Below are 70,438 nucleotides of genomic sequence, written 5' to 3' on the forward strand. Positions count from 1 at the left end.
AAGCTCGCAGTCACATGATCTGAGCTCTCAGGGTGACAAACAGCAGATCAAAGAGAATTCACAAACCATCGGGGGTGTGGTACATGTTGCTGTTACTTTGGCCATGTTGTCAGCAGAGTGGGATCTAGTTTGTGGTGATTACATGTTGATACAAAAAGCCCCTTAAAAACATTTCAGTTTATCCAAACGTTGTTCTGCTGTTTGTGTGTAACTCTGTTGTTGTGTTAAAGTGCTGCACTGTACCAAAGACAAACACGTGAGCTCAGTGAACCTTCCTGCATGGATGCAGGTTCAGTGGCTGCCGGTGCTGTTCCCACTTCCTGCTGCAGAAACTGCAGTTGAATTGCATAATTTGAGATATTCAAATAAAAGCAGAAAACAGTTTCCTGGGACTCCCCATGAAGAGATTTGCATAGACTTACCAGAAATTTCCATTTTTAATAATTGGTTTAAGTTCCATCCTTTGCATTTTATCCTGATTTTCTGGAGTCCAAAGCTCATAACTCATAACAGGCAGGAGTTTCTACACGTTCAGGGTTTTTTGTACATTTAATAACTGAAAACTGTAGAAAAATCTTAGACAGGTGTTTGCTGGATAAGACAGTTTAACTGTCATTGAAAGAGAATAAAACTATGACACACCTGTTACAATCATCCAGCGTCAGTCATTATTTGTCAGAGGTTCCACCGTGTGGACGCGTCTTTGTCTCGCACTTTGAAACGCGTCATTATTTCACTGCTAAGCTGCTGCTTTGGATTCAAACACAAACACTCAAAGAAGGATTAAATAGGGATGCTTGCATGTGATGTAAAGGAAAATGTAAGGAATTCATTTTTGAGTTTGATTACTTAAAAACAGACGAACACAAAAGTATCAAGTAATGTGTGACACAGATGTTTACAGATGCTTGCTTAGAGCTTTGCACTGATATAAGAGTTAAAGTTCTGTTTTAAACATCTTTATTTATGTTTTCCCTTTTTTTTCCCTGTTAACTTTGAAATTTATTGTTTGCTACAAGATTTAAATGTAGATTTTAGGATTCATTGTCATTTGCGCTGAAGCACTGCCGAGTATGAGGCTTTGTTTTTGGAGCAGATGGTAAAAAGAGACGCAGAGAAACGCAGAGTTTTCATTTATTCAGCATTTATTGTTGCAGGCTGTAGAGGATCGTGCAGCTGAGTTTTCTCACTTTTTCCAGGTGAAGCAAACAGCAGCTTGCCCTGAAGCTGTTCAACTGCTCACAACATTAACATGCAAATGAGCTCACATGTAATTTCCACAGAAAACACAGCAGCTTTACGTCCGGTCAGAGCTGGTTTACCAGCCTGCAGGGCAGAATTAACCAGCAGGTCTTTATTAACATTTCTGTGCAAAACCTGAGAAAGCAGGGGTAAAATCTTCTGTTCTCCAGGGCAAATGAGGCCAAACCCTAAGAAACAACACCATCTTACAGATGATGATGATGAAAAAAGAGAGGGTTTCCTTTAAACCTCATACCTGTCTTACCCGTCATTAGACATTTAAATGTTTGCTGCAGTATAAACTGTAAAAGCCTTTACAGCCACCTTCTTATTCCACGTCTTCATCCATCATCAGTGTCAGTTCTCCACTAGTTTGGTTTATGAGTGACTCTGATGACTCAAGCAGAACTTGTTCTCATCCTGAAAAAGTCCAAATCTGTTGACTTGCCGTGTTATGCACAAATTGTCCTTTGGCATTGGAGCATTTATGGATCTGCTTTAGCAACACAGGATGCTCAAAGATAACTTTCCACTTTGAAAACCAACAAGTTCTGGATTAGACTGGAGGGCTGGCAGTGGAGTGTACTTACCAGTGTTTGCTTTGTGTTGGCAGCTCTGTATTTGATTACTTTGTTGCTTTGTAATGCATTACAAAGCAACAAAGTAACGTGTTAATGTAATCACTTTACATTTTTAGCAACACAGTAATGTGATGCATTACTGTAATAATTGAGTAATTACATTACAGTTACAATCCACTTTCATTACAAAGGTCCACTTGGGCTACAATCAGCTGATTTCAGTTCAGGTGCAGGAGGAGGAATATGGTGGAAACAGCTGTTAGACAGTGGAGAGTTGACTTTTATTTTATTGCATGAAAGGTAAGGAGCACGATGGTAAAATGCAAAATGCACCCAGAAGAGTTGCAAACAGCTGCATCTGCTGCTAACACAACTTCAGCTCTTTGTGTTCACAAACAGCATGCTAATGCTAAGCTAGCCAAGCTCCCAGAGTGATGTTAAAGCTGAGTGCATGCTGAGCCCACCCAGCAGCCAGAGCCTGGACTTCAGCAGGTAACAAACTGATGAGCGGTCAGTTTATAGACAGCGTGGTGATGGCTTTAAAGTCTCTTTGTGCTGGATTTCATGTTTGCTTTGTGTTCATACCTAAATACTAGGGGTGCAACGATACTCGTAACGATATTGAACCGTTCGATACATCTTTCGGTTCGGTACGCATATGTATCGAACAATACAAAATTTTTAATTTATTTTATCAACTTTTCTTCTGACGATACCGTCTGTGTTGAACCGAACTGTGAATTTTGTGTATTGTTGCACCCCTACTAAATACGTGTGTCCTCACAGGATAGGGATTTGTGTTGGCGTGTGTAGCCTCAGGTTTATATTGTTAAATGGTAATTTTGTTACAATGCATTTCTGGTCATTTTACTGAGCAAAGAGTTATGTAACAAGTAGTGTAATTAATTACTTTCTTTGAGTAATTAAGTAACATACTGCATTACTTTTAAGAAAAGTAACAAGTAATGTATACTACATTACTTTTCTTGAGCAACAACCCAACACTGATGCTTACATATGTGGAGCTCTGTGGTTTGATCTTTGGCTTTCACTTACTGTTTGGTTACTTTTAGTCACTAAAAGTTTTGGTTTAGAAAAGGTCATAGGTCAGGATGATCTTCTCGTTCCCTTCGTAGCAGTAAGCCCGCTCGCTGACTAATGTTGGACTTAGAAGTGACAGTTTTGTCTTTCTGTTATCATAATGCTATGTGTCATAACCTGATGTGTCAGGTTCAGTTTTGACAAATCACATGAGAGCAGGTGGCCAAAGGATGTTTTGTGTGTAAAATGTTTGACAAACTGAACAAAAATGGGCTGAAAGCACACCGAAGCTGAAACACTGACGTGCCCCCTGAGCTCCCACTTTCTGTAGCTCAAAAACCAGTCAGGTGACCTTACAGCACACCTCCACAGGTGTTCATCTCTCTTTGTCAGGACTGTGAGTCACTGACGTCTTCTCCTCAGTAAGTTGTCTTGCACCTGCTGCTTACGGCTATATCATTTTATTTTTGTGCAAACTGTGGTGACCTGATAACTGCGCCTTTATTGAGCAGATCTAATCAACCGTATCAGCAGCTCGAGTTTCAGTCTTGTGGTTTAGGCACATCTGAAGCTTTTTTCTGGGTTTTTCTCTATAAATAAACAAAAAGTTCAGCTTTGAAAAGCACCTGTAGTGATGACACTGAGCTTTCACACCCTTCAACCTTCCCACCCATCCTGCCGAGCTCCCATGGGACACCGAGATGGCCTCCCCCCAAACACCCCCCTGCGCCCCCTCTCAGTGCGTCTGCAGCAGGGTTTTCCCTTGCGCAGAGCTGCTCCCCACGCTGAGCGGAAAAACTGTCTGTCTGCAGACCACCACAGAAAAACCTGCCGACCACAGCGCGGCGTGCTCACTGTTGGGTTTCCACAGACGTACAATTGTTTTAATGACACAAAGGATTTTCTGTTGTGGTGGGTTCGTTACTACGGGAAGAAAAGCATCCAGAGTTCAGCTGGTTCAGTCATTAATTTAAAATCAAGTGAAAAATAGAAACTAAGTTCACTTGTTGCAAAGACAATTTAAGACTGTAAGACTGTCTGAGGTTTGAAGGGAAACAAACTGCCGTGTGACGTCTCTGCAGATGATTTATAGTCATTTTTACAACAAGAAATTATTCTCAGCATAAAAATTCAACTCAGCAACCCTAGAAATGTGAGAAAAGCTCCATGCAGACAAAGATGCAAGCATGCAGACTGAAATAAATGCTTGATTTTTGGGGCGATGATGTTTTTGGAATGAAAGTTGTACCATAAAATTAAGTTAAAATATAAGAAACCATTAGAAGAGGATCATATTTTACACACGTCAACAAAAAGTGACGCCCGTCAGGCTCAACAACACCCCAAGCTCCTAAAACAGAGGGAAACAGCACCACGAGCACCTCCTGACGAGGCCCGATTACTTTTTGTGGCCTCAAAGAAAAAGAAACTGAGGATGATGCAGAAAAAAATAAAACAAGAGAAGAACCAGAAATTATAAATGAAAGCATGTGAGTGACACAACCTGCAGTACCTCTAATGACCACCGGTGGCAGGTAAGCAAGACAGTCGCTACCAGCTGGCAGGTTCAAACTTTTGTACTTAAACTTCGTCCATATTTCTATAAACCATTCATATTTATTTATGGTCATTAAATCATGAACATATTTTATATATATATAGTAAGTAGTTAAACATCTCTCATTTATTCAAGTATCTTTGCAACATAAATATATTATATGCATGTATGGTTATACTGCTGTGTAGCAGCTGTGCGACATTGTCAGTATTGTGTGTTGTTGTTATTCTGTTGCATGAACTACGGTGGCCCTGAGAGGCCAAACAGACTGCAACAAACACCAGCAATAAGAAAAACACTGCAAAAGCACAGGGGAAGAGTTTCTGGGGAGACAATAACCCGACGGACCAGTTGCAGGAACCGAAAACATGGTAGGCGTGTTTTATCATCATTCATATAATACTGATGACGGATTGTTAGGCTAACACACTTACCTCTCATCTTTTCTTTCCTCACAAAACCAACAGATCTTCCACTTCTGTTCAGCGTCTCCCAGCACAGTTCTTAGCATATTTTGTTTCCTGCAACTGGTCTGCAACTTTTTTCTATTTCCGTTGTGTTTTGTGTGTTTTTGCAGCGTTTTTCTTTTTGCTGGTGTTTTCTTAAGTTGCAGTGCGTTTGGCCTCTCAGGGCCACCGTAATGAACACACTGAAAGCAAAGAAATAACTGCAGCCCAGTTCCTTGTATGTGTGAACATAACTGGTCAATAAAGCTGATTCTGACAAAACTGTCACATTAAATCAAACAAGAAGCACAATCAGAAGAAGCTATTTTAACAACAGCACTGGGAGAGTTTCCTGCTGCATGTCCTGCATCACATCATCACACAGCATGGACACGAGAAAAAACAAAGTGTCAAAATTCTTCCAAAACAAAGAAGAAAATATCTGAAGATATCTGAGGGGAAATTTCCCTTCAAGGCAACAATCATAATGGAAACAAAATCTGGGGCCAAAGAAAGACATGGGTGAGTAAATCTGGAAGGTAAATGTGTCAGAAATCAGCATGTGAGTAAAAGCGTGAGTCATCGGTGTCTCCCCTTCACCTCCCTCAGCTCTTCACGCTTCATCGTTCAGACTGAGCAACTTTCCACAAGAACACTTCTGCAAAATCAGCTGAAGGAGCAGCCCTCTGTGTTTCTGTTAAACTGCCTTTCACCACAGGCCAGCTCGCTTTGAAGGACTCGCGCTGTGTATTTATGAAAGCAAAAACAAGACTTTCACTGCACTCGGAGTGGGAAGATGGTCTCAGAATTGCTTTTGTCTGGAAGTTCCCACTTTCAGAAGCATTAGACAAAAAGGCGTGAAAACGACTGCGGTTAAAAGGTTTGCGCAAATAAACATCAGAGAGGCGTGAGCGCGCAGGCCGGGTTACTCTGACCGACGCCACAACATCTGTTTATGAGCATTTCAAATCTGCGCGTTAAAAATAAACCGAGCGGAATCCCCGAACATTCAAAGAAAGTATTTTCATAAAATTGTGCTGAAGAACTTTTTTTACTTAGCGGGAATGTTCGTGCATGCAGCAGAGCAGCAATGCCGCAGTGATGCTGCATGTGAGGCGTGTTCAGCATCCACGCTCCCTGAGCTCTGACTGATCCTGTGGGCTTCACAGCGTTTCTGTCGTATTAATAGTGACCACTGTTTTGATACAGTGTAGAAGAGTGTCCATTGATGTTCATCATGTTTTGTGTCGTCATATGCAGCTATATGATCAACAGAGATGATTTTGCTGGATTAGCAGAGACGGGAGCTTCATGATCCGGGCTTAACAGGAATAATAAACTGATGCCACAGTGAACATGGACAGCTCTGGACTCGCTCGCTCACTACAAACCAGAGCAGTCTGCAGATGTGCTTTAGTAATGCTTCCAGGATCGCTGGGGCTAATGGCCGAATGAAGTTCAAGGACTCGGAATGAGGCAGGAGGGAAAGGAGGGAGTCCTAAACTTCTTTGGAGCATCCATACACAGTTTTGTGTCTGTGCCACTCCTGAGTTCAGAGCAGGTCCAGTTCTTGATTTTCTTTGGAAGTAGCAGCCATAAGCAGCAGGACTGGAGTCTGTTCCAAAGCTCAGTGACCATCATTCACACTCTCCAAGGTCCATCTTCAGAATAATTTATCATCACTTCTGCAGCTGCCTGATGGAGCAGCCAGGCTCTCAGCTGCACATCAGGATGTTTTCAGTCCAGCTGAAGGTCTTTCAGAAAACACTGCGAGAGGGAACTTTTGGACTATGTTACCGAAACCTTAATCTGGAGTTTCAGCTGTATTTCCATGCACTGTGCACAGTAGATGGAATGATCCACTTTACTCTGGTGTGAAAAGTGAAAAAGAAACTGAAAGGCACATTTCAGTAAACAGCAGCAGCTCGGTTATCTGGAAGGCAGTAACCTAAAAATACACCCTTGTTTCCTGAGCTTCAAACACACCACCTTGTGTTTTTCTGAGAAGCTTCACCTGCTGCGGTTTCTTACATCAGCTCAGGTTATTTATTGACTTCTAGTCTCTCTTGAGACGACTGACAGCAGCCATTCGTCTTCAAGCTGACAGAGATGGTGACACTGTGCACGGCCACGTCTCGTACAGCCGTCCCTTCATCCCAGAACCAGAGAAAACACACAGATCCCAGAACAACAAATGTTAATGGGCTCCAACAATGCACCTGCTGATATCCATGTAAAGAGGACCATTAAACTAATGAGTCAGAACAGTCGGCTTGGAGCTGACGGCCACAATAGGGAAGTCGGCCCAGTCTGGCTGCTAAATGTGGAACAGCTTCACTGCTGCACAAAATGCAGTATTTTTACATCAATGTGTCACTGTGACTAAACTACATGTTTATTCTTGGGGCAGGATTTGCTGACCTAGCAAAGTGGGAAAAAAACTCGAGCGATTCAGCCCAAACCAAACTCCGTGATAATGAAGACGGAAAAATAACTAAATATAAGGACACTGACTGAAACTCGGAGTAAAAATAACAGCACCGCACAGAACATGAGCCCCAGCCTCCAGCTCCAACTTCTGAGGTGGACATTTTTTGTTTTGTGGCTGCAAAGGCAAATAAAGACAAAGAGCCTTGAAGCTTCAACGCCACAAAACCAAACAGAGAACCATCGGGCTGCCAAGCTTCAGTTCAACCAACGCAGGCGGCTGTAGCTGCTAACTGCAGCCCTGAACTGGACACGTGTTTGTGCTGTTGGAGATTTTAATGAGTCATGTGACCAATAATATGGCTGCTGTGAGTTTAACGGGAATAACAGGCCGGCCAAGACGTCTGAGCTCCAGCTTCTCTGAGTGAAATTCAATTTTTTTATTAATTTAATTACCGTCTTTATAGTCAGTGCTAACAATGCTAATGAGCGTTAGCATGCTTTCAGCTCAGTTGGCCAAAATGTTCAGGTTGAGGCCCAAAAATCAATGAGTGATGCCGCAGTAATCACGTCCATCTTTTGTATACAGTACGTGCAAAAACGATTTTATTATTGCGATCTTTTCCTGTGAAGCTCATCGGTTTTGTAGACCTCGCTGCTCTGGACCCACAAAACTACAGGAACAAAGGAGGGATGCAGGTGTTTGGGAGATTTAATGAAAACCACTTCATGCAGCAGAGCTTTGAATCCTGTTCACAGTGTTACTGGTGTGTTTTGCAGGAGGCACTGGTGAACTGTGGGCCAGTAACAGTTAGCTGTAAATTGTGAGTCACTGACAGAGACGAGGACGTTAAGATGAAAAGAAAACAGTCGTGTTAGTGTTTGCAGTATCTTATCACACAGCTGCCGTCTGGTTAACCCACAAAACTAAAAGTAACACTCCCCACCTGACAGATCGAACTGCTGAGCTGATAAGCCTTCACGTGTCCCTGTTTACCCACGATGCTGTGCGGTTTTATCACTCAAACGAAGGAGCGGTTTCCTTTTTCACTCCAACATCAATCCCACCGACCTGCAGGAAGGAACTCCTAACACGGGCAGCAGGTGTGCTGTGTCACAGTGAAGTTTAATGAATGCACACGAGCGGTTTCAGGGACAGAGATGGTTGTTGAATAAAATAAGTTCCTCGAGTAGAAAGCTCACGTTCCTCATGTTGTTGGAAATAGATTGTTCGAGTTCTCTTACATGAAAAAACCAGAACATCACTTCCTTATTTCCTCACTTCAGCCCTTCCTTAATAACTAGAAGGATGCAGATCAGGATCCAAAAATAATTTGTTCATAGAAATGAATCAAATCAGAATCCAGCGATAGTGACACCTCACAAGAACAAGGTCCTGGGTTTGGATCGTTCAGCCTGTTTGCAGGTTCTCTCCAGGTTCTCTCTGGGTTCTCCGGCCTCCATAGTCCAAAGATAAGTATAATTGGTTAACAGGTGTTTCCAATCTGGCTGCAGGTGTGAATCATTTTGTCTTTTGTTTTAACCCTGCAACCACCGGTCCAGGTGTACGTTACCTTTTATTAACAGACAAATACAGGTTACATGTTACAAAGGAGCCAAATCAACAGTAAGTGTTTGCATCCTGTTAAAGTGCTAGCGTGGCTCCTTCACAGCTCCACGCTGTATAAAATCATTCACACACAGTGTTTTGAAGCAGGTGATCACCATTTGCCTGTTTTGTCCAGTACAACTTCTGGCCCAGGTGTTATGAAGTATCTGACTAGATTTTTCCACTTCACTCATTTAAAACACTAAATTTCCGCCGCTTGTCATTTTTATTTTTCACGCCTCCACTGACATTACAAGCGTGCCTTACCTTTTCTGTGTTGCTTTCGTGTGGTTTGGCTCCTCCCACGGTTCGTGCGGATCCTGATATTGATGCTGTTTTGCATCTTTTTTGCAAAAATGGAGATTTTCCAACAAAAGAGCAAAAAACCGAAGCGTGAAGAGTCTGAAGTTGCTTCTTTAATTTTTTTATTTTTATTGATTATGCGGATCATGAGAGCTAAAAAGAAAAGGTTGGATATGATTATTGATGATGTATCTGGTTTCTTAAATTCTACACGTTTTTTAAAATGCCTAAAATCATCACATTCCTGTAATAAAGATGAAGAGCAGCGCTGATGGAGACTGCAGCGACTCCGCAGCAGTGGGAGCTGCTCCACCTGCGTGAGCGTTTTATTATCTGTGAGGCTGATAATACAAACCACTCTCGGGCTTATTTTTAACTGCCACAGCTGAAGGAAATCGTGCCTGATGTGATAATAACAGTTGACCTAAAAGGAGTCAGGAAAGGGAAATATCCCCGAGGTTTGACTTTATCTCAGTGGAAAGTGAGTTACAGCCTCCATCTGCTCCTGCAGGCCGCCGTGAACTGATCAGAGATTTCTTTTTCCATTTTAACTGTCATGAAGTTATTTTACAGGAAGTGACCACGATCTTCTGTCCCTGCACGGGGAACCGGTCTGCAGCGTCGGGTCCAGGTTCTGTTGCACTTTACTGCAGTACACGTGCTTCATTGTTTCTATAGCTTGATGTTGTCATCTTTAAATTAAGCAGTAGTGGGTGTCTCCCACCTGACTCCCTCAGAGTCAGCTGACTGGTTGACGTGTGTCCCGTGGTTCTGGCGGTTAGAGGCCACACAGAAACATTAACGAGAGTTTGGTTGTTTCATGTGTCAGAGCACTTGTTGATCCCTTCAGCAGGACATGGGCGTGCTCTCTCCTCCTACTACAAACGCTTCATAAAAAGTGTCTTTGATCTGCGATGAGACACGTCAAACACACAGGAAGTCTTTCTTTCTGAAACACACACACGCTCACAACCCACGCACTTTATCTAATCTTTACACTCTCACTATAAAGATAAGATTTCATTCAAATATCTCAGTCAAGATAACATGCATTCCTCTCCCGCCCACGTCCCTCTCTGAAGACATTAGCAGCAGTCTGAAATCCAGTGAGGCGTGGAAGTGCCCCCTACAGGCTGCACTGCTCATTACTGTAGCTGTAAACGACTCGTGATTAAACAGAATCAGGTCGAGCGGTTTGGAGACAAAGTTAGAGACACACTGAGACGGTTTGACATGTGCAGAGCAGGGACCGAGGATACACCGGACACAGGATGATGAAGATGGAGCTGCCAGCAGATACAGGCGCAAATATCAATAGTACCAGTCCAGATACTGGTATCAGATCAATACCAGCACAAGAAGTTTCTTTCTTCTCAGTTCAGTATGGAGCCCACTGATTTATGTTCAACCTTTTTTCTTTTTAATGACACAAAAACCTCAAACATGCACTGTGGAAAACATCTGACCCTTTTTGTGTCGACTGTCACGTCTGTTTTATTTAAAGCCTATGTCACATTCAGACTACAGCAGCTGATCCAAAGTGCTTTACAGACACATTTGCATAAAAAACACATTTCCCAAAAATCCAGCCTCAATATCAGAAATTACAAACTGGTCATGATTCAGCTGAGACATCCCGACACGCTGCTCCCCCACATACACCGCCTTCATAGGGTCAAAGTATTGGTTTGGTCCCTGTGTTACTTGGTATCAGCTGCCAAACAGCTGGAGAAGACAAAGACCTCAGAGGAGGGTCACAGAGGGGTGGTGCAGCAGAGGAGGAGGTGTGTGTGTGTGTGTGTGTGTGTGTGTGTGTGTGTGTGTGTGTGTGTGTGTGTGTGTGTGTGTGTGTGTGTGTGTGTGCAGAATGTTTACAAACCACGTCATCATTTTGTGGTCATTGTGGTTTGATATGACAAAAACATGTGGCTGGTTTGTTTTCTTGTGTGATTAAAATGTGTCAGTGTTGTTATGTTGCTCTACAAAACAGGTGTGTTGTGCTGACGGAGTTCTTCACCTCCTTTTAGCTGATCCTGTTCGCTCCCAGTGAAGAGCCTCTGCCATCTCCAGCTCGGCCGCCTCCAAACCGTCAGAGCAGGTCTCACTAACGTCATATAAACCTTCTCTTTTACTCTTGTTGCTGTCCTTCTGCCACAAGTCCCCCTTACACTCATCTCCACCTGCTCCACCCTGCCTGCACCCTCTTCTTCACCTCTCTGTCCGTTGCTTTGAATATTTGACCCCAGGAATTTAAACTCATCCACCTTTACTAGCTCTGATCCTTACAGCTTCACCGTTGCACTCGTCTCCCTCTCATTGACACACATCTTACGTCTGCTGTCTGTAAAAGAAAGGAAGAGAGCTCCTTTTCCATCAGGAGACCAGCTATCAAACAGATGGACAGACACCAGAGGAGGACACTGAGACTGTGGAACCAGCTGAGAAGTTTTAATCTATGAAATCAGCCTGAGAATTCTAAAAAACCAAAGTCATGTAATAACTATACAGCGCCAACTGGCAGTCCACTGTATAACTCCTCCTAACTCCTCCTCAACATCCCACACCAGTTCCATAAACGGAGCTTTTATATTTGGTTTGAAATCATAACATTTGAACACATATATACATACAGATATAACATCTGTGTTTAGTGTAAAGCTGCTGCTGGGATTTTATTTCTAACACCGAGCAGTTGGGACTTCTGCACCCTGCGGGGAAAAGGGCGGAACCAAAGTCCGACAGTATCACCGTCGGAACCTCAGAGTGTGACATCTGCCGGATGTAAACAATGAAAGCGTTAGCATCTAGCGTTAGCTCGAAGACCTGAGAACTAAAAGCAGGAAAATGTTTCCGTGTTTGTATCTCTGATGGAACATTTCAGCTGTTGGAGTAGAAATGTCCTCCCCTGAGTGTGCGACAGAGTTTAAGGAGGAGAGGATAACGGAAACCGCAGAGGGAGAGCTGGATGAGCGCAGACTGCTGGACATCACCTGGAAACCCGACATAAAGCCGCACAGCACAGGTGAGTGTCACGTGAAGCTGACTCATCCTCATCACAGCTCTGCGTTGGATTAAAGTCCAGGAAAACAGATACAAATGCCATGAGCTCATCTCACAGAGGTGACGACACTGTCAGGGGAAAGTGATGTCAGCTGGACAAAGACAGCCGTGACAGCATTAATGTTTTTAGCAGTCTGTCTGATGTCATTCATTGTTGTTTGTCTGTGTGACGCGTGTTTGTGTTTGCTTCAGTCAGGATCTGTTCAGTCAGAGAAACAGTCCCTGTGAGCCGGAACTTAAATTTCAGCTCTGCGGCTTTATTAGTTTATTATTGTCCAGGACTGTCCACGTACACATGCGCAGTCAGAGGTCGATGGAGCGGAACAGGAACACGTGATGTTTTCATACAGCATGGAAATGTTATTGGAAGGAGGAGGCGGGTTACAAAGCAGCTTGCAGAGAAAGCAGCAAACCTTTACCATTTAAAGGCTTCAGTTCTGGCTCGTTGCAGCTGAAGTCATCACATGTTTAGAACAGTTTCTGCTCAACCATCTCGCTGCCTTAAAAAAGTTTGATACGAAGTTTGGACACTGAAAATAATTACTGGAAAATCTTTATTTTTGGTTTTGTTTTGTTTTTCCACCCACTGTCAGGCCCTTTGTCCACACAAACATGAATATTCCGCTCACACTGGTGTGGTTCACAGCCAAGTGTGAAGCCACGTCGCTCAGGTCGCGGCTCTCGGCGTGCAGCGCCCTCTCCTGGTCAGGGAGCCACAGCATTTTCTCAATCGAGACCTGCTCTATTTTATTTTGCTTCTTTGTTTTTTCTGTGTAACTGAAATCTGTTCTTTTGTCTAATTTTGAGACATTTAGCTTTGTCGTATTTTTTCCAGTTATTACTGTTACTCATTGCCTTCTACAACAAAGACATTTTCCATCGTTTATTCGAAGTGTTAGTGCCTAAAATAAGAAATTGCTTATATAATTATTTTAGATTAATTTATTAAATTTTTAAAAATATTGTTGTGCCTCCAGACATCCCACAGCAGCATGTCTGTAAGGAGGAGGAGGAGGAGGAGGAGGTTCTCCCTGAGCAGCAGCTCTGTGAACCAGGAGAGGAGCTCCAGTGTGGAGCAGGAGGAACCAGAACCTCCACAGATTAAAGAGGAACAGGAGGAACTGTGCAGCAGTCAGGAGGGAGAGCAGCTGGGATTGGAAGAGGAAACGGATACCTTCACACTGGTTTTGGAAAAAAATACCATGCAGCGTGAGGGAGACATCAGACATCAGTGCAGACCGTTGGATGTCATCTGGAAACCTGAAATCAAGTTACACAGAATAGGTGTGTGAAGCTGAGGTGGGCCTAATGAAGCGAGTGTGTCTTACATGTGTAGGAGCACAGGGTGAGGAGTACGAACTAAGGCTGCGTCCACACTGCAGGTCTTAATGCTCTATTCTGATTTTTTTAATCAAATCTGATTTTTCTGTCTGCTCGTTCACACTACAAATAAAATGTGACAGCAAACGCGCTCTAGTGTGAACGCTCAAAGCGGCCGCGTGCGCAAAAGAGGACGTCACACACAACGCGCTCTGTTTACACCCAGAGTAAACAGTATTGTTTGACTGATGGCCCTTAATATTACGTTTCCCAATTTTGCTTTAAGTCATAAAGTTATTGTGTTATTTACATTTGGCCTAATAATGATCCTTATTGCTGTTTCAGAGGAGCGCTGCTTCAAAGGATAGCTGCAGATTTCTGTCACAATCTGCAGATTATACAGTACAAATAAAATGTTCACGTTTCTCCAACGTTGTCGTCCCAACAGTTTCACTGGATGGCCAGGAAGCGTTCGCGATGTCTTCTCAGGCGCTGATAATTGGCGTCTGTCTTGTGTCAATGATGTAAAAGACGGATTTAATGCGACATGACCATCAAACAGCAGCTTTCTAAAACATCAGATATGTCTCGGCTTCAGTAGCACATATGAAAGTGACCCAGATCAGATTTGAAAATATCGGATTTGTGCCGTTCACGCTGTCAAAGCGTGATCAGATATGGGTCGCACAGGGTCAGAAAAGTCGGATTTGATACGCTTTCACCTGCAGTGTGAACGTAGCCTTAGAGTAGACCCTCCTAGCACATATAAGACACAGGACACACGGCTACAAGCAGAGAGTGGACAAGATTTTAGCTTTTTTAAACCCAATATCAGTTTTGCTTAGTCAATCAAAAGAGTCTTGTTTCAAATCTCTAGAAAACTTTATTCAGGAAAAATTAAAAGTTTAAATATAATATTTTTACTTTAACAATTTCCTTTTGATTTGATTTTGATTCACGTGCATTTGCACAGTAATCTGACTTTAGCACACATCACAGCTCCACGTCCTGAAAACTGCTCCACTTATTTCTCCACAAATGAACATTTTACTGTGAAAGTCTGCCTGCTGACGGGGATCTGATGTTATCAGTTTGTGGTTTGGTCCCTTTGGCTCTGACAGAGCCGCGTTACTGTGAGATGCTTCTTCTGCCTCATAAACAACAGATTCGATCACGACAGTGAAAAAAATGTGTGATGATGATTTTATGACAACATAGAAAATTCATTTCTATCCTTCGCTTACTGATGATCTGAGTCAAAGCAGGAATCAACTGTCACGAAGTGCCAGCAGCATCATTACAGTGTAACAATGGTGACACAGCTTTATCTGCAGTGATGCAGCACAATATCAGCAGAGGCTGTTTTCAATGGAAATATTTAAGTAAAAGTATAAAATAAGTGCATAAAGCTTCAGTTTCACAGTAACTAAAGTACCTTAACCTTTGTGACTCCACAGAGCTTCACTGTTGTCACACAAACTGAAACTGATTTTCTAAGCAGATGTTGGGTCGAGCGAGCGCTCCAGCGACGCTCGGTGGAGCCGCTTGTTGCTGCTCTCTGCGGCATGTCTGCGCTTGTGGCCGATGTTGGGAAGGGAAGGCAGGGAATGTAAATACAGGATGATAAGTCTGTGTCACTGATATGGTGACAGTTATCACACCAAAACCTGTACCGATATTGTTTAATGATGTGGTGCAGGCAAAGCTGCGTCGGCCTGTTCTAATAACAGACCTCAGTGTGAGGAGCTGAGACAGGACAAACTAACCAGACTGTAAATAACAGGAAACACTTTCACATTAAAAATAAATAAGCCAGTGATGGAAACACGCGTTCTATGTTTTTAGCCTAATGTTTGGGTCTCTGTACACTGAGGTGTCCAGTTTATCAGTACGTGCATCAGCAGACAGCTGAAGCCAGCGTCTCCCTGCGCTAACAGCTGGCTCAAGTTAGCGCATCTCTGATTTTAACGTTTATGAACAGATAAATGTTTTCATGATGTTACAAAACTCCTCAGGAAGTTGCAAGGAAGAATGAAATTCTGGAAAAATGGTTCAAGGAGGTCAAATTGGGGCAAAACAAAATATTTTTATTAATACCTGGAAAAAAAACCTAAACTACTCCATGTACAAAAGGGCTCTCCTCACCCTGAGCTGAAGGACTCTGTCAGCCTTCAGCAGCTGTTTCTCAGGTGCATCCAAATAATCTGACATTTCATCTCTAATCACAATTAGATTCTAGAATATTTTTACTTTTCCTGTAATCACACTACAAACCTTTCTGTGTCCCTCCAGACGTCCCACAGCAGCACGTCTGTAAAGAGGAGGAGGAGGAGGTTCTCCCTGAGCAGCAGCTCTGGGACCAGGAGAGGAGCTCCAGTCTGGACCAGGAGGAACCAGAACCTCCACAGATTAAAGAGGAGCAGGAGGAACTGTGCAGCAGTCAGGAGGGAGAGCAGCTGGGACTGAAGGAGGAGACGGATACCTTCATGGTGACTCTTACTTACGGTGAAAGCGACCACAGTGAATCAGAACCAATCAGTGAGCAGCTCCTCTCTCACAGCTCTCAAGAAACTGAGAGCCGAGATCGGGAAGGGAGCGGGAATGTTGAGTCAGGAAAGAGTATCAAGCTAAGAGGGAAGAAACAGTTCAGAAACAGAGGTCACAGTGATGTGGATAACTGCAACACTGTTGCAGGTAAAAAGCCGGTAAAATGCGCTTTCTGCGGAAAGGTTTTCAAACACAAGTCGCAGATGGAGCGACATCACAGGATCCACACGGGCGAGAGGCCGTACTCCTGCACAACGTGTGGGAAAGGGTTCAGCCAAAGCAGCAATCTGACCGTCCACATGAGAACGCACACCGGCGAGAAGCCGTACTCCTGCGAAACCTGCGGGAAACATTTCACCTGCAGCTACAGTTTGTTGGTCCACATGAGAATCCACACAGGTGAGAAGCCGTATTCCTGCGAGGCGTGCGGGAAGCATTTCAACAGTAGCTTCAACCTCAAAGTCCACACGAACACCCACGCGGGCGAGAGGCCGTATTCCTGCAAACTGTGCGAGAAAACCTTCAGTCAGCCGAGTAACCTGAACGTCCACATGAGAACTCACACAGGTGAGAAGCCGTGCCTTTGCAACACCTGTGGGAAAAGATTCACAGACTTATCGGCGCTGAAAAACCACATGACCGTCCACACAGGGGAGAAACTTTATTCCTGCCAAACCTGTGGGAAAAGTCTCAGCTCTAGGAAAGGCCTGATGGTCCACATAAGAACCCACACAGGTGAGAGGCCGTACGTCTGCAACACCTGCGGGAAAAGGTTTACCGAACTGACGGCGCTGAAGAAGCACGTGATGATCCACACGGGCGAGAAGCCGTACATCTGTAACACCTGTGGAAAAGGTTTCATCCAGAACATCCATTTGCTGTATCACATGCGGACACACACAGGTGAGAAGCCTTACTCCTGCAGCACCTGCGAGAAACGATTTAAAGACCCATCCAAGCTGAAAATTCACACAAGGACTCACAGAGGTCGGAAACAAAGCCCGGAAGCACCCTGTGGGGGAGAATTACCCGGCAGACCAGGCCCGATAAACGTCTGGATTTAAACATCTGTTTGTGATGTGTGAGCTCGCCGTCACACAGAGAGCATCGGAAACTGTACAGCAGGCGTGTGTGAGATATCCCACAGTAAGGCTGCTGTGAGCCTCTGTTATTCTGTTACCTGTGTTTATTCCACTGTTAAGGTTATTTTGCTGTGTACTGTAGCTTTGCCTGTTAGGAGTCACCACATTTCAGTCTCCGCCACCTGCATGTTCTTGGCTCCTCCCACCTGGCAGGTCCACCTTTAACATTGTTGGGGTCGTTACTCCAAAAATCCAGTATGCTGTCTGCACGTCCTCGCTTATTTAAAAGTCCCTGAAGAAAGTCGCACTTTACATCATTGCTGCATTACTTAGAGACACCTGTGGTGCAAGCAGCGCTGTATCTGTATGTGATACCACACCTCCAGTTTCTCCACAGAGACACATTTCAGCTCCTGTCTCCGTCCATCAGCGCGCTCGGAGCAAACGGCCCACCTGCTGCTGACGTGACACCGCTGACGCTCACTAATCTTCACTCTTCTTTCCCAGAACTTCTCCTGCGGTCACCTTTATTCCTTGTGCTTATTCCTGGTGCTTCCTGCGGCTCTGCTCCATGTCATCAATATGCTTTATAAGTTCTGCATTCATGCAGAACGTCTTCATGTTTCCTGGGAACGTTTAAAATATGAAGGTTTTTATACGAGATTTGTTTCAGTGTTTGAGATCAGTGCATGACTTTAGCTGCGAGGAGTAAATATCTGAATGTTTAATTCAAATATACAATTTAAACATTTTATTAAACTATTAAACTGTTTGGTGCAAGTGAAGTAATGTTTGTCGCTATAGTTACAGCATTCTCCTCCCTCCACCTCTGACGGAGCAAAATTAACGAGTTGTGTTTGAGAAAAAAAACTTTTAATCAGGAGCAGGTTCGACCATGACTGTATAAAAGATGGACGACGCGACAGCTCCCCAAAAATGAAGCCAAAACGTCTCTATCGCCCCCTGGTGTCTGGCTGCAGTATAGGTCATAAACCCCGCCTCCTCCATGTTAGCGGATGGGACTGGGGTCAGACTAAAATAGATTAATTCTCCTTAGATAATTTTTTTCCAAAGATTCTTTCTTTTGTTTTCAATAGTTCTCATCACGCTGATTTATGTCCGAGGGGTCTCCTCTCCCATAAGTTTGATTGTAATTCCTACAGCGGTGATGTTAAATTGGGGTGAAACGTCATCATGACAGCTTTGACTGGCAGCTGCAGTCACGGAGAAACTTGCGTATCTCTGTTCGCGAATAGCAGATAGAACGTAGGCTCTGAGAGGAGGGCCGGCGTTTACGCTATGAAAACACGACCCAGTGTTTTAACTGACAGCCTGAGGTATTCTTCAGTAAACTGGACTACCAGACAGAAGGACCCGAGGCCCTGCTGCACTTTTTTGGTAAGTTAAACGTGTTTGTAAGCTACTCCGTAACTACCATCCTTAGCTCGGTCCTGAGACCTTAGCTAGCTATGATGAGCACTCGGCTGTCAGGGTTCGTTTAGCTAATCTGTGCAGGTGAATGAATTTACCCTGACTAAAGAAATCAAGCTGCTCAGTCACTAATTATCATTACTGTACTTTTATTACAAGTATTATACTGTAAAAGCAACAGGCTGCATCCTGCTACAGCTCCTGTGCAGAGCTGAATATTAAATATGTGCAAAACAGCATGTTTTCAGTCTCTTGCCACATCTGTAAAGACAGTAACAATTTTTTAAAAGCTTGTACTTCAGTAGCTCCTCATTAATCAGGAACTATGGATTAAAGTACTGTAGTGTACTGTAATACTGAAAAAATGTAAGAGGACAACTTCAGATCCTGAGTGTGTGAGGACAGAAGAATCAGCTTTATTTCAATTTTGAGGGATAAAATTTATATCTGAGTTTGATGGTTCTGTTCTCTTTGTGATTACAGGAGCTGCCCTCAGATTCAGACCTCAGCACCACCCAGTGACAGCAGACAGATCATCCAACATGTTCACATGTTAACTGCAAAATGAACTGATGGAAACAGCACAAAGGTTAAAGTACCACACTGTTTTATTGATAAAGTTAAAGACAAAAAAACAAAAGGATTACTCACCCCTGTAACTGTGTCACATACATCAGCATTAACAGGACCTCAGTTTGGTGTTTCAGAGAGCTGCTGATCTCAGACCTGCACAGCTTCTGTTTTAAACACTTGATGTACTCAGCTGCATGAAGAGCACGTTTGAGTTTCTCTGACACAATTAAATAAAACCTGATGAAGGTCAAAGGTCGTCACTTGTATGTTGAACTACAAACTTGTCATCTGGAATTCTTTCACAGTGTTTTGCAGATAGTGTGTTATTTACCATAAAGTGATTCAGAGAGGATCATGTGTTTTTAAATATATAACTTTCTACAGGACTGAATATAATATCTTTATGTAAAAGCCTGGAGCCTCTGGGGAGTATCTGAGTATTTATAACATTACACAAACCAAAGGTCTCCATCACAGTGTTCATGAATCTATGAATCATGTATCTATGAAGCGCCTTGAGGCGACTTATGTTGTAATTTGGCGCTATACAAATAAAATTGAATTGAATGAAATGCAGCACGGTGGCACGGTGGTTAGCACTGTTGCCTCACAGCAAGAAGGTCCTGAGTTCAATTCCACCATCAGGCCGGGGTCTTTCTGTGTGGAGTTTGCATGTTCTCCCCGTGTTTGCGTGGGTTCTCTCCGGGTACTCCGGCTTCCTCCCACCGTCCAAAGACATGCAGCTTGTGGGGATAGGTTAATTGGATAACACAAATTGCCACTAGGTGTGAATGTGCGAGTGAATGTGAGTGTGAATGGTTGTCTGTCCTTGTGTGTTGGCCCTGCGACAGACTGGCGACCTGTCCAGGGTGTACCCCGCCTCTCGCCCCATGACAGCTGGGATAGGCTCCAGCGCCCCCCGCGACCCTGAAAAGGATAAGCGGAAGCGAATGGATGGATGGATGAATGAAATGCTGGGTTTATCCATCTCCTGGGGCGGGCCTACGGAGGAGTGCTGAAGATTTCCCTGTGAGGGAGCTGCTGGTGAAGATCAGCAGCAGCCGTTCTTCTCTGCGTGAGTAGCTTAATGTTGTTCATGTGTAATTTACATTGAGTAGGCTAACCACGTTATTACATTAATGCATGTAAGGTGAACTAGCAAACACCGTGGTAGTTACATGCAGCTGTCTTCTTGTTTGATGGCAGATGCTCCCTTCACCCTGCCCAAAAAGGCTAAAATGACCAAAGAAGAAGAGGGAAACAGCTAAACATGAGAGCTCTCATGTTTAACACAAACTTTATCCAAAAACCTATGTTTTTGGATAAAGTGTGTGTGTTTTTTTTTCCATTGATTAAGCACTGCTTCCAGCCAAGAGTGATACCATATATCCCCTATAGCTGCAGAAAAAGGAAAGAAAAGGCTAACATTGTTATCTTTTTACAAAAAAAACAGCTGAACATGAGAGGTTTTTGGACCAATTTTGTGTTCTCCATTCTTTAAGCACCAGTTCGAGCACCGTTTAAGCACCGGCACCGTTTCAAAAGTACCGGTTTGGTACTGGTATCGGATAAAACCTAAACGATACCCATCCCTAGTAAAAACCAAGGAGGAACCTACCCGGGGCATTAATAAAGTTTTATTTTATCTAATTTAATCTAATAACTTTAATCTCAGCCAAACCGGTTTACTCACGAATAAATAAAACACTGAAAAAAGCCCAACAATAACATTTTTAGGTTGTCTAAGTGAATTATATATTACGTTTAACCTGAGTAGCGAAAGTCCACGGTGATCTGAAAATGATGTGCCGGGAGTTGTGCCGTTCTCGAGCTCTTGGCTCGCTCTCGAGCTGGTGGGTAACAGACGTCTCCGAAAACGTCGAAGCACTTTTGCAAATATGCGAAATCTTGATAAACCGAGCAGATATTTGATGTTTACACGCCCACGTTCTCGCCTGAAAATATGTTAAAAGTTTATTTTGTTACCCAGAAAGAGTAATAAGAGTAATTTTAAAACTTAGTAGAGGCCACCATTGTTGGAAACTGGAGTTTGGCTGGGCCGCGCTATGAATTCTGGGATATGGTGGGCCACGAAGGACACACCCGACCCATCCTTCAAATTTGGGGAAAAGGAGGACGCATTTGTCGGCTGCATTCGGAGGAGTCCACGAATTTGAACAACCTTCGGCGCGTCGCTGTGACGTAATCGGTCTACAAATGCGTCCTCAGGAGGACGCAGCCCATGAATTTGGACACGAGCTTTTGGCTTCATTTTTGCACAATGGGAGGAGGCGGTGTCGCGTCGTCCATCTTTTATACAGTCATTGGTCCCGACTTTAGAAGGACGTCGTCGTCCAGCGAACACAAAGGTCAAACCTGCTGCTTAGTGCGCCCCCCTGTGGTCTGATGAGTGACGCTGAAACCTTTGATTAGTTAACTGCTGTGTGGACGCTCCCACTCAGGACTTGATGATGACGTGAGAGACAGACACGCCATTCTTAAAAATGTAAAAAGTTTATTTTGCCAACACAGACATCATTTCAAACACTTAATGCCATACAGTCCCTGAAACGGCAGCGCTAACATACAAAGCAAAACAAGAAGCTCAAAGTTTCCAGTCAGCCGGCCCAAAGTAAAGTCCTCCTCGGTTTCCCTCGTACCTCATCCTCCTCCTCATCATCATCACAGTGGTTCTTTGGTTGGTCGATACCCGCTCTCAGCCCCTCCCCCCCGACAGTTTTGTGTTAGAGGATTTCAAACCTCAACAATGTTTCAGTCTAAGCTTAACAAATGAAAGATAAATTGAGCTGAGTGTAAAGAACATACATGAAACCACAGAGAACTATTTGAAACGGTGTGTTTGGTTAAACCAGGGGACCAAATGAGGAATTAAAGCTTTTCCACCAAAGAAACTTCAACGTACCATCAAATAATTAGAACAACTCAGCACAGTCATAAAACAAGAAAACGAGAACACTGAAAAGGCTGAAACATCTCAGCTCAATGAAACTCTTCTGTAATGTTTGAGATGGCTAAACCAGTTTTGGCTGTGACGTTTTGCACCGCTGACCTCACCTCACTGCAGACATCAACAAACTACATTTCATTAAAGTTAAAAATAAAAGTGTAGGTTGTGCAGAGCAGGACTCCACACACGGCCGTGGTGACGGGTTGGTTTTCCTGCCTGTTGGTTCTGTTTGATAAAGATTTTGGAAACAACAACAGCAGCGGTTCAAGACCCTAAAAACATACTAATGCTCATTTTATAAATGTGAGGGGGAAAAACATCCTCAGAAGAGGACAATAAAATCTGCCTCTCCAGGAGTTTCAGATGGTTTCCATAATGTTTGGATCTTGTTCCGCTGGTGTGAGAGGACTGGTGGAGAAAATAGATCCTCAAAATAACCACAGAGGGTTTTTTTTTTCTTTGAGGAACGACAGCCGAGGAGTTCGATCAGATAAAAGCTGTCTTGGGTTCTTAAAACAAATTGTGATGGAAAAGAGGCCAAAGTGGTGATTGAACCACCAAAACACTTAAACAGATGGACGCTGACTGATCTGTGCTGCTTTTAAGGCGACCGAGCCGCATTCACGTCACTGAGCGTTACAGACGACCTCGCTCCGCAGGTTTGGAGATTTTAGTCGCGTGGTCGACTTTTTTAAGCCCTCTGACATCAAACTGCTGCGACCTCACTTTTGATTGTTTCTGTTTTATGAATGAGACCCAATCAGCTGCAGGCAGACCTCCAGGTTTTCCATGCGTCTGAAATTTTACCCACATGGCTGTCCATCATCATCATCATCATCATCATCATCATCGCCACTGGTGAACTTTCCTGTTTACTTCTGTTTCCTGCATTTACAACGTGAAGTCTAAAAGGCCAGAGTGACACTCTGTTCACTGGCTTTTCTTACTTTCCTAGCTTCTTTGTAAACTTTGCTAATGACAGAGGTGTGGATGCGACATCATCATCAGGATGCTTTTAGGCTGGAACAAATGCCTCCACCAGAGGGCGCCGATATGTTTTCTGCATGTGTGACTTTCTGTAAATTTGCAATAACCAGCAAAAGAGATTTAAGACATTAAGTCAGCTGTACTACTGCTAATGCCCACCAGGTGGCCTGTAAACCACACATGACGTGAATGCGACTCGAGTTCATATTTAACCAATTGTTCTTGGTTTATGTTTTTTCCCTTTTTTAAAAAAAATTCTTAACAACAAAAACAGCTTTTTTTTCAAAATGACAGTTTAAAACAATAATCACAGAAATATTAGATAAAGGTTTGTTCAGTAGTTCTTTTGAAATTCGGACCAAACACTGTGACCTCCCTGCAGCCTTCCAGTTTCATGTCGGGTTAATTTTGCTGCAGCATGTTTTTGATCTGCTTGGAGGTAGTCTCATCGTTCAGATGTTTGGTCGTGTACCTGCAGGGGTGAAAGGGTGGAGCTCGTTTAAAGCCTGTTTGGCTGTGCTGGTGGTTTTGATGTGTTTGTGCGGCGAGTACACACCTGAGAGCGTTCAGTAAACCCTCCACGCTGCTGGGCGGCTGCTCCTTCAGCACTCGGATGCACCCTTTCATCTGAAAAGCACCAAAAACCAAACGTTGATTGATCCCTGCAGACACAGGCTGAGGTTTCATGCTCAGCAGATTCGTGGGAAACGACAACGGGGGTGATTTTCTTAAACTGTGAGGAGATCATTGCAGAAGTGTGCAGGGTTATTTGTAAAATTTTAAAAAGTTATGTGTGCTAACTTACATCTATATTGGAGGTCTTAACGAAGGCTCCAGCTGGGTGAACGTGGTCGTACAGGATGATGACGCCGACCATCACGCGGAGGCAGAATAACACGGTCTCCTCGCTCGCAAAGCGACTGCGATACTCCCTGCGCACAAACACACACAGTCATGAATCTGCTTCGTGACAGAGAAACGGTGATCGTGGTGTGTTCAGGGACACGTCAGGACTTACGGTGTGTCCAGCATCACTTTACACACGCTGGCCATCGTGCTCAGGCAGTCTGTCGTGTTTTCGATCGGCACCTCCGGATGCTGAGCGACAAAAATCAGAATCAGTTTATCAAACTGTGTTTTCACAGTCGGTGCTGAGGCTGCCCTCTGCTGGTGGGTTATAAAATAAAAACCAGCATACAGTTCTGTGTATTAAAAAAACTGCAAATAAAAAAAGTCCTGAAGTACACAGACTGTATCTCATACTGAGCCTCTGCAGCTTTATTCTTCTGTTTTAGCTCCTCAGCCTTTAAGCCAGCTTTCACCTGATTGGCCGGCTGTTTGAACTGTTGTAGGTGGGTGGAGGCCTCAGTATGCACTCTCGCCATATGACATCATGCAGATGAACTGTGTTGGGAGCAGTTTGCAGCTCGTACACAGACCTCATTATTAGAGACTAAGATCAAGTGTAATGTGAGCATCCAGGAACAGGAGACTCAGACAGGAAGTAAAGAAAAGTTCCCTCAGGTAACATTTGAGGGCGGTACCGAAGGATGTAAAACAACCTCCAGCAGTGAAGACATAGAAACCCTGAATCAGAAGTGAAAGTGTGCAGGAACTTACATCTGAGACAAACTTCGACGTGGCGTCGCTTAGCGTCTTCAGCATCGGCGTGGCGCTGGCGTAAAACAGAGACATCCGATTGGCCAGCTCGTTGTTGACTTCACTGCCTGCTTCAGACTGAAAAAGTGGCAGTTTGTACGTTTATAAAGTGAATTTAAATCAATGCAGAAGTGAGATTTGTAAGTTTGCAGAGACCTGTGAGGTGAAGCTTCTGTTCTCTGAGACATTTACAGCCTGGGCTGCAGCCATCTTTTATATACAGGCCGTCATTTTACAGCATTCATGTGGTTTTTTATTCTCGTTCAATCATTGTGACATATTTTAGATTTTCAGATGCATTTTTGAGCTGTTTGCTTACAGACAGGTTGTTGATTCGCATGCGGCTGATGGTGCGACGGTAGTAGCTGAAGTCATTCTGGATGGCGGGGTTGGTCATCTGGAGCAATCAGAAAAGGAGATGAAGAACATGAAGAGGAGGATGAGCAGTGAATAACAGAGACGAAGAGCAGAGGAGGAGGAGGGGGAGCGGACCTTGAGCTCGTCGAAGCGTAGCGTGAAGTGCAGGATGTGGGCGAACTGCCGGGCCAGAGCCTGCTTCTGCTCCAGGTGCTGAGTGGGAGTGGAGCTGGAGCTGGTGAGGACGTCCAGGAGACACTGCAGGCTGGTCTCTGTGGGGACGCGGTAGAAAGCACCTCTTTGATCAGGCCGAACAGTAACCTGAGCTCAGTGTGAACGTTAGCTGCTAACATCCCTGAAACGTTTCTGGATCTGTGCGTGAGTGTGTGTGTGTGTGTGCGTGAGTGTGTGTGTGTGTGTGTGTGTGTGTGTGTGTGTGTGTGTGTGTGTGTGTGTGTGTGGTTATGAAACCAAATACATACAGAGGAGCAGCACAAACAGAAAAAGGTTATTAAAGAAGGTTATGCTTCTTCCTGCTCCTTTTGAACATTGTTATTTATTTATGTTTGTTTTGTTTGTAATATTCAAACGTGCTGAAGCTGAAGCAGCCGTCTGTGGTTCTTACCGAGCTTCTGGGAGAACTCATAGAAGGTTTTGAGTTTTATAACCAGAGGAACGACAGCAGACCAGGCCTTCTCCTGCACGCCCTCCACACTGGGATTCTGGATCGCCTGCGCACACACACACACACGCACACACACACACACACACACACACACACACACACACACACACACACACACTGTTGTTATTGTTCTTTCCTGCACGTTTCTCTGCTTTTTCACGTTGGCTGTGACCCAATCAGCTGCTTCCTGTGTCACTGTTTGACAGGGAGCGGCTGTTTGCTGCAGTGATCGCCCTCTGGTGGACGGCTCTCGCCACTTCCTGCTGACGGCGTTTACATTTACGGCTCAGCGAGTGAAAAGCACGCTCACACTGAAACATTTGTTCCTGTTTTCTCTCGGATCGCTGACAGCACAGTCTGGCTCATGAACGCAGAAACATTTTTCTTAATCATTACCTGAAATTACTCCGCGGCTTCCTTTGTGTGGTTTTCATTCCTTTTACTTTTTAAACTTTCACTCTCATACTACAGACGGTTTTACAAAGATGTAAACAATAAAAACTGAACCTCCTGAAGCGGCGTCTTCTCATTGCTTTGTTTATGACTGTTTCTTGAATCGGATCGAATTACGTTGATGTTTGTGGTCGCTTTCATCATGTGACCTGTACAGATCAATCTGCTTTATCAGAGGAAAGTAGAACTCAGAGTAGAGACCTCATCTTCCTCATAATCATCATATTTATAACTTGTATTCTCATAATTCAAATATCACAGATTCTCGGGCAGATCTGCGTCTGCCATCATCAAAGTTTGCTTTTATTGATCCTCCTCACACTGAAACATCTTTACACAGATCTGCATTTATCGACCTCTGTGGCTCGTCACTGCATCCACCCTGTAAACAGTCGACTATCAAGGATGAAAATACCAAACTAAGACTGTTCACGATCTTTTTCCTGCTGGAAAGTCAAAGAGCTCCAGCAGACGGTGCGTTTACGTCCCGACGTCAGCAACTTTTATTTTGGAACTTTGTTCATGGAAGACTGGATCTGATAAAAATCTCAAACCCAGACTGCAGCCCGAGTTTGTTTTTCCTCCTCTGTTGAAGCTTCGGTGACGAGAAACAAAAAGCTGGCGTGTCCACGGTGGCGTGAGGAACTGGAGCGCTCGAAGAGCGACCCGTACAGGCCGGCGGCGAAGCCGTAAACGCTTCATGGAATCTGCACGCAGATTATTTTGGATGCATGTGAGATCACGGCGATATCCACAGGAAGTGGAAATCACACCAAATCTAAAAAGAGGTTTTGATGCCTGTGTGCTCCGAGCTCTCGCTCTTTCACCTGATATGCTTTTGCATCACGTTTCTTCTCACTGCTGGAAGTGAGAAATCTTTTTTCCTGCACGATAACAGGAAGAACACTGACGCCGTTTCCTGTGACATCACTCTCACGCACGGCGCTGTAATCATAACGGCCCGCGCACACGCATGTCTTCGTCTGTGTGCTCAGTCTCACCTGTCGTATCTCCTCTCCTGCCCCTTTGTACGACTGCAGGTCCTCCAGGATGACCTGAGCCTCCGTCAGTACCTGGTTCACCTTCTCCCACACGTCCGTCTCCGACTGTGAGGGCTGAGCGTCTGAAACACAAGATGAGGGTCAAAGGTCGAACTGTCTCAGGTGGACAGCTTATTTGAATGTTTCCTGACGTCACAGATCTGCACATGTGCGTCAGACTGTGGCGTTTAACCCGTTTACTAACCCAACCCGTTAACAAGAACTCGTTAATAAGATTTTTTATGTGTAAAATATTTAATAGGAACATTTTTGTTGAACTTTGGCCTGAAAACAAAAAGCAGCACGTTGTTAATGTTGGTGACCACAAACCCAGACGGGGCAGTGAAACGCTGCATCAGCAACAACGAGCTTTGATTCTGAAACACAGTCACACAAATCACTGAGCTTTTCTACACAGTCTGAATCCTTTCACTGAAGACTTTCTGTATTTACTGTTTACTAAGTGAAAGGTGAGCTTAAAGAAAAGGTCTGAACAGCTTGACGTGAACACAGGTCTGTGTGTGTGTGTGTGTGTGTGTGTGTGTCTGTGTGTGCGTGTCTGTGTGTGTGTGTGCGTGTGTGTGTCTGTGTGTGTGTGTGTGTGTGTGTGTGTGTGTCTCACTCTCAAAGTCCAGGAAGAAGTTTCCACCGTTGTTGTCGATGTCTCTGGTTAATACCTTGATCAGGTTCCCCATGCTGTAAAAACAATCACGGCGTCAGCGAACAGATTCGGAGCCGCACACGTGCGATTCACAGAGATGCAGCCGTGCTGCAGGATGATGAAACATTCAAACCGACACGCTGAAGTATTCAAACACAACGACACAGGTATCGATGCATCACTGAGATTCTTTTCAAACCAGCACACAGCTCAGTCTGTAACATGCTGGTAAGATCTTTAGCTTCATTTTCCATTTGGTGGCAAAGGAAGAAGAAGAGGTCAAAGCTACTGGATGCTGTGCTTCAAAAGTAAGTTTAAGAGTCCTACACTCTTTAACGTGAAACACTGACGATACCTGATCCAAGCCAGGATATTGGTTCATGTTTCACATTTCCACCTGTGGTTTTTCTGTGTTTGCAGGCCTGCGTTTCCTCAGTGCGTCGAGAGTTTCACGTTCTGTCTCTCAGACTCGGAGAGGAGCCCTCCGAACTCTGTCACACCCAATCTGGGATGAATCAGAGCTTCCATTATGAAACTGCTGGAGTTCTGGTGCAGCGTGTCCCTACCAGCTTGGCTTTATTTCACAGTTTTGTAATTTATGGGGTGTTCCACAATATCTGTCAGAGCTTATGAAACCTCCAGTGTGGGGTAAGTAGAAAACTTAAGCACTGTTCAGCGGCTTTACCTGGAAACATAAACAGAAATCCTCCCGGCGTCTGAGAACTGACCCTTTAAATGGATCAGAGCTGCCTGAGTCATCAGATCAACACCAAACACAGAATGTGAGCACAGATTTAACAGTGTGAGATCAGGATTTCTTCACGTCTCTTAGATGTAGTGAGACTTTTAATTGCTTGGAAGAAACACCGGCAGAGAGCAGTGGGTGCATCTTCACCTGTTATCAGAGCTATCAGCTGGATGCTGCTACAGCCGCAGCCTTTACATGCAGCACTAAATAAGAAGACAGAACAGGATACGCGCGTTTCACGGTCAGAATAAAGACACGATGTGTTCGCACAATCGAAACCACTCACTGTGCGCACACTCACTGTAACAGAGGTGAAAACACTGATTTCACAGTGAAAATTCAGCCTCACACATTAAACACTGATGTTCAGCAGACAGAGACGAGTCACAGAGGAAAACATGGCCGAACAAAAAGACGGTTAAATAAAGAAATGTAATTAAACCTCTTCACGTTCACCAGGAAACTGGTGAACCACTTCAGGTTGGGGTTAGCTAGAATTTTAGCCACATGCTAACCCTAAACCAAGAAAATAGAGCTGGTTATTCTTCAGATGAAGAGTCAAACAGACACTTTGGCCTCTAATGTCAGATTCCCACTTGGTAGTATGGAGGGGTGAATGTGAACGTAGCCATAAACCTATACCTGGTGGATGCTAACAGGTCTGTGCTAAAAGGAGCAGCTATGAAGATTAGCATCGATGCAAACATTCAGCAAAAGATCACCCTGGATGTTTGAGTCCACCAGGACTGAAGTCTGAGTCCGGAACAACGATCTTTATCCAGAAGAAGAAGAACACATGGCCCGACCTCAGTTCAATTCAGCTTTATTTATACAAATACCAAATCACAACAACAGTCGCATCAAGGAGCTTTATACTGTAAGCTAGACCCTACAATAATAACTACAGAGAAAAACCCAACAATCATATGACCCCCTATGAGCAGCACTTTGGCGACAGTGGGAAGGAAAAACTCCCTTTTAACAGGAAGAAACCTCCGGCAGAACCAGGCTCAGGGAGGGGCGGGGCCATCTGCTGTGATTGGTTGGGCTGAGAGTCAGTCTGGATTACTTAAAGAGACACAAGGTCAGCCATAAACTGTATATAAAAGATGCCCATGCCCACTGTGATTGACTGATTTCAGAGTCCATGACATTAACAGTAATCAGCAGGTATCTGTGCGATGCACACGTGCAGTCTATGGATGCAGCCTGCTAACCAAGCTAGTTCACCTTAGCTTGACCCTCTCGTCCAAATATGGATACTCGGGGCTTCATTAAAACCACAGCAGCAGACAAAACATCACCGCTAAGGCTTCAAAATGTGAACTCCAACCAACAATGTGTAACGCCGGCCACATCCATCTTTTATTTACAGTCTCTCACTGAGACACAAGCTAACGTGGAGTGAAATCAGTTTTTACTCCACTGCTGCTGTTTAAAAAGAAGGACGTCACTTTGTTTGTTCACTATACATCAGTCAGAGACTCTGGGACATATTTTCTGTAATTTCAGTGTTTTTAACCGTCTCACATGTCTGACAGGCCCAGCTGACAGGCAGCATTCATGCTGAGCATTCAGATTTACTGCTGCTGATGTCACACCACATGTGAAACAAGCTGCAGGTTTTGGTTCTCTGTTCAGATGAACGACATCGGATGTTCTGGTCCAGGAGCGACAGCCTCACTGGCTGCTGGAGTTTTTAGTTTGAGTATCTGCAGAGCTGCTGCATGATTTCACTGCTGTTCCTAATAAAGTGTCTGGTGAGTGCATGTCTCCATTAGGTGGAAGTGGAACCTAAATTCTACCTCAGAGGAAACACAACAAACGGACAGTGAGTGACACAGAGTGGGTTTTACTGGAGAAACGGTGCGTTTGTGTGAAATCTGCTGCAGAGGAAACTGAAGCTTTCTGTCAGACTTTAAGTTTCAGCTGCAAACCAATTCAAACTGAAAGAAAACGTTTGCTTGCGTTGCGTTTGCGGGCTGCAAGCTGAACTGGAAGCAGCGCCTGCTTGTTGAAAACAGTCAAAAGAGGAAGTGATGAAGTCTCTGAAAGTTTGGCCTAAATTTAAAAACAGAGGAAGTAACGCAGACCGAGCAGCTCGGGTCAGGTAAGAAAGACACTGGGTGAAAATAAGAAGTCCAAGCTGCACCGATAACAGATAACCAAACCAAAACATCTATTCTGAGTTCGTCTTCTGACGACGACGACAGAAAACCTCTTAATGTTTCACCAAGCTCACATTTAGCTGCAGAGGAAGTTTCCACAGCGCTCACATGAAACTCTGAGCATTTACGTGAACTGCTCCTCTAATCCTTGGCGATTTCCTCTTTATCTACGGCACAGCTTCAGTCGCTTAAAGCCTGCCCGTGTGCAAAGTTCAAGTTCATTTCAGCACATTCTTGCAAACTTTCTCTGCAATCACCTCTTATTATAACACCTTTGAAGCCGTCTCCTGAGCTACAAGTGTGACGGAGCACAAAGCAGCCGACACACGAGAAAAACCTCACCTACACTGATGTGCTAAACATCACATTCTCACTGAAGTCTTTCTGCAGAGTCCCAGCTGGTAAATGTACTGATCTGCTGACAGATAGACCAGAATAATACACGTGACACATTTATAAAAGTCTTTTCTTTATTTATCCTCAATCTGAGTCTGCTGCTCTGTTAATCTCTGAGAATATTCACAAGCTGTAAAGATATCCTCGATCATGTGTCGTGCTGTGAAGAAATAAATGAGATGTCAGAGTGTGAAGCTGCTTCTCTCTGCTTGGTGTCAAACTAAAGTTCCTCTTATGCTGAATGAACTGCGGCGGGTATCAGTGATTAAATTGAATATAAAAACCAGTTAGAGGTCCTGTTTTACTTCTTTAAAGTGCTAATAACGGAGTTTTCTGTTCGGTGTTTGGTCAGTTGGGAGCTAAGTGGGTGTTTGAAGCAGCTGAGCTAAAATTAACAAATCTTCCCCTCCATTAATAACTAACCCGCTGTGATGTGATGTTGTTTTAAGGAACATGTGGTTTGCAGAAAATTCTTTATGAGGAACCGTTCATCCCGACAGTTTGAAGCAGATTCGTTAGAAATGAGTGTGCGCTTCATTTTCCCCGCCAGGTCTTTACTTCAGACTCAGAGAGAGCAGGAAACTGAGCCTGTGATGTGGGGGAAACATCACTTTCTTTCAACCAACCACCAGCGCAGACGAGTCGCCGCCCAAACAAGCTGGACAGGGCGTGCCTACTGCAAGTACTGTATATAAAAGATGGAGGGTGGCGTTCTGAGTGTTGCATCCAACCAAATCTGATTAAGATCCTACACTCAGCAACACCGAAGCTCAGACTTGGTATTCTCTCAGTGCATTAACCTCACTGCAGTTACATTAGTGGTCAGATAATCTCACTAAAGCCTCCCACAACACAAACACAGTCCAGAGGTGAAGTTCAGGAACTCGGGTCAGCTGAGGTGAAGCTAAGTTTTGGTATCAGGCGGAAAAGTTTTAACATGAGAGTCTCACTGCTGGAGCCTCCAGTGGGCGTTAGAGGAATTGCGGCACGTGGCACAGAAGAACCAGTCAACGAGAACAAAACTTGACATTAAGACGTTCCAAACTGACACGCTTCACAAAATTAGCAGCTTGACCCTGATGTAGACTTTGGTAATCCTGCACAGGTTTCAGGCTCCAAGTCTGTTTGGAGCAGGTGAATAAAGCTAACACGGGACCAAAACAGCTCAAACTCTGAGAGAAACCTTTTCAGAGCATGTGGATGTGAACCACAAACAGCGAGACTGCCTGATGTTAGAGGATGGAGGAGTTATACAAGGATGGAGGCACAGAGGCTGTTTGTGCTGATGTGAGGACAGTCTGAGGCTCTGGTTTGGCCTGAGGTACCAAAAACACTCTTTTACAGATTTTACACATTTACCATCAGAGAAAAGCATCAAACCCTTGAATCCTGACATTCAACGAGTTAAACTGAGAAAATGTTTTTCTCCTGAAAGCTTCACGACTAATTTACACTGTGCTGATAGTACCACTGTACTCGAGTATATCACTGCCTGCATTTATCTGTCAGTTACTGTTTGCCAGCACGAAGCTCTGCCACCATCAGTCCGTGCAGCAGCCACACCGAGCTGTGATCACCTGTCGGTGACTCTCAGCTGACATGAAACACAGGAGAGCAGAAATATTCAGGCAGAAGAGAACGAAATGACGACGACTCAAATGTCGAAGCATTTGCAATAAAACGCATCTGAGGTCTCAAAGTTCAGCGTCGCTGTGCACCAACTTATTTTTGCTTGGTGGTGATTCTAATTATACTTAAGTGAAACAGCTCGAACTTCCTCCAAACTCTGCTGATGTGCACATAAACCAGATTGTTCTGGTTAAAAATGTAGTTGTTTCTGTTTGCTGCGTGAGATGTTCCTCACTGCTGGAGATTTGATCCAACATTCACTGTGAGATGGCTTCATTTAAAACGACTCAGAAAACATCATCTTACCCGCTTAAAGCAGCCGAGTTACACCAGCTGGTTTATTCAGTGTGCAGCACTGAAGTGACGTTAAAAGATATCCCAAAATAAAAGAGCTCGGCTTCAGACTACTCTAGGTCGGCACATTTTGATTTCAAAATGTGCCAACCTGTGAGTTACGTCGACTTAATGTAGAGAACAACGGCTAAAGAGCTCTGAGTTAAACACTTTACACTAAATAAAGGCCGAGTTTGTGTCTCCTCCCAGGATCGAGCGGGACATCAGTCCATGAGGTGAAGGTGTTAACCGCTGGACCGCAGAGGCACGACAAGTCATACAAATCATGTCTAAATATTAGACACTGGTATCAACTAATGCACTTCACATCACCTAAAACCAAACGCTGAGAAGTTGGCTTTACTTAAAACATCAGTAATGTCAGCGTCGTTGAGTCATAGTTACTTATATTTACTTAAGTACTTAAGGGTCGAAAGTTACATCTGCTTAATATAGTATCAGTTAATATGACTTTCGTTTTTACAGCTAATGAAGAAACTCAAACACTGAATACAAGTAAACCTCAAACATTTGTATATTTTAAGTTTAAAGCAGTTTATTAAACTTTATTTCAGGACATTTTCTAATAAAATTAACTCACTGCCTCAAAAAGTGACTTAAGCTCACTTTTAGAGGTGCGAGTTAAACTAGCAGGTTAGTAAATTTAGGAGAACATAAGTTGAAGCACATCAGCTGGGACACTTTACACAGATAAGAGAGTTTATATCGTTTCATAATCTGCAGCTGGTGTTTTGGTGAAGATCAGTGGATTGAACGTGTCTGCTGTTTGATGATTGTCAGGTTTTACGCCCGTGTTTGATAAATGAAGCTCAAACACAGCTTTAAACAGTAAGAGTTTAACTGGATTCCATCAGGATCCATAAACAGTGATGTGCAGCTGAAACGGAGCTGCTGTGCAGTAAACACGGAGTCGGCCATGATGATGCTGACAGTTTCACTCATCGGTGCGCGCTTCTCCTTTCTCCTCCGCACTTTCAGCGGAGACTCTGCTCCTCTTTCAGGGAGTCTCAGAGCTGTGAGCCCGCTTCAGGAGCTTCGTCTGCTGCGTCAAACTGTGATCGCAGAGCTCCTCGCGCCGCCCGACAGTCGGGCTGACCGGAAGCAGCGCGTGCCAGCGGCTCCGGCTCTGTCTGCGTAAAAACGCGTAACCGAGCGGCTCGTTCCCCGCGGCACACACACGCCGCTTCGCCCTGAGCGCCACGGAGCTCCAGATTGGCGCTGAGGCGGATTTGAGCCGTGATCCGCGGGCAGAGGCGCTGCGGCTGCAGGAGGAGGAACTTTTTACCCTGCGGAGTTTTTCTCGGAGTCTGCGGATTGCAGGACCTGACATGTCTGATCTGAGACCAGGATCCACCCAGAGCACTGGTCGCCCCCCTCCTCCCTGCAAATCCACCACCACCCTCCCTCTCCCCACAACACGGCCCCCCCTCTGCCCTCCTCACCTTCACTGATAGCTGATCGATAGCTGCGGATCGATGCCGTGCGTCCGGGCTCCGGTGTGTCCGCGGTGGTCCAGGTGTCTCCCGGCGGTCCGCCTCCTCTACATGCTGCGCGAGTGTGAACCCGGAAAACAACCGCGCGGCACTCCGTTAACTATAAAAGGAGTGATTTCCTCAGGAGGAACTGAGCGAGCAGCCAATCAGCGAGCCGTGACGGCAGCAACTGCAGCTGCAACCTCGCGGTCGACCGACGGAGGCAACCCGAGCTCCGGTGCAACTAAAACACAAAAGCAGAGCCTCGAGGCACGAGTCTGCGCACTGCTGCAGTCTCACAAACACCAGGCATCACCAGAAAGTAGCTCCACAGGTTTTATATCACAACCATCGTCACGGAGACGTCACAGCAGAGTTATAACAACTCCAGGCTGTCCGAAGAAATCATAAAAACATCGTTTCCGTCAGTCAGCCGCGTGTTTGTGTCTCTGCTGCGCACACGAAACACTCTGCATCCATCACTCCACAAAACTTATAAAACACACAGTAACTACAGACTCGTTTATGGCATCATGTGTTTTAATCTCTGTGCTCTCAAAAAGAATCACAGAAATTTCGACTGACTGTTCGGTGTGTTTGAATCTTTAAGGTGTGTTCATAGCCTGACCACGGATCCACCAGTCAGAGCATAAACAGAGATGAAACGTAAGAAAGGACAAGTTACAGAAAGTCTAAAGGAACTATATAAACTATAAGTTCACAGCGTGGAGGTCTTGGTTGGTGGTGTCTGTGTGGCCTGTTCCCCTCCCACGCTGCAGAGACGTGCTTGTTAGCTCAGCTGGTGAGCTGTGCAGGGTGTAGCTCGCCTTCTGCCTGTGACAGCTGGGATGGACTGATGGACGCTACATGTCAAAAAGCTCCACAAGAATCTAAGTTCATCTTTAAATAGCACAACAAGGCACCGTGGACGGTGTGGTGAAGCAGAGTGACAGCATCCACCCAGGCCCTCGAGCCCACCGCTGATAATCATAATATTCCATAAACTATATTTGAAAACTATTCACTTGGTATGTTTTTGCAAATCAAAAAAATTTGCATTTTTAATCATTTTCAACTGTAACGTCCGTTTTCTTTTCTTAACCACGATTAGTTGAGGGTCACGATTAGCTGGAGCCTCATAGGCTGACAGCTGGGTAACACCTGGATGCTCATTTTCACCTAAATATCATATAACCACATGCTGTGTCACATGATCCACTTTAAATGACTCTCTTTGCTTTGTGTCTCATTTAGTTTTTTCCTAATTTAAACCTCATCCTCCTCTCAGTCGTCTGTAGCTCTCCTTAGCCTCTGCAGGACTTTACACTCACTCTCCTTAAACAGCAGACATTTTGCACTGTAATGCATAACAGTGACCACAGCTGACGGGCGATGAAGTGTCAGCACAGATGCCTTTTCTTTCAGTTTCACACAGTGACACAGAAATGTTCACACTTGTTGCCTTTTTAAAGTTTGGGGTGAGCTGGTGGACCCAGACTGAGAGGCAGAGGAGGAAGTTGCAAGCAAGAGGTGGCAGACGAGGAGGAAGAAGAGGAGCAGGATGAAGAAAAACACTGTTCGAACATGTTCTTGTTGATTAATGAGACTGAGAGGAGTAGGGCAAAGAGTTCAACCCACTCAGATCCTCTGTGGTCACGATAATGAAGAAGAAAAATAGCTCCTGAAAAACAGAAAAAGCCGGAAGACTCAAGAGTGTCAATTCAGTTCTGTTCAGTTTAATTCAGCTTGATTGAATTTTATTTGTGTAACACCAAATCACAGCAGCAATTGCTTCAATGCACTTTATATTGTAAGTTAAGACCTTATAATAATAGAGAACAAGCCCCAGAGATCACATGACATCATATGAGCAAGAGTTTGGCAACAGTGGGAAGGAAAAAACCCTTTTAAAAGGAAGTAATCCCCAGCACAACACGGCTCGGGGAGGGGCGCTCATCTGCCATGACAGACATTATTCAGTACTTTGTATGTGAGGAGCAGGATTTTAAATTCTGGATTTAACAGGAAGCCAAAACAGGAGAAATCTGCTCTCTCTTTCTAGTCCCTGTCAGGACTCTTGCTGCAGCATTTTGGATTAGCTGAAGGCTTTTCAGGGAGTTTTTAGGACTTCCTGATAATAATGAATTACAGTCGTCCAGCCTGGAAGTAATAAATGCATGAACTAGTGTTTCAGCGTCACTCTGAGACAGGATATTTCTAACTTTAGAGATGTTGCACAAATGGAAGAACGCAGTCTTACATATTTGTTTAATATGTGCGTTGAAGGACATGTCCTGGTCAAACATGACTCCAAGGTTCCTCACAGCGTTACTGGAGGCCAAGGTAATGCCATCCAGAGTAAGAATCTGGTTAGATACCATATTTCTAGGCTTTTCAGGGCCGAGTACAATAACCTCAGTTTGATCTGAACTAAGAAGCAGAAAGTTAGCGGCCATCCAGGTCTTTATGTCTTTAAGACATTCCTGCAGTTTAACTCATTGGTGTGTGTTATCTGGCTTCATGGACAGATACACTCAGAAAAATTATGGTTCTTAAATGGTTCTTCAGATGTCTTCATGGTTCTTTAAAGAACCATCATACGTCAAAGAACCTTTTTATTTTGTGGATGGTTCTTCAGCTATTACAAATGGTTCTTTAAAGAACAAAAGGTTCTTCATCCTTAGCAATCTAAGTTTGATGGTGTAAATGGCATAAATATTTACTCACTATAACGAGGCTGTGAATTATACTGTGTGTTTTCTTTGCGTGCATGTGTGTGCGAAGGGGGAGGGTGGGATACCTGGCAATTACCCTTTAAGAAAAGATGGTAGGAAACTGAATATTCAAATAAAAGTTAGAAATATTTGCTTAAAAATATACTGGTGGCAGGGGTGGGGGCCAAAGCCTAAAGACCCTAACCCCCCCCCCCCCCCCCACACACACACACACACACACCCCTAACCCCGCAAACACATTATGAATATGGTGAGTTAACAAACAGTAGACACAATACACACATTCAAATACTGTACTTTAGTTTTAAATTTTAATAAAGCATTACTATTTTCTACTCCAAGGCATTACTTTTGAGATTATTATATATTTTTGAAAATATAGCATAATGATAATACTAGTTATTGTAAACTTTACAAACCACCCAGCAGTATGTAAAGTCAAATTATAAAATACAAGTAAACAACAATTGCAGAACAGAATGTCAGTGTAATGAACACACTTCGTTTTGACAAAGCACAGCTTAGGTAAATGATCTGAGTAGTTGTTCATCACTGAGCAATTTGTTAATATGTGTTTCGAGCCAAATAAATGACAGGGAGAGAGAGAGTGACGTCAGAATACGTCATACTATAACCTCCCGGGAGCGGACGGAGGGGGTCAGTCGTTGGGATGCGCATGCGCAGACAGAGTGTGCGAGCGGCGGGCCTTGACCTTCGGGAAAAAAACTCACGGACGGTGACAGCGAAACGGATAAAGTCTTCAGTACCTGCTGGACTTTGAAGCTGTGGATTCTGGGACTGTTAGAAAAGGTAAAACATTTTCATTAAAACCTTATCACTGTTTTGTTTTTGTTACTCGTCATTGTAGCTTGCTGTTAATGTTGTGCTAACAGTAGCGATTAGCGATACGTTAGCCGTTGAGGTCAGCGCAATTTAGTATCCAACTGTTTTCCTAACAAAACCACTGTTATAATTAAGTGAAGGTGCTCCCAGCTAATTTGAACCTTTGGCTTCTAAAATATGTGGTTCAATTGCGAGCTGCGTACATAACCTAATGTCAGCTAGACCGAAATTAAAATTTAATATATTGTTAAAGTCACTAAAATGGCGCCTGAAGCCTGTTGTGACGTGAGCTCTGTGTCTGCTCTAGAAACTCTGAAATTCTGTAGATCTGAGCCGTACATTAAATACTCACACGAACCTCTACTTTTAATTCTGTATGAGCTGTATAAAATACAGCTATGCATAAGAGTTTTGAATGAATAATTAGATTAGATAACTCTTTATTGTCTAATCTAATTATATAGAAATGAATAGAAATGTGACATGAGGTGTGTCTTTGACTGTTCCTGTATAACTTAGTTTCGGACTAGTTGACAAGTTATGCTCCGGTCATTTGATGTTTCCAAGATAATGTTCTTTTGTAATATAGTTAATTTTTTTTGTATATTTCATTTATCCACCATCATACATCATACATACAAGCTAAGAAGAGGTCGTTATACTAACAAGAGGTATCAACGCTGGGCCAAAGTTCAGCACATGGTTAAAGTTTGTAATCCAGCCAGGGTGTAAATATCACTCAGCAGCCAGAGCTGAAGCAGGTAGCATCAACACATAAATCTACTCTACCCGGCGTAAATCACAAGAGCACCTCTGACCAAAAAGCTGTAGATTTTTCTTGTTTGCACAAATTAATCCAGAGTCACATTAATTGTGTTCACAGCTCCAACAAAATGAGGAAGAGGAGGGGGAGAAACACAATTAGGTTGAATTACAATAGCTGGGTTTCATTTGACGTAGACGTGACGTCGACGTAAAGCGCGAAATTTGACTGGAGGGCGGAAGTGAAAAAGATCAGCGCAAAATCACAGACAGACAGTACGCAAAATGCCTTTGTCCTGTTGTGTTTACGGATGCTCCAGTAGGTCGACCCGAGAAACTGATAAACGGTATTTTAGGGTACCAAAAATAGCCCAACGAAGAGGAGAAAAATGGAAAATTCTAACCGAAAAACGTAGGAAAAAATGGATTTTAAATTTACGTTTACAGTCGGGAGGAGCAGAGTCTGCCAATGCCCGTGTCTGCAGCGACCACTTCGTCAGAGGTAATGTTATGTTTGCAAACGAACTTATTAGCATTATGTTGTCGTTAAATTCTCGTTTACTTAGTGCTTTTAAGTTAGTAGTCTAATATTGACTTGATTGGGACTATAGGCTGCCCAAGTGCTTTGCAATCACTTCTCCATCCTCCTTTGCAATTACCCAAGTCTTCAGAGGTGTCTCGTTAGACCTCTGAGAATGGTTTACCTTGAAACAAACAACTGTCACTCTAACGAAGTCCTAAGGATTTGGCATGTTTGTTGACGTTAAAGCCGCTAACGCTAACTGTTAGCGTGTTTAAGATAAAGCAATATAAGAACAAACACTCACCCTTGCAAACACCAAACTGTATCCATCACGGAGACGTTTTGTTCCAAGGTTGTGGACCCACCCGCTGACAAAAAAATTGTACGCCTCCAGACTCTTGAAAGCTTTCATTTGCTGCCTAGTGTAGTAAGAAGTCTGGAGGACCAAGTAGTTGGTGATATCCACAGCGTCGATAGTAGGCAAATCCTTTACTTCTGTGGTGTATTCGGACATTTTCAAAGAATACGGATCACGTCCGATATATTTTTTAACTATCTGTTTATATCTCTCCCGAGAAACGGGGTCTAAAGTTGCACAATAGCTGCTCTCCTGACTCTCCACAGTGTCCTCCATGTTTACTTCCGCCCTCCACTCAAAAATCGCGCTGCCTCCGCACGTCATCAGAACCACGTGACTGCAACCCAAGTATTGGATGGAAGGCGAGGACAAGGAGAAGGAAGCTTAGGATGAGGAGGAAGAGAAGCAGCAGGAGCATCTTTAGGGATCCCTATGATGTCATTGAGGTTTGTTTCATTAATATGGTCCTCTCACAAAGAACGATGACTTGTTTTAGTTCACCTACTTCCTGTATTAAATAGTGATGTGCAAAATGTTGTGAAAAACCACAGATCAGGCACATATAGGGCATCTGCAGGTAAATGAACATCAAATCTCTAAGACAGACTGAAATCTGTATATTTATCACCCTTATGATAAAACCCATGTCAGCCATTGGTTTATGGACTTTGTATTTTTTTAGCCTCAGCATCTGCTTTATTGCTGTTGCTATGTTGGGACCATGTTGGGACCATATTAGGATGAGGGATCAGAATCTGGAGTCGTGCACACTATTGTTTCATTTAGTGTGTATCCATAAGATTCGTACAGCAGATCCAAGTTGTGCCTTGAAAACAGGAAAGTCGTCTGCATAGAGGAGAACTGTAATAGCAGGCTTGTACAAAGTGAGGCTTTGTGCTCACATTTGCTGCAAACACTCGTTTTACGCTGTTTTGATGCAGAATTCAGTTGAAATCAGGCAAGAACTGGACTTGTTTTTTATAATGTGTTCTTGTGAATTAATTGTGTATCGCATATGTTTGATTTGACTTTCTGCAAGACAACAGTCGTCCACTGGCCAAAAAAGTTTTCCAAATACCTCCACGTGATCTAGCCTGGATTTAGAAAAGAATAGCAAACAATCTGCACCTCCTGCTTCAGATGAAATTTATGTTTCTGTGTTCAGAGGCAGCGGCGAGAGGGGAGACCTCGGCTCATCCAGCTGGAGAGCCTGACCAGGAGGAGTCGAACATTAACTCAGCTCTTCCAGAGCACCCTGCAGACTCGGCTGCTGGCATCGACGAGGGATGACGTGAACGCCAAACTGGAGTCCATTACAGGTCAACTGCAGGTATGCGAGTCAGACCTTCTGAGGAGGGTTGCACTTTTCTCTCTTCTTTATAATTGACTCTTTTCTCTCTCTTTCAGCTCCTTGTCTCAGAGTGGGAGGGATTTGAAGCACAAAGGGAGGAACTTGTCGTTTGGTTGGCTGATATGGATGTCCGCCTGAGTGAGGTTGACCAGCTGACAGGAAACACCAGTGAAAAACTGAAACAACTGCAGGTGTGGGCTTGTTTTGATATGACATATATTTGATATGAAACATACGTCAGAGACATTGTCCTAAACTGGACTAACAAAGGGCCATGAGTACAACATGAAACGTACATTACATAGTGTAAGGCTGAAGTTCATTGATCATTTTAATCATAAACTTGTTGTTGAAATGTTTTTACTGAACATGCAAACATCTGCTGATGAAAATGTGTTGATTTATTGGTCTGTTATGAAGCTATTGCTATTGTGTTTTATCACTTTCTGATGTTTTATTAATTAAACAATACATGTATTATTTGTTGTGTTATCTGTAGCTATAGTATTTATATATATTTATTTATAGTATAGCAAATATATTTAATTATTACTGTTTAAAACACTAATATGTGACATGTATTAGTAGTGATGTTGTGCTGAGGGTTAAAATGCCTTTTTGTCTTTTGGTAACTACAAAATGACAATAAACCATTAATATGTCTATGCTGTGCTCGTATTTATTTTACCCTACTCAAATTCAATTTATGATGCATTTTATTTTGAAAGATTTAAAATGGTTCTTTTAAAGAACCATTTTTAAAAAGGTTCTTTGAAAAACCATTAAAGGTGCCCCAAAGAACCATCAAGAAATGGTTCTTTGGGGCACCTTTAATGGTTCTTCAATGAACCACTGAAAGAAATGGTTCTTCAAAGAACCATTGTTTGAAAGGTTCTTTGTGGCACCAAAAAAGGTTCTTCTATGGCATCAGTCTAAAGAACCACTTTTGGTTCCAGTTGGCACCTTTATTTTTCTGAGTGTAGAGCTGGGTGTCATCTGCATAGCAGTGTAAATGTATGCTATGTCTTCTAATGATGCTGCCTAAGGGAAGCATGTATAATGTAAACAGAATTGGTCCTAGCACTGAACCCTGTGGAACTCCATAATTAACCTCAGTGTGTGAAGAGGACTCTCCATTTACATGCACAAACTGGAGTCTATTAGATCGATATGATACAAACCACTGCAGCACAGCACCTGTAACACCTACAGCATGTTCTCAGTCTGTTCTCTGCTGAGTGAGTCTTCTCAGCAGTGACCCTCAGAGGCTGAAAAATAAAACACCAACACCAGCGGCTCCAGCAGGGACTCCCATGTTCAAATTTTACAGCAGAAATAAGCGTGTTCACAGCCTGATACTTTTCTTTGTCTTTATAGATCATTTTCTCCTTCATAACATCTACACAGGTGTCATAATTTTTATAACACAACTGTTTAAATTGCATTAAGGCTTAAAGTTTGTGCTTTTAGGGGTGTGTCTGTTTCCTTTTTATGATCTGAATTCTTTGCTTGATTTTAGTTGTTTGAGATTTGAGCTTGTTTCAAAGTCTGAAGAGAGCAGGTGTGAGCTTCCTCCTCACTTTTCAAATAAAAAGCTACGTTTTTCTGTTTCTAAAAATGTAAGAGTTTCAGATTCTACTTTTATTAACTCCCAATTTTAATTGTTTAATGATTTTTCTAAATATGTCCATTTTATTTATCCTTTATACGTCGCTTCGTTAGCTTGATTTGTGAAGTCATAGTTTTACCTCAGCTCATAATTGTGCCTTTAAGTTTCATTTTTGGAAGGAAGTAAAAACTACAGATGCAGGGCAGAGATAAGAAAAGTCAGCAGTGCTATTTTTATTGATGTGTGTTGACCCGCAGTGATAACAGTGTAACAGAATAAAGTTTAAACATGACACTGTAATATATTAGCGAAGGTTACATTTTTATTTGAGTGTCAGCCTTTATTTTCTGATTGCTTTTTAAATACTTTTATATGATTGTTATTAGTCATTATTCTGACTAGTATTGGTTTAAAATGTGGAACTAACTTTTTCTCATCCTTTGGAGGGAGATGAGTAAATATGTCCCGTTTGTGTGCGCAGCAGCAGGATTTTGATGTTAATTCCTTGAGCTCTGTCGCAAAATTTCTTCTTGAAAGCACGACGGAAACATTTCAGTGGCTGACTTCACTGTGTTCAAACCACGGAAACAAAGACTTGAGTGAACTTCAGTGTGAAAATAACCGTTTTATGTGCAGCAGGTGCTCCTGCGGTTTGAGGAGCCGCCGATACCCCGGAGCTCTGCTGCCCTCTGTTGCCCCCTGCTGCTCAGGACCGGCATCACTGCATCCGTGAGATCAGACGCTGTACTCTGTCTGTACCTCTTATAACGTTGTACTTTATAGCTCACAATCATTCTTGCTTTTATTTTGTAGATTATGGCAAAAATGAAAAGCGAATCCTTAATTTCCATCCTCAGAACTTTGGGTGGGTTTAAAACATTTTATTATCTTTAAATATATATACATAGAGACTATGCCCCAATACTCTTAAAAACTACATTTCCCAAGTTACCCCCAATCCCGGAAATGCGTCATCACTTGCGACCTTGTCTTCTTCACTTGGTTTTCTAACAGGCGGAGAGGACGAGCATGGCGAATAAAGATCCCGGGGTGAGTGTTTGTGAGTCTCCCGTTTAAGCTCGGCTTTAAAAGGAAGTTTTCTGCCTTCAGCTCAGGTTCAACCGCTCCGGGTTTCCCGCGCTTTGCACGCACCTGGGTGACATTTTAAAAGCTTTTAGGTCTGACACGTGAGTCTGATGTAAGCAGGTTTACACTCGAAACCATGTCAGCCAGGTTCCATCCAGCCTGAAGGCACTAATGAGGCACAGGTGAGGCCGTGAGAGCCACTCGATGCCGGTTAGCTAGCTTTACATTCAGGTAGAGAGTGGGAGTCGAACATGACGCCGGGGTCCCTTTAAAACTCTCTCAATTATTTCATAATTGAGTTGTTAACACATGTATACGCATTAGAAGTAAATTCACTGAAAATATTGCAAGTTTCTAGAAGCAGTTACTTAATTCTGCGCATGCGTAACACACTCAGGTGCATCAGGTGTGCAGGCAGGTGAATCTGCAGTCCCTGATGTTACGCAGGCTAATTAACCCGCAGCTAGCACATCAAACCAAAGAAGCTGATTCTCTTTAAGTCGAGTTATGTTTTGTGCTTTTTGCATGAGCCGAGTTTAAACTTGGTCCTTAAAGTTCAGACAGGTGATCAGACGTGTCCAGCCTTGTGTTATTAGCATCCTTGTTGCTTTTTTAAAACAGTTTATTTTTAGAGAGAATCTGAGCGTCCTCTAACGATGTTTCTGTGGCGGGTACATGCAGGCCTTGTAGATATACAGGGAGGGGGGTTGTCCACTCAGAGTCAAGGTCACTGAGTTTTAACCATGAGTGTCCTGCGTGAGCGAGCACGGGGAGACTTACTGAAATCCTTGTGTTTCAGGGTTTTCTGCAGCAGCTGCGGCAGATCGCAGGCAGGATGTCTTCAGGACCTCGGGGCGCAGGACTCGGCTTGAAGCTGCTGATTGGTGCTGGAGCTCTGGCTTACACAGTGAAGGAAGCCACATACACAGGTAACCCTCAGTCACTGTGAAAGCATGAATATTCAGCACAGCTGGGGCCCTGATCCCTGACACTCCCACTCTCCTGGAGTAATCTGTCATATTTAGTGTGACAGAGTTCTTTAGAGACCTTTTATCAAAGCGTGTCTGTGGCACAGGCTCGATTCTGTCCTTCATTGATACAAAACATGGGATTGCCTGCAGCTGCTCTGCAAGTTTCCAGCTTTGATTAAGGAAAAGTGGAGTTGGGCTGCAGTTGTTACCCAGCCAGACACAGACGGAGGATGATGTAAATTCTGCGTCTAAAGGTGGTCGGCTCAGGCTTGTGAAACAAGAAGTGATTAAATATGTATAAAGTATTTACTCACTAAATGGTTTTTAGCAGGCAGCCACACAAAGTCTGCTCCACCTGCAAGGTGGTGGTGCTAACGGCCTGTTTTTTATTATATGAAAAACGTTTAATGTTTAAAGCTCAGCAGGATGGAAATGGGCCTTTCCTGTATCTGTGGAACCTTCAGGCTGATGGTGGTAAAAGAGAAAATCCACAGCTTTGTGCTTGTATTCGTTTTCATCTTGATCTCTTGTCTCACGAACTACAATCTAAAACATCTTCACTGTTTAATTAAAGTCTTTCATGTTCAGATCCATGTTTTATATTTTTATTAGAGCAGCTTAACTTGAGTCCCAGTTCGCAGGCCTCGGTGCCCCTCAGCTGTCTGTAAGAAGCTGTTTTACCTTTGCTTAAAGCCAACTTCTGTGCGTGAGCTGACCACGTTTACAGTAAGGTCTCTCTATGACATCATCAAGGTCCAAGAGCAGGAAAAAACTGCGTGAAACTGAGTATTTAGAGCAGTCTGGGCTTTAGACTCAGGTAGGGCTGTGCGATATGACCAAAGTCTCATATCCTGATAAAAGACATTTATCGTCCTGACAACCATATAAATCACAAAAATGTAACATTTTCTGAAAATTCTGTGAATCTCGGGCAGCTCGACTTGTGTGAAGTGTTTCCAGCTGGGCGTCGTGTAGCTGGAGTCGAGTGTTTTAACTGATGCATGAAACATTTTTAGACATAAGTTGTAACGGCCGCCGTTTTCTTTCAAAGTTTGAGTCTAAGGTTTATTCTTTAGCACCTGACGGCTCTTTGTTGCTTCTCCTCCGTAAACACTCTTCAGAATAAACTGAATCACGTGAAAGATGCAAAGTCTCAACAGGATCTTGAGCTTTATTGTGAAAGGTTTACGTGGAAAACAAACAAGCGGACAGCGGAGCCACTTGATGGTGTTACCGTCGTCGCTAACGACAACGCATAAAAACAGGCGCTTGTCCGTCTGTAGTGTGGTTATATTAAATATAAGAGAAAGAGAGAACTTTAACAAATGCATATAGAAATGAATGTAGCCACTGCAGTGACGTAGTTTATTTTACGACACCACGAAACAAAAGAGCGTGATAGGAAACAACGTTTTTATATCGTCATCCGATATATATCGTTACATCGAACAGCCCTACTCTCAGGTGTTACTGACCACATGTTAAACTTTGGTCACGTTAAGGTGAACGTCCACCTCTGGACCAGGTGAAGGTATCAGAAGTTTGTTTTAATCTCGGTGTAACAGGCTGAAGTGTCAGCAGCGATGTCATTCGCATCGTTGCTGTGATGTTCACACAGCAGAGAGGTCTGTGCTGACAGGTCTGTTTGTGGTTCATGTTCCTGAGTGGGAGCTTCAGGCCGGTGAAAACGGCTCCGTCAGTTTAGCAGAAACTGAAGAACGGAGCTCAGGTTTCAGTCTGGGGTTGGTCTCCTGTGTGCAGTGGAAGGAGGTCAGAGGGCCATCGTCTTCAACCGGATCGGAGGGATGCAGATGGACACGGTGCTCGCCGAGGGACTCCACTTCAGGTACGAGTCCACACCCACACTGTTACCATAGCAACCAGCTCGTACTGACTGACAGGTGACTGATGCTGCGTGTTGGCTCATATTAATGGGCGTGGCTGTTTGGAGGTGTGGGCGGGACTGTAAAACAGTCAGAAAGTGTTTTAATTCTCTGTTTCACTGCTCCGTGTGCTCTGTTTCTAAATCTTTATCAGCGGCTCCTCGATACATCTCAGGCTCTCTAATCTCATTTTCTGTTAAATTTTCTCTAAATTTGACCTTTTCTGAGTTGATTTATGAAAATAGTTTTTTTCTTTTTTGAGTTTAACTGATCAGTGTTGGTTAAGCAGCAGGCTTTTCAGGGCCAAACAGTCTTCAGACTTTCTTCCTTTCCATGAAACTGCACTAAAAGAAGTCCTGCAGAGTAGATGCACATGAAGGTGCAGCCCAGAGGATTCCAGCATTAGTTTAATAAAAACGATTTACAGATGCAGAAAAAACAGATCAGCAAACTAACTGATGTGATTCTGTGTCTGTCTTCAGGATGCCCTGGTTTCAGTATCCCATCATCTATGACATCAGAGCCAGACCCAGAAAGATCTCCTCTCTCACTGGAAGCAAAGGTCAGACGCCTCCGTCATATAACTGAAGACCGTCTGTGGACGTGTTTGGTTTTAGAGGAAAACGAGTCCAGTTTTCAGTCCTGCAGCCTCGAGGACACATCAGGTTGTCCTCCAAGTCTTAGATTAAGCTTTTAATCATTAAGTGTCAGTAAAGCTGCTTCTCAGCATTGTTGGAAACTCCACAGGTGCAGCTTCATGTTTTCATGTGTTTACAGACACTTCACTGTTTTCATATAACAGCTGGTTGGTTTCAGATAATCAATGAAACAGTAGATCGATATGTTCAGCCAACAGTTTGGAGACTTGGAATACGCCTATAAACTATAAGAACATACCCACAGATGGCCCCAGTAACGTACTGGGGCCATCTGTGGATTATTTCACATAAAAACAAAGCTGGTTTAACTCGCTGACGAATCCGAGGTGTGAATGGAGCCTGTGCAAAATCATGAGCTTCAAACAAGTGCAGTCAAGTTGAAGCTCAGCAGAGATACGGCTGGTTAGTCAGCAGCTGTCACAGATGTTCAGCTTCTGACTGGTTCTGTCTCAGACCTGCAGATGGTCAACGTCTCCCTGCGAGTTCTGTCCCGGCCGCTGGCGTCCAACCTGCCCGTCCTCTACCAGCACCTGGGACAGGACTACGACGAGCGCGTGCTGCCCTCCATCGTCAACGAGGTGCTGAAGAGCGTGGTGGCCAAGTTCAACGCATCGCAGCTCATCACGCAGAGAGCGCAGGTACGAACACGCCCCCAGAGCGGCGTGCTTAGTTTGAATCTGTTTAGCCCTTTAAGACCTGCCATAGAACCAAGTCAGTCATCTTTATATTCTTACCTGCTGTGGAGCCATTTGTGGGAGCATTTCAAGTTGCTTTACATCAATACAACCGTTACAGCCCAAATTTTAATGATGTCTGCATTAAGTCCACAGTAACTGCAAAAATTGCAAAAAAGTGCAATAAACTACAAATAAATTTAAAATCATTTTAGTTCTTTTTACATATATTTCTAGTTAGAGACATTTAAGAGGTTTATCCCTCAAAACTGTAAATACAAAAAAGTTTCCAACCACAGGAAGTTTATTTTGAGTGTCTTCATAGTTTTATTTTTGAAATACACCAATTTTTATATACTGCAGGAAAAACGAAAATAAATATTATAATTATAAACCAGCACGTGCATCAAAAGAAATTATTTCCAGCTCTGCATCACAGAAACTATACAGAAAAGCATGAAGTCAAACACGAGTTTTAAAAACACCAGTTTAGGCTCAGAAGACCCGGAAGGTAAAAAACTACATTTTCCGTGAAATGACGTCACGTCCGGTTTCGGGCAGGTCATGGCGGACGTGCGATCGTTCCAACGTAGGAAGTGTTTTGAACAGCTGATCGGCAAAGTGTGTTTCTGGAATATTCTGTTTTTGTTGCTGCAAGTGGTTTTTATGCAGTTTTTGCAAAACTATGTGTGGAAGGAAACCGTGACCGAGGACAAGCTGATGGCGTCAGATGTAAGTACAACTCCTCCGGTTTCATGTGCAAAAACAATTATTGCGCTAGCTCACGTGGTTCCGGTTCTACAGGGATTTAAAAATAGTTACACAAAACGGAGCGTGCTGCTCTGACCGGATTTAAAGGGTTAATGTCGTGTGGTGATGTGGGGTCACACACAGACGCACCTGAGGAGGATCTCAGTCCAAAAAACAAAATAATTATATTATGGAAGCTGTTACATCACATTAGTTCTCTGCGGGTCGCCTGTGCCTCTTCGTCTGATAACCCAAAGCTGGGCTGCAGTTCAGTGCGGTGGTTGTTCCAGAGGTCCTTAGACCTCCGAGGTGAGGCACCCCGACTGTTCCCCGATCAGATAGCTGAACCGGCTCAGCTCGTGGAGGTGCAGCTTCACTCTGAGCTCCCCCTGGGTGTAAGCTCCTTAGAGTGTCTGAGAGCTCAGCTCAGACGCCCTGTGGAGGAAGCTTATTGTGGCTGTTTGTGTCTGCGACCTCGGCCTTTCAGCCGGGGTCATGACCTCAGGGGAGGCTTGGATCCTGGTGCCACTGGTAACCTGAAAGCTTCACTGTCTGGTTCAGGCTCTGTGCACAATTACGCTCTGGTGACCAGTCAGAAGTCCTGACTGGTCCTGCAGCTCGACATAAATTGAATATTTTAGAGTTCTTGATGATCACTGTTAGTGATCTGACACTGAGGTCCTCCTCTGTCTGACTCCGTCTCCTGCAGGTTTCCATGCTGATCCGCAGGGAGCTGTTTGAGCGGGCCAAAGACTTCAACATCATCCTGGACGACGTGGCCATCACCGAGCTCAGCTTCAGCCGCGAGTACACGGCCGCCGTGGAGGCCAAACAAGTCGGTGAGTGAAGAGTCGCTCGGTCTTTGTCCTGCAGCCGCATCGGGCTGAATTTCTGACCCCGGGGACTCGATGATTACTGCGTCCACCTGACGGCTGGTTTTTCATCAGCGTGTGGAGAATGAAATGATTTCAGTTTATTGGAGACTCACTGTGACCTAAAGCTAAATATGTACATTACCCAGATTAAACCAGAGTGGTGAGCTTATAAAAACAGTCACATAAAAGGTCGTTGGCCTGCTGGGTGAACGATTGTTGTTTGTTCCTCTTCAGCCCAGCAGGAGGCGCAGCGAGCTCAGTTCTACGTGGAGAAGGCCAAACAGGACCAGAGGCAGAAGATCATCCAGGCCGAAGGAGAAGCTCAGGCCGCCAAGATGGTGAGCTCCGCTTTGGAGGGAGATGTCTTTAAGATGAATCACTTTTTTAGATCAAAAAAACAAATGAAATCCACAGAGTCACAGTGTGTGCCACAGCAGCCCCTCCAGACCTCCGTCTGAAACTCTGAGACTCAAACGTTTGGTTCGTTATAACATTCAGAGCTGAAAAACCTTTCAGATAAAATTATTGAGCCTAATGCTGTCGTTATAATTACTGGATGAAAATAAACACGTTTCTAGCAGAGAGGAGCTGCACGAGTCGCTTTTTCAAGAAGCTCGTTCATTAAACGTCAGCAGGTGACGTGTTCGTAGAGGAGGCCTCCGGCTGTGGCAGGTTAAACAAAACCTCAAACCCAAGTCAGAGATTACAGCTTCTCCCTGGTAACTCAGACTAACAGATCTGACCAATCAGCAGGCGATTAGAGATATCTGAGGAATATTAACAGGACACGAGAGCAGCGCTGCAGCAATCAGCACCTCTGAGCTCACAAGTTCACGTTAATCACTCTTTTGTAGGTTTATCACAGAGAAACTTCAGTAAATGTAACGTCTGTCACGTCACTGAAAGCAGCATAAAGCACATCAGGGACTGAGCATGCTCACTGTAACCTCATTTATGACAACGCATCACACTTATTAGCTCATCAGGTAATGTGGCTCTTCCAGCCCGGGCTGTGGGTCCGGCAGCGTCACCCACACGTTCGTGTTTCCTCGTTTCAGCCTCTGATCAGAGACGTGAATCTTTGTGCTGGTGGTGCTTTCAGCTGCTTCTTATCCCAGTCAGGTCCCCACAGTGGGCAGCTCCTCCAGAGTTTGCCTTCCTGACACAGCCCCAGTGGGGTGCGTCTCCTCCTGGGATCAAACCTGGAATCTTAGACTTGCAGATCTCAGGCGTGAGGAAGCTGAGACTGAGTCCATGTAAAGCCTCAGACGACCTCTGAGCAGCAGTTTGGATGGCAGTGTGAGAGCAGCTGTTTCCAGCTGTTGTTTTTGTTAAACATCTGCAGTCATTCAGCGCTTTCAAGGATTTTTACGAGTTGGTATCCAAAAACAAAGCGAGTGTGCTTCAGTAAAACCCAGCGCTTGTTGCTGTGTGTGAGCTCGCTCACCTCAGCCTGTGGGAACCAGAAACACTTCAAACAAACACTTCATCCAAAAATGTGCTAATTGTTTTCTCTGCACGTCAACGTGCGTGCGAAGCCGAGCGGCGACACGCCCGCAGCTTCGATCCCACTCGTCGTTAGTTTGAGCGCTGGGAGTGGCTCGCTCGGCCCGCCGCTCGCTCTCCTGCAGGTGCGTAGCGCTCACTAACAGCCTGTTTGTGTCTGCTGCAGCTGGGCGAGGCCGTGACCAAGAATCCAGGTTACCTGAAACTCAGGAAGATCCGGGCGGCGCAGAACATCGCCAAGACGGTAGGAAACACGACCCGCACCATGTTCGTCTGCTTGACACGTCTTAACCCTCAAAGCCTGAAACAGAATCCCACAAATAAACACAGTCGCAGTTCTCCTCTGCATACTGTCCCTTTAAAAACACACAAACAAGCACAAATCCCCGTCCCAGACTGCACCCTGCTGACACTGAAGCAGGGGAGAGGAGCACGAATGCAAACAAGGCGCCTTTTGTTTGAGTCGAGCGAAACCTCACAGTCGTGCGCCGCCGATGAACTCGTCACATCACGATTCTCTCTTTAAACCAACAGGTTTAAATGTAAACTCGTCAGGTTTCTCACTCGGACCCTCCTGTGACTCCTCGTGGTGGAGAATAAACAAAGTGAGCGGAGGTGAAAGGCGAGAGGAAATGTTTGACGCAGTGATGCTGCTGTGCTGCATCGTGCATTTACCATCAGCTGTAAAAGAGGGGAGGTGTTGTGACCCGCTGGGGGGTGGGAGCGGGTGGGTTGGCGTGGAAACATAAGTTTCTCGAGAACGAGGTGACGTAGGATTTTGAAATTCACACCAAAGGTGGAGCATCAAGGTCAAAGGTCAAGTCAAACCTTGTGTGTGTCTCCTAGGAGACTGCAGGGTCGCTGACGATAGGATGATTAAAATGATTGTTTCAAGACGTTTCCTGTGACACTCGAGCGTCACTTCTACTGTGGACACCACAGAGGAAGAGCTGGCCTTTAAAGGGCGGATGCACGGGTGGTGTCTCTCACAAACCGAACACACCTGTTTCCCTTCTTTTTCTCGGTTGTTTGTTTTGTGAGTCTTTTGTGTGTTCGGTCCTTTCAGGGTCACCTTGTGCTCGTCTTTCAGTCTTCGATAGTTTGAAACGCTCAGCAGTCATTGGTTGTCAGCTGTGGAGCTCTTCGTGCTCGGCGAGCCGCCTCTGTCGGAGAGAAATCCTGACGGTGTCGGTGCTCCGGAGAACTCGCTGCACCAGAATGTTGCAAAGCTGATTGTGAACACGGAGCTAAAGTAGAACCAGAGCGCTGCTTTAGTGTAGCTGTTGTTGCAGCAGCAGCAGCGCCGGCTCACCTGTCGTGCTACAAACACCTGCAGAGTCCCGCCTCTAACCTGCCCCTCCTCCTCCTCTGTGTGGGAGATGAAGAGACGCGTATTTGAGGTTGAGAACAGCTGTTTGATGGGAGGTTTCACACTCGTCAGTTTGGCTTTGGCGGCTCAAACGTGGACCAGATGATCCTGATGTGATGTTTCGTTTTCTTCAGAGTAAACATCACACGTGTTCCTGCAGCAGCGTGGTCTCACTGTCGGTCTGATTCTCATCGCCAGAGTAAACTCGTTACTCGGAGCAGCGTGGGGTCCTCCTGGTTAATCGCTCTTTGTATCGTAACTACCAGCAGCTGAGCCGAGCAGCTGACGTGAACAAGAACAGTCACAGATATTTGTTCTATATTCATTAATCACCGGACGTTTGGTTTGAGTTCGACCGTGTTGAGCTGCCATGTGTGATCCAGACCACCAGGTGGCGCCAAGAGAGCAGGAATGTAACAGAAAGCAGGACTGAAACAAAAGGCTCAGACTGTAAACTGTCCTTTTTGTCCTCAGCTCTGACCTTTGACCTCCACTCACGCATCAGCCCACAGCAGGAAATGTCGAGCATCAATTCTGGATTTAAATTAAATGTTTGAACGTTTTAAAAGAACGCAGATCAGGTGGAAGAGGCCGAAACGATGATGAGCAGCAACAGAAGAGAGAAACGTGGCTTCATCGAGGCTTTAAAGTTGACTTTGCATCAAAATCACGGTGAAAACGTCGGGTACTTAAAGTGACGAGCAGGAAAAACAAACCCTCATGAAGCAGAGTGATGCACTCGCACAAAATAGTCAAATCGTTGATGAAGCAAACATGTTAAACAGGTCGCTCAGAGGAATGAAAGCACAAAGATGTTTCAAAGAGTTTGAGACATAAAATCCTGAAAACCTGACGAGGCAGGAAGCCGTGAACCGACCTCATCGCGAGCTGTGACTCATACATGGAAACTGTGGAAGGCAAGCAGAGAGGAGATGGAGCCGCTCCGCCCCCCTTCAGACACAGGTGAACCTCAGCAGCCAATCAGAGCAGAGAGCAGGTTAATGAGGATGATGAAAACAGATATGTTTGAGTTTTTATTCCGATGTCAGCCGCAAACGTCTACCCAGCGTCCCACCTGCACCGGCCTCATCCATCAGCTCTCTGCTCAGCAGATGCTGCTGCTTGTCTCACGGTGCAGCTAAAAATGGACCCGTACACTGCAGCAGCCACTTGAAACCTTTTTCTTCCTGTTTTACTTTCACACATTTTGACCAAGATCTGCAAGTTTTACTTGCATGTATAAATGTTAAGGAGCTTTACAATTTGGAAAAGCTGAACAAACTGAACAGCAGTTGGTGACGGTGGGATGGAAGAACCTTTTAACAGGAAGAGACTCGCAGCAGAGTCAGGTGATGCGTACAGACCCACAGCAGCATGACTAAGAGAGGATTCAGGGTCACCTGGTCCAGCCCTAACTATATGCTTTAGCAAAAAGGAAAGTTTGAAGCCTAATCTTGAAAGTAGAGATAGTGTCTGTCTCCTGAATCCAAACTGGAAGCTGGTTCCACAGAAGAGGGGCCTGAAAACTGAAGGCTCTGCCTCCCATTCTACTTTTAAATACTCTAGGAACAACAAGTAGGCCTGCAGAGCAAGAGCGAAGTGCTCTAATAGGGTGATATGGTACTACAAGGTCATTAAGATAAGATGGGGCCTGATTATTTAAGATTTTGTGACGAGCAGGATTTAAAATTCGATGTTGATGTGGGAGAAATCTCTCTGGCTCTGCTCTGTGTCGGTGCGCTCGCCGTCGCTGTGGCGTTTGCAGCTTCATTCAGACTGCCCAAATCCATCAGAGCTAATGTGATGGTGATAATTAGCAGTGACTGAGACACCGTGCGAGTGTTTGTCTCCACCAGAGGATCACTGATGACGCTCATTCATCAGCAGCTCTGAGCACCTTTTCCACGGCGGCGTGATCGCTCTCACGTGGCGGGAACGTCATCGGGCCCGGGCGTTCGGCTGGCGTCATGCGTCTCCTACATGGATGGCGAGCGTGCTCGGCAGCTCTCGCTCTGCTGTGAATCAGCTCAGTGTTGAGACTCGGACAGTGTTCCCATTGTGCTCGGTCAGGCCTGCAGGCTGCCTCCCACCTGTGTTTTCTCTCTGCTCACTCTGTGTTTGACCTGCAGGTGGCGCAGTCCCAAAACAAAGTGTACCTGAACGCCGACAGCCTGGTGCTCAACCTGCAGGACAGCAAAAGCTTCAAGTAAGTTCACCTTTTTCACTGGACCAATGAGGTCAAAGCTCTCGGTTACTCAGTGCCGTCTGAACACAGACGGTCCGATGAAGCATGACAGTCACAGAGACGCCAGCTGAGTGTGGCCACGTTTGAAACCTTTAAGTTTAACTTGTAGTCCTGCGTCGAAGCCCCGACGCAGTCTGCGCTGTTTTCTGCGGTCGCATGTTGACCTGACAGGAGTCGATGCTGGAAGAGTCTAAACTCTGGAGTTGCTACAATAATGAGGAAGCTGGATAAACAACTGCACATTAATATTTACAGCATCAGTAAAGAGTGTCTGACTCGCACGTATATACTTTTTTTTGTACTTTATTTAGTTTTAGTGTTTGATGTCTCAGCCTGTGGTGTTTTAATGAGTTATGAGTAATTGTGAGGTCAGTGGATGCAGACTGGACCTGGCAACATGGGAGGATTTGAATCTAAATTATTTAAGTTTCACGACGTTCAGCTTTGTGGTTTTTATGTAAACCTGCTGACAGTCTGGCACCAGTGCCCAGCCCCTAGTTTACACAGATGGGATCTCAAAGTCCGATTAAAACCCACAAACATGACATTGTTTTTGTTTCGTGCACGTTGTGGGGTCTGCCGCGCTTCAGGCCTGGATTTACGGGTCTTTACGAGGTCAATCGGAGGTGTTTTTGGAGTGTACACCTGCACAATAACCACGATGTTGGCGTGCTGTCCACGGAGCGTTTGTAACGTTTGACTCTTTGTGTCTTCCAGTTTGTCGCTGTCGAAGAAGTAAGAAGCTGCTTCTCATCATTCCTTCAGTTCTGCTCCCCGCCGGCCCTGTTTACCTCCCACAGCAGGTTTATCGGTGATCTGCTTCGTTTCCATGACACCGAGCCTGACTTTCATATCTGATAATGTAACATTTACAGACGTTTTTCTCCTTTTTGTAGAATCAGGAAAAGCTTTTTATTTGTGTGAAGTAGTTCCTCTCTGATGCAGCCTTCTGCTTTTCGGAGTTTTCGAACTTCCTCTCATGAACACTTTTCATTAGCACAGCTTAATTTCTGCGTGACCTGTCGCACAGCGCAGTGCTCAAAGTAACAGTTTGACGTGTCGCTCTGAACTTTTCAAACACTATCAGAACGTTTTTCTGTTACTTTGTCAGAAAACTCAAACAAACAAACTCTGGTCTCCGGCGTTAAAGCCGCCGTTTGCGTCTGACGTGTGATCGTAAATGCAGGCGTGTTGCCGTCAGACTGCAGGAGGACGATAGAATGAGTCCACCTGTCCGTGCTGACGCAGTCCGACAGGGAGCAGGTGAGCGCTTCGGCCTGGCGCCGCCTCGCGTGAAGACTCGGGGTCCAGAGGCTTCCTGGACGCCGTCGGCAGGTCAGCTGCGGTGAGTCGGCGCTCACAGCAGCTTTTGTTTTGTAACACTTCGATAAGCGTCTCATTCAACATAAAACCTCAAACCCTGCTGAGTCACCGTCGTTAATGCCAGCCAGTATTTGTCTCTAACACACCGCAGTTTGTTTGTATGAACGGATCCATGTTTGAGCACTTACACAATTTATACTGAATAAATATGAAGTTCTTTGGAGACTTGCTGCATTCACATGTTTTTATTCACTCTCCTTCTGCTCCACTGGTGGATGTTACACACAGTGAGGTGACCACAGGCCCAGTGTGACAGGAACACTGGTTATTTTGAACTGTGACGCATGCAGAGCTAAAAGACGGAGCTCTTGATGCTCCTTAGTGCTGACGGTCTTATTCAAAGGACTTTGCTCCTCTTAGCACAGCGAGCCATGAACGTCTGTGTAATCTGTAATCTTAGAGAAATTCCTTCTCAGGTGTTTAAGATTTGGAGAATCGAGGACCAATGAGAGCAAAGCTGCAGCAACACAGTTGATTTCACAGGTTTGATTAAAGTACTTGGAGGCGTTTACAGTGATGTGAACAAACGAAGCGCTGCTTCCTCACCCTCCTCCTGAGAGGGTGAGGAAGCAGCTGAAAGTCAAACATGTTAACTGAACATCAGAAAGTGTGAACGCCTATAAAAGCAAAGGTTTGGGCAGGTTGCAGATGTGGAACGTTGGGCTGTTTGGTAACACAGTGACACAAGACATCAGGAGTGGATTTCCCAACGAGTTCACCCCAAGGTCAGACCCACAGTCCTCAGAGAAACCGCTACAAACCCAAGAGCGCCAGACTCACAGGCCTCTGTCAGCACGTCAAAGGTTAAAGTTCATGGAAAAAAAGACTGAAAGCACAGCTTAGGTTTGAAAGCTGCATCTGAGCCAACCACAAGACGTCTGGAACGATGTCCTTTAGACAGACGAGACCAAAGTGGACGATGCACAAACGCCTCAGTGAGCACGGTGGAGGGGGGGTTTGGGCTTGTTTTGCAGTCCCTGAGTGGACAAATGAGATCGTGAGGCCGTCTGTCCCTCAGCTGAAGCTGGGACCACAACAGACGACGATCCGAGCACAGCAGCAGATCTCCACCAGCGAAAGAAAAGAAGAAGCTGCTGCTGCAATAGTTCAGAGTTCACCGTGCATAAACACACACCTGCAAACCTCAATGAGCTGAATCAGAGCGGGAAAAATTCCTACAAAACCATCACTGCTGCACAGCGTGAAAAACATGACTGTACATGTTATCATGTCAACATGAAGTCTGAGAAAATATGAAAGATATGCAAAGAGACGAGCACGAGGAACCGCCGGGCCGAGACGCATGCAAGTGAAAATGACCTCATGACGCAGATCGAAGTGTTTCTGTATCAGTCGGCTCGTGAAAACGTGGCACCATCGATCGATACGACATCAAACTGTGATGTGAGACGTTTGGAGGGGAGCTGAATCGGACCTGCTGACGGCTCAAAGACGACCCAAACGTGCCGCCCAGCTCCAAACGTGATGCTTGGGGTCGGGAGCTGCTGGGTAAAATCCCATTTTGATAACTGAATTGTGTAAAATATGATAAACCTGCTGTGTGTCACTGCAGATTGCGAGGTCACCTTGAGTCTGATTTCTTGCATGTAAATGCGACTTTAAAGCCAGTTTCCTGCGTCTGAATCCAACACGTTTGACAGCTCGTTAATATTCATGCAGACACGCCGTCGTCTGACTTACAAACAGCTACGCCTTCAATATCTGATGCTAGTTTCTCTAAAAGTACTCCGTCTAGTTTCATTTGAACAGTTTCACAACAGTTTAATGTCAGAGGCTGCGTGGAGGGCGTTCCAACACTTTCATTTAAAATGGCATTAGAGACAAACGTAGGGTTCATCGATAAAACAGAAAACTGAAGCAGTTAAGCTCAGTAGGGACCGTAGAGCTGATCTTTCACTGGGCACAAACGGGAGCCTATAAAACGATGCTAATAGACTCGTCAGTGTGACAGCTGTGCCATAATTACAGCTGTGACTTGAGTTAAATTAATGAAAGCGAGCTGATGTTGCTGATGCTCGTGTGGCTGCAGCCCTGCAGGGTTTAACCTGCACAGCAGTCAGCAGGCTTACCTGTGACCAGGTGCCCCGATCACGGATCGTATCACAGCTCATGGAGCATAAATATCACATCAGGAGGGCAAAATAAAGAAGTTGTTCCTGAAGACAAAGACCTCAAACACAAGCCCGGGGGCACAGGAGGCCGGGGGGGCTCATGTTTAGGACTGTACTGCCTGCACTTGGATCAGTTTTACAGGCTTACTGTCACACAGCACCAGAGCAGCTCCAACCTTTGAAGGAAGTTTATGAATAAAGGAGGTGTTGGTTTGTTTTATTGTTCATATTCATTTAAAAACTGAACATTTCCTGTTTTTTGTTGTTTTTCTTTTCATTTTCTTGTAAAAATTTTTTTTTATTTTTGATGAATTAACAGAGAAAGTGTTTCAGAGCCCAGAGAGCCACACTGCCGGCTTTATTATTTACTAAAGCAGAGTTTCTTCATGATGAAGGAAAACGATGCGTCAGTTTGTTGGGTTGTTCAATGTAGGAAACAAAGAGACGACAGCAGTGTGGCTCAGCTCTGCTGCTCCGGCTCGCTGCAGATAGAACTGGGTTTTGTGTGATGCTCTACAGTCTTTACAGTCCACAGCGCCACAGTGATCCACTCGATCCTCCAGAGATTTGATTGGTCAGTATGTAACCACCTTGGCAACCTTTAAGCTGTAACCTGAAGTTAGCTCACTAAGCCCCCAATCCTGCTGGGGAGCAGACAGAAGGTCACCATTAGGAGAGAGGTGGGCTTTTCCAGAGGAGCTGGGAGAGCGACAGCTGCTGTTCATTGTGAACGAGCCCACTGAGCTCCAAGGACTAAATAAGAGACCATCTGCACCGCGGGGGGGGGGCGTCTCAGAAAGACTCAAAGTGATGCAAATGTCCTCTGACACGCCGCGAGTGCCGGGACCTCTTCCAGCACAGACACAGGCTCCAAACAACAGCCTGGAGGTTAATTATTTACCCACAAACAGGAGAACACCTCCAACCACCAACTGCTCCTCCCGCCTCACAGCAGCGCTGCTGCGAGAGGCAAAGTCTTCCTGACCTTTTGACCTTTAAATGTTAACAGACTGCAAAACGAGCAGAAATGCGACTGCAGCTCAGTAATCAACACTTATTTTCTTTAGCAGCTCATAATGCTGACGCTTCGAGGCCTTCGGCTAATTTCGTCATCACATTTGTCCCTGGAGCCCCTCCTCCCCTTCCTCTGTTCCACGGGGGCCACAGCACAAAAAACAAAGCAGAGGAGCAGAGATAAGATGGCTGCCGAGTTATTTATAGCTGCGAGCGAAGAGAGGCTGCAGCGCAGGCTGAGCTGCTGCAATGCAACCTGAAATCTGCAAGCAGGGAGGACGGGGGAGGGAGGAGAGCCGGGGGAGGGAGGTGGTGGTGGAGTCTATTGTGTGAGTGACACAAAGCGAGCTGCCTCCCTCCATGTTGTGTGAGGCTGCTGTTCTTCTACATGAGGAGGAGGAGGAGGAGGAGGAGGAAGGGGGCAGATTTAAATCTCAGAGGGGATTTTTTTCCACTCAGGGAGGGAGGAGGGGGAGGGATTGGGGAGGGTGAATATTCATGGAGGGTTTGGAAGAAGAAAAAAAGGGGGCCGGGAGACGGAGGGAGCACGCGATTGGCTGCCGCTCCCCGCCCCCTCACACCTCACAGCAAGCCTTTCAGCCAGCCAATCAGGAGCCGCTGCTGTGTTTGAAAGATGCCAGAGAGAAGAAGAGGAGGAGGAGGAGTTTAAAAAAAAAAGATAAATGTGCTGCCGGAGTGGATGTGCAGCGGCTGCAGTTTGTAAAAACAGAAACCTGTTTTCTAAATTTGGTGTTTTTCCACTCAGGAAGCGCGCTGCGAGTTTACCCTGCCGCGGGCTCTTGGCTCATGCGCCTTCACCATATGGTCGCCTCTCTTCCACACATGGGAGGCACTGCTCCAGATTCATCAGAACATCTCCCCGTCCTCTTTGAACTGCTTAATAAAGTTTATTCTGCTGTGAATGTCTGCACAGAGCGTGGAGTGTCGGAACGCGGCGATTTATCCCCCTGTGAGCCGTGGGTTCTCGTTAATCATGTGATCAATTAAAGGTGGTGTCAGGGAAATAAGTCTTTATTAGCCCCTGGTGGCAGCTGTGGGGAACTGCAGCCTCATCTTTTTATACCCGTCTTTGATCTGAAGCACTGATTTAAATCTCACTGCGTGTACGTTAAAGTGTATCAGTGTATACTGTTCACGCGTGAATTCCAAAATAAAAGCATACAAGGATCAAATAAAAGCACGGGCTGTTTCGTGCAGAGCCGAGACCTGAGGCTGTGTCAGTGTGTCTGTCCTTCGCCGTCCTTCCCGTCGTGTCCTGTCTGCTCAGCTTCCTGCAGCAGTGAAACGCAACTCGCTCGCCCTGACCTCGTTTCTTTGCTCCAGATCATCAGCGCGTTTTAATCTTCCGCTCCTGCTTGATCTGCCGTGCATGATTGCAAATTCGCTATTAAGACTGAAGGGAGGAGGAGGGGTGAGGAAAGGACTGGAGGGTGAGGATTTAGGGGAGGGGGGTGAGGGTGCAGCTTTGGTGAGAGAGTGATATCACACACATGCTAACATGCTCACGACTCCACCTCCTCCACCTCCTCCACCCTTCCTGCGTCTCTGCCTCCACCCACACGTCCTGTTTCCACGGCGCAAAAACAAGGACGGATTACCGTTCATCTGCTCCATTGCCATGGAAACACTGACCTCACACCGTGGTGACCAGCAATCTGGGCTGGTCGCCATGGCGATTTGCCGCCCGGTGCTGTGCCGTTGCCGGAGCGAGTGGACAGGCGGCGTCTGCAGCTCTCTGCAGTGTCCAGATAGATGATTTACTGTGATGTGACCAGCAGAGGGAGCTCAAGATGAAGACAAATAAACTACAGTCAGAGGCAGAAAAGCGATGACATTTCTGACTGGTGTTCATGGACGGTCTCTTTGACTGTTTATTGTCCCTGAAGACGTCAAATATGTAACTGTCATCACTGTGTTAGCCACGTCCTCCTGGCTGCAAGTTATAAGTTAGCAATGCTTCCCTCGCAAAATGTCCCTGCTGGGACTTTAAAAAGTACGTAATCTTGACAGATTTAGGCAGTTTTTACGAGCTCTGAAGCTACTGCAGAAGTAAAAGGCTAACATCAGGCTTTAAAAACAGAGTCGTACGACCGCGGCTCTCAGGTGAACATTCGGCAGTATACTGATATACACCACTGATGCCTGCTGTAGGACAAAGAGTGAGGAAGAGTTTTGTGCTCTGGGTACTCGTAGTGTACCACATATAGTACACTATATATGTATATTAACTTTATACACTCAGAATAACAAATCAAGTACAGAAACGACTACATCCTCAGGAAAGACCTGTCCTGAGACACGTGGAGGCTAACAGTGTTAAGCTTCCTTCACGCAGTGCATGATTCTCTGGAATGACACTTTTTATGCTGCACCTCAGAAATCCTAGTTTGCACGTTGCTACGTCTTATTAGTTTTAAAAATAGTGCAAAATGACATGTTGTATATGCTAATGTTTGATTTGTAATAAAATTGTAATTCAAAGGAAAGTCAGATAAACTAGCGTAGCTAAACGCTAACTGTGCCAATGTGAAGGGTTCCCCGCCTTTCTGAATTAGCATCACTGATGTCTGTCTGTGGTTCGTGTCCGAGTTTGGATTCTGTTAGTTACCTGTTACCTGTTACATACAACAGGTTAGCTTTAAAATGGTTTTTGTAAGAAGCTTTCAGACCTCATTGTTCCAAAAACAATAATAAAATGAGTTAACTGAACTAACCCTAGATGGATGATATGAGGTCAAACTTGTAAAGGAGCGCAGGTTTATCTTTTATCTTATCCATACCACTGCACTTGTCACTCTGTTTGGTGAGTGTATGAGTGCACATTCATCTCAGTGATCAGATATTTCTTGCAGAAAAAGCTCTGTGGGAGTTGTGCACATTTTTTCTACCCTTCAGGTTTTATGAAAGATTTTGTTGCTCAGTGATGATTGAACCAACAGGGTTTGGTGCCAACTAAAGCCACTGAAGAGGTCCAAGCTTGAGTCATAAAACAAATGAATGAAACCTTGACTCGGTAAATCTTAACTCGGCTGCAAAAGGCTAAAAATACTTTTTTCAAAGATGTTTTATGAGATTCATTAAAAAATAAATTCTGGCATCACTACCATAAGCTGTAACTACGAGCAATCTCTTCTCATAACTCTGTTATCAGCTGGAAGTCTTCACCGAGTCGAATGTTCTCTGTCTTTACTCTAAATGGATCACTGAGTCACTTACGTCCTAATCCACCCCAAACTTTAAGATTTTATTAGCAATGCCCAATACATTATTTCACCAGAATTCTCTGAAGTTTATGGAGAATAAAAAGCAAAAGTTTGGACCTTCTGGCATCTTCAGTGGACTTAAATAGCTCCCGTTGCTGTGCCATCCTCGGCACTGCAGTCGTGTAGCTGCTGTTATGGAGGAGAGGCGTCTTTATGTGCCACATGACAACAATACGGCAGCGATATCAGAGCGAGCTGCAGGGACGTGTTGCGGCGATGACGACGGTGTTTGCTGAGCATGAAGGAGAGTCAGTTTCCCAGAGGCCTCTGCTGTTGCTACCAACTGATTTTACACACAAACCCTCCTCCAGAGAGACCGCTAACGACTGAGTTATTGTTTTTACACTTCTTATATACGGATGGATAACCTTCTCTGAACTCTGAGTTACTACAGGGAATTGTTCAGAAAACACCAGAAATGGAAGAATGGGTAACTTCCTCCAAAAAGTCGGAAACCTTTTTGTCCTGGTGTCATCTGATGCCATCACATGGCGGTCTTCCGGCGTCTGCAGTGCTGGCTTTTCAGCGACCTTCCACCAGGACATTGGAGGGACACCATCAGATCATTTTGGCAGATTTAAAGATGGCAGTGAGGCCTGCTGTGATCTCTGGTCTGGAGACGATTACACTGACAGAGAGACAGGAGGCCTGAAAACTATTTGCTTAAGTTTGGTCTATCTGTCTTTTCCAATCCTCAATCTTTGGTTTTCATTCTTCTTCAGACTTCATTATCTTTCAACCCTTTTCGTGAGTCTGAAGCACCAAAAACCAAAACCGGCGTTTTCAGACGATTAATCTTTTCCATCTGATTATAAGGAAGCTGAAGGAGGTCAGAGGTCACACACCCTGAGAATACCCTAAGCCTCTCCCCTGCTGAGAGCTGGGCTTCATCGGGATCAGGCCCCGTCAGCCGCCCTTCTGCCGGTGTTAATGTGCCGTCCTCCTGTTGAATCCGAGCTCTGCTGTAATTTGCTGATCTGATTGAGCTAATTAACCTGCTTCTCTTTCCTGCTCCCTGATGCCGGGGAAATCCGCGGGGACGATCAGGAGCCGATGTCCCAGTTCAGAGACGCCGGCTCCCCCGTCACGCATGTCTGCTCCCTTTTTGTTCCGCAGCTCCTGAATTATGTGTGTTTGACACGTAAACGAGCCCTGTGATTGCTTTTACTCACGCAGCGCCTTCCCCGTCACGGCTCGGAGTGTAACTCAAACGCTGGTTTTCTCCTGTCAGACTAATGGCTGCAGGCTGCTGCTTTAACTGCTGCTTTGATGCTTCCTCTTTGTGCCTCAGCTTCAGTCTGCACTTCAACTGATCGATGTCTTTTATATGCCTAATACTCTAATGACCATATAATTTGACTTGCTTTGCTGTGGATTGATGATACTCGATCCCTTTCTGCTTTGTCCTGTTTCTGGCTGTGCCTTTATCGTGTTGTTGTTACGCTTTCCTGTCGTTATCAAAGTGTTGGTTTCCCTTAAAGTTCTCAGAACTAGAACAGGTCAAGTTGTTCTCTGTAAGAGCAAAAGATTACTGAGCCGACAGGATGAAGAAGCCCTACTGCAGAGCCTCAGAACAATCAGCAGCTGAAGGAGATGCTCCTCTAACTACAGGACGCCACCACTACTTCTTTATTATATATAAATCATAGAATTTAAACGAGTCCCTAATGGCTTACAAGGTTCATGGTGATCGAAGACACAGGAAATGCTGATGAAAACAGACATCTCCTCTTAAGAAATACTCAAAACGACCAAAAACAGTGAACTGTTTCTGTTGAGTATCTACAGGTCGTGAGAAAGAAAGTAGACTCCCTCAGCGTGAAAGCAAATCCTCGGGGACTCACGAGGTTCTAAACTCATTTAAACCCAGCCTGAAAGGAGCAATCCACCCAGCTTCAGCTGACCATCGTGGTGTGCATCATCTTTCGCCATCCATCGGTTTTCTTCCAGTTATCCAGCTCAGAGTTGTGGTGCAGCTGCACCCTCGCCAGCTTTCATGCAGGAAGAGTTGGGGACCTGTTTCTATGTTGGAGCTGTGACGTTTGTGTTTCATTGGTAGTTGTAAAAAAAAAAAAAGTGGCTAGACATGGCCATTCATATGCAGAGAGTCACAACACAACAGCTACAGTACAGAGTCCAAGTTTTACTGAGCTGCACTGCTGCCATCTTGTTTTATGAAGTCGGAGTTGGTGGTTTTTCTCTGGCTTGAAGCTTCTTCCAGCTGAATATTCAAACCCAACGTTTATCCATCCATCCATCTTCTTCCGCTTTATCCAAAGCTGGGTCGCGGGGGCAGCAGCCCAAGCAGAGAAGCCCAGACCTCCCTCTCCCCAGCCACCTGCTCCAGCTTGTCCGGGGGAACACCAAGGCGTTCCCAGGCCAGCCGAGAGATATAATCTCTCCAGCGTGTCCTGGGTCTGCCCCGGGGCCTCCTCCCGGTGGGACATGCCCAGAACACCTCACCCAGGAGGCGCCCAGGAAGCATCCTTGTCAGATGCCCGAACCACCTCAGCTGGCTCCTTTCGATGTGGAGGGGCAGCAGCTCTACTCTGAGCCCTCCCTGACTTCTCACCCTGTCTCTAAGGGAGACAGGGTGAGAAGTAAACAAGCACACGCAGTCCAGTCCCAACTTTTATTTTTATTTATTTATTTAACCTTTAAGATTAACGTCTCTTTTTCAAAAGAGACATGGCCACGAGTGTGCGCCGTTACAAAGTTACAACAAAACACATAAAACACATAAAACAAATATAAGTCCAGCTGAATAATAGTCAGACTCTGCAGTTACAGAAGTCTTCGTCAGAGCTCTGAACTCAAAAGCATTCAGCTTTAATTTGCTCTGAAGGTGACGCCGTGAAATAACCTCGCTGTTCTACAAAGCGCTGAAATTTCCTGGGTACTCTAAAGACGACCAGCGAGAGGGCCTCACATCACTGCAGCTGCTTGAAGGTATTAAGAGTTTACAAAGATGAGAAGGACGGGACAACAAGTTGGATATGAAGTGTAAAGAGCAGAGTCCAGACAGCGAGAGGAGGACGCAGCACAAACAAACAATGAAACAGGGACATTTAAGAACAAATTCTTTCATTAAAAATCACAACAATCAGTTTTAATTAATAAAAAAACCAAATTAACCTTCAGTGTTTTCACAAAGCGCTCAACAAAATGGAACCAACACAGTCACTCACACTGCAGCCAGTTTACAATCATGTGTTTGGACTGTGGAGGAGCTCACGGAGAGAACCCACACATGCTCGGGAGAACACGGAGAACATGCGGACTACACGCCGACAGGCCTCAGCTGGTGGAACTGATCCCTGTCGCTCAGCCTTTATTGTTTCTTTGTATTTATTTTCCAACACTGAAACATAAAATGTCTGAACATCAAATTCCCTCAGTCCTGTCAGAGCAGCGCTTTGTTTACTGCAGCTGTTTTTATCTTGTTTGAAACGCAGAGAGATGCTTTGAGTGGCTTATTTTGCTCATGAAACTCAATCACACGAGACAGGAAACGAGGACATCTGACCTCCGATCACCAGTGAGCTGCAGCCTGAGTGAAACCGACGAGCCACAAACTCGCTTTTCATTTCTGCTCTTCGGGCTGACGCAGCAGCCTGAAGCCGAGGAGGCAGGAGTGCGACTGCGACCTCTTTGTTTTTGTTGTCACGCATGTAGTAATCGCCGTAGTTAGTGATCTGCAGCCTGTTCAGACAGCTGTATACACTCTGCTGCAAAGACTCGGAATTTGAGGAGGAAAAAACTTCATCATCCAGTCTCAAAAATGTTGTAATTCTCACTTCTAAAAATAAAAGTACAAAGACTTTGTAAATCTCATGCAGACCTTCCTTTGGTCGCAGCTGCAGTCTTTCTAACGGCCAGCAGGGGGCAAACATAAATCTAACTGTAGAAGTCTAACGTAGCCTCCCGCTCCTTTAGCTATGACATCAGTAAACACTCTCTGGATGAGTTTATGATCTCATCACAAGCCGATGATGCCATTTAGAGGCATTCAGAGCTGTGGATGAGTTGGAGTCACCACCACACGAGTGTTTCTGACGAGGCGATGAGAACGATCAGTTTCCAGGCCATCATTCGTTTCCCAGCCTTCTCCTGTGCTGATGATGTGTAATGTGAAGCTGTGCTGAGCCTCAGCATCCTCGCAGCCTATAGGCTGTCCTGTAAACACACCTTCGCAGACTCGCCCACAAATCTGTGTGTTAAATGTTTTGTTTTCATTATGGTGTCATTGACTCATCATCAGATTGTGATTTGTCATTCCTCCGAACCTCCGAGGTTTTCGTCACGCACGGCGCCCACAGATGAGCGTGTAATCCTTCTGCTGTTCTGTGATGTGTTCAGCGGCGTGCGGGAAACGTCGCCTCCAGGTTCAGTGCAACCTGAAGCGCTTCTTCTTTCCTTTGTTTTCTTATTTGTGATTGTGTTTTCCTCTGATGTTCTTCTTCATTTTCCCCAACAAGCACAGACGGAGGCCGTTGAGGTGGGAGGCGATGGTTTCAGGTGCATCAGAAACCAGCAGGAACCTGCTGTGGGCACGGGGGTTTTCCGGCTCAACGCTCGCTCTGCATTTCCGCCTCTGAAACTCCACAAACTGATCTCGAGTCAGACCACCACCTCACGCTCTGAAAGCTTAAAATGGTTCATAAATTGAAATCTGCAGCTTTGTTTTTCTATGACTGAGTCACATATGTTACCAAATATTAACTGAAACCCACTGTGGCTTTGAGTGAAACTGGCTGCTGTCTGCAGCTGCTTTAAAAGCGTTTTATCTTATGATAAGGATTTTATTCTTACACTTGCTCGTTAGCAGGTACGGTATCTGCGTCTACATGAAGCACATGACTAAACAAGTTTGCTGGCATTCGTCTGTCACTTGCATTAAAATGTATGGCCGTAATGCTAATACCGAGGCTGAGTGACATCATGGTGTCCATGCTTCGTGTACAGGCTTGCAGGGGAACATAAACATTGTTACACACACTGTGTATACTGCTTAGCCCTCCAAAGGCCTCTGATGGTCGTGAAGCCTGTGAGGGGCTTTGCACGCGCTCTAAATGCTTTTTGATGTCTTTTGGTTAGCGTAGCATAGATTGTTTTTAGCTAATCTATGCTAAAAAGCGTACAGGCCCATCTCACTACCACAGTATTTGAGTCCCTGTGTCAGGTACGGCAGCGTCTTTGACTTGAACGTCACTTTTGTCCTCAGTTTTTTAACCATGAACACAAACGTCAGGTGAGCAATAACTAATAACTGTGGGAGGAGCACTAACAGGACAACAAATGTGCTCCTGCATCTCACACTGAGGACACCACCTGTGAGTTTGTAGGTTGGAGGTTGAACTTGTTGGTCTAAAGCAAACCCTCGGCAGGACTTTGGATGTGAGTCTCTGGTGCCAGAGTCCTTGGCTTTACAGAAGCAGAGGATCAGAAGAGTAGCTGACCTGCGTTAACACATTTCCAGGAAATGCTGTGTCCCTGAGCTCACCGCTAATGTTTGCTCTGGGGATTCATTCTGTACAAAACTATGCTGAACCCCTTCCAGCTGGCAGAGAGCAGTAACATTACAGGCAGACCAGAGTTCACAGCGGCCAGATAACCGCCGGCCAATGAGCTCTCTGCCTTTACCGCAGGTGCTGAAAAAGAAATGAAGAATAAAGGTGAGACCTGAACCCTTCCCCCCTTTGTTTGCTGGTGGGCTTTAGGACCCAGCTAAAACAATGGAGGCTCTTCAGTTCGCTGCCTTTGAGACTCAGGAAATGCGTCTCAGATTACCTCCTCCCCCCTTGACCACCCTTCCTGGACTGCATGTGCTTGTTTACTTGCATGTTTGTCATTGTGAACCATTCTGACTGTTAGATTGTGTTTGTGCTCACTCTGAAGGACTGTTTAAGGGTAAAGACTTTAAGTTGTGGTTCAGCATTTAGCTGTGATGGTTGGGAATCAGATAAGGGGTCATTATGTCAGTGAGAGTCCTCATAAAGACGTGTCCAGGGGTGCATGTTTGTGCAGTCGGACACGAGGAGAGGGCTGAATCGATTGATAAGCTCAGTGAGGTCGAGCTGCAGCAGCACTCGGTCCCTTTGCTCTAAATTAAATTCATTTTTTATTGATTTGATGGATTTAGGTCAAACTTAGGAATCAAACTACCTCAAGGTTTAAGCTGACATTAGTGGTTCAGAGTGAAATATGTAAGGCCTACCAGCAAGCACTGGTCACCAGGAAAGATTATTAATCCCAACCAGTTGGAAAGTTTCTACGAGCTGCTAAAACTGCGGCATGTTTGCTCTGGTCACAGAAGACAAGCCAGCGTCTTCCATGCAGACCCCTGGTGACCAAAGTAATAGGTTCAGTGCCACAGACCCTCTTGTGAACATTTTCACTTACCAGCAGGTTGCAACCACTCACCAACTGGTTGGGGAATACATATTTTTCCCTAGTAACTGATGGTTGGAGATGGACTAAGCAACTAATGGAAGGACTTTTCCTAAAATGCTGCAGAAATTCATGACATCAAGAAGTGTTGGTTCCCCTCAGACGTTTCTCCTCTGGCCTCCTGCAGATTAAATAATCCAGCTAATTTAAAGAATGAAAACATTTTTTTCAGCAGACTGTAAATCTGTTTGTTTCTTCTTTAGAGCTGAAAATGTTCACATCAGAATTTGTAGAGCCTCAAGTGGACATAAGAGGAACTGCAGCATTGACCTAGTTTTGCATCGATGGGTGATGCTTGAGATTAGCATATAGTACCGCCTCCAACAGCTTCTACAACATTAGGTTTGATGGTCCTCAGCAAAATGCAAAAACTCGTCCACTAATGAGGCCGAGGCTCATTGATACAACGTCTGCACTGCTCTGTGCTCTCCTCCTGTTGGTCCACAGTTCTGCTGTGATCGAGTCACTGAAAAGTCGTCTCACTGAGTAAAAACTAAACCTGCACCAACATGCAAAGGTCAGGAGATGACTCCATCCATGTGCAGATAATAAAGTGCTGACAGCTGGACACACATGACACAGAGCTGCTGCATGTTCAGTAAAAACACCACACGCCAAGTCGTAATCTGTCTGCTCATGCTAAGCCGGCCGTTAGAGATTACATTACTGTGACAGGGAAAGAAAAGGTTTTAAAGTCTTTAGCAGGCGGTTTCTCCCTAAAAGCTCATGAACATGTAGTCACTGCGCTGTTTTTAGAGCCGGCTCAGACGGTGAGTCTGCTGCTGTCACTTTCACTCGTCTGCTTCACCGTCAGGCTTCAGCAGTCACACGCACTGTTTTCATCTTTCTGTTTTAGATTTAATGTGGAGAGAAAAACAGGAAGTGTGCAGACTGAGCTCGGCCGGCCGACATGTTTCAGAGCCTGCCGCTCTCACTCGCTCAGCACAAACGCACCAGCTCTTCCTCATTCTTCACATTTCCGCCCCGAAGCCAGCAAACGACAAATATTTGTTTTTATTCTGAGCTGGAAGACGCTGAACGCAGCCGGGCCGCTGCTGCTGGGACATGTCTGTTTGTTCATAGCAAGAAAAAAAATATTCACAGGTTGTTTTGTCTGAAAATGGAGGGAGGAGGGGTGAAGGGTGACTCAGGCTTCCTGGTAATTTTATTTTTAGCTTT

At 44.9% G+C, this 70,438-nt stretch overlaps 3 protein-coding genes and 1 long non-coding RNA gene across 8 annotated transcripts; 2 read left to right on the forward strand and 2 right to left on the reverse strand.

The window, feature by feature from the left end:
- Positions 1 to 11,851: 11,851 nt before the first annotated feature.
- LOC120744803 (zinc finger protein OZF-like) lies at positions 11,852 to 18,316 on the forward strand. Of its 3 annotated transcripts, none has more exons than XM_040049380.1 (3): positions 11,852 to 12,229; positions 13,245 to 13,315; positions 15,969 to 18,316. In XM_040049380.1, the coding sequence occupies exons 1-3, from the start codon at positions 12,103 to 12,105 to the stop codon at positions 17,196 to 17,198; spliced, it is 1,428 nt and encodes a 475-aa protein (XP_039905314.1). In that variant the 5' UTR covers positions 11,852 to 12,102; the 3' UTR covers positions 17,199 to 18,316. The 3 variants fall into 3 exon arrangements, with proteins under 3 accessions (XP_039905314.1, XP_039905313.1, XP_039905316.1); XM_040049382.1 differs by lacking the exon at positions 11,852 to 12,229 and adding an exon at positions 12,294 to 12,327; XM_040049379.1 differs by lacking the exon at positions 13,245 to 13,315 and having other exon boundaries at positions 11,854 to 12,229; positions 15,880 to 18,316.
- Positions 18,317 to 21,715: 3,399 nt separating this feature from the next.
- LOC120744834 (CYFIP-related Rac1 interactor B-like) lies at positions 21,716 to 35,019 on the reverse strand. Its single transcript, XM_040049426.1, has 11 exons — positions 34,768 to 35,019; positions 27,992 to 28,065; positions 27,331 to 27,452; positions 25,817 to 25,922; positions 25,327 to 25,463; positions 25,154 to 25,231; positions 24,796 to 24,912; positions 24,194 to 24,273; positions 23,981 to 24,107; positions 23,732 to 23,802; positions 21,716 to 23,647 (listed from the first exon to the last, which is right to left on the reverse strand). The coding sequence occupies exons 2-11, from the start codon at positions 28,062 to 28,064 to the stop codon at positions 23,578 to 23,580; spliced, it is 981 nt and encodes a 326-aa protein (XP_039905360.1). The 5' UTR covers position 28,065; positions 34,768 to 35,019; the 3' UTR covers positions 21,716 to 23,577.
- Positions 35,020 to 39,193: 4,174 nt separating this feature from the next.
- LOC120744861 lies at positions 39,194 to 41,427 on the reverse strand. The gene is made up of 3 exons (XR_005698472.1): positions 41,300 to 41,427; positions 40,500 to 40,504; positions 39,194 to 39,315 (listed from the first exon to the last, which is right to left on the reverse strand). It is a non-coding gene; the product is annotated as an uncharacterized LOC120744861 (long non-coding RNA).
- Positions 41,428 to 43,915: 2,488 nt separating this feature from the next.
- On the forward strand, positions 43,916 to 56,544 carry LOC120744838 (prohibitin-2-like). 3 transcript variants are annotated; one of them, XM_040049431.1, is made up of 10 exons: positions 43,916 to 44,028; positions 44,864 to 44,993; positions 46,797 to 46,881; positions 47,401 to 47,480; positions 48,031 to 48,215; positions 49,711 to 49,840; positions 50,111 to 50,214; positions 51,549 to 51,626; positions 54,881 to 54,957; positions 55,714 to 56,544. In XM_040049431.1, exons 1-10 carry the CDS (start codon positions 44,008 to 44,010, stop codon positions 55,733 to 55,735), a joined length of 912 nt encoding a protein of 303 aa, XP_039905365.1. In that variant the 5' UTR covers positions 43,916 to 44,007; the 3' UTR covers positions 55,736 to 56,544. The 3 variants fall into 3 exon arrangements, with proteins under 3 accessions (XP_039905365.1, XP_039905366.1, XP_039905368.1); XM_040049432.1 differs by lacking the exon at positions 43,916 to 44,028 and adding an exon at positions 44,092 to 44,246; XM_040049434.1 differs by lacking the exon at positions 43,916 to 44,028 and adding an exon at positions 44,604 to 44,628.
- The last annotated feature ends 13,894 nt before the right edge of the window (positions 56,545 to 70,438 follow it).

This window comes from Simochromis diagramma, unplaced genomic scaffold, assembly GCF_900408965.1.
Source record: "Simochromis diagramma unplaced genomic scaffold, fSimDia1.1 OVJJ01000355.1, whole genome shotgun sequence".
Classification (NCBI taxonomy): Eukaryota; Metazoa; Chordata; class Actinopteri; order Cichliformes; family Cichlidae; genus Simochromis; species Simochromis diagramma.

Coding starts and splice junctions, on each gene's coding strand:
- LOC120744803 (XM_040049379.1), top strand. CDS start 12,103: ATGTCCTCCCCTGAGTGTGCGACAGAGTTTAAGGAGGAGAGGATAACG. Junction 12,230..15,879: donor CATAAAGCCGCACAGCACAG/GTGAGTGTCACG, acceptor GTGTCCCTCCAG/ACGTCCCACAGCAGCACGTC.
- LOC120744838 (XM_040049431.1), top strand. CDS start 44,008: ATGGCGAATAAAGATCCCGGG. Junction 50,215..51,548: donor AAGCTCAGGCCGCCAAGATG/GTGAGCTCCGCT, acceptor TGTCTGCTGCAG/CTGGGCGAGGCCGTGACCAA. Junction 54,958..55,713: donor CAGGACAGCAAAAGCTTCAA/GTAAGTTCACCT, acceptor TGTGTCTTCCAG/TTTGTCGCTGTCGAAGAAGT.
- LOC120744834 (XM_040049426.1), bottom strand. CDS start 28,064: ATGGGGAACCTGATCAAGGTATTAACCAGAGACATCGACAACAACGGT. Junction 25,923..27,330: donor CAGGAGAGGAGATACGACAG/GTGAGACTGAGC, acceptor GTGTGTGCGCAG/GCGATCCAGAATCCCAGTGT. Junction 25,232..25,326: donor TACGCTTCGACGAGCTCAAG/GTCCGCTCCCCC, acceptor TGATTGCTCCAG/ATGACCAACCCCGCCATCCA.